Raw genomic sequence first — 68,652 nt, forward strand, 5'->3', positions numbered from 1 at the left:
CGATGCCGTGCTCGCTGCTGCTCCTCCTGAAGCTCTGGCTGCTAAATCTGAGGCTTTCCTTCCAATTTCAAGCTGCAAAGCACTTGCTGAATTGCAGGGAAAGTCCGGGAGGCATTTGCTGTGCTGGCACACTTTCTCCTTGCTAGACAGAGTGGAAAAGCTTTTCCCTGCCGTGTAGGCGACAAGAGACGCATTAGACGGGCATCCGGAGCTGTCCGAAGGTAAGCGCCTGTTGCCGGCCTCTTTCGGCACAAGCCCCCGCTCCGGAGCGCACCGCGGCCGGCAGGATGCTCTCTGCCGGCGAAGGTGCCGCTTCTCCGGCAAGGAAGCCTCAGCCGCTTCTCCTGCACACGGAGAGCGTGCTAGCTGCTGAAACGTGAAGAAAGAAGCTGCAGAACACTGGCACTGAGCGTGCAGCTTTCCAGCGGAGAGAAAAAGCTACTTGAACACTCTGCAAGCCTTTCAACTCCCAAAAACATGCACATGGAAGGAGCTGCTGCAAAAGCGATGCTGTGCTCGCTGCTGCTCCTCCTGAAGCTCTGGCTGCTAAATCTGAGGCTTTCCTTGCAATTTCAAGCTGCATAGCACTTGCTGAATTGCAGGGAAAGTCCGGGAGGCATTTGCTGTGCTGGCACACTTTCTCCTTCCTAGACAGAGTGGAAAAGCTTTTCCCTGCCGTGTAGGCGACAAGAGACGCATTAGACGGGCATCCGGAGCTGTCCGAAGGTAAGCGCCTGTTGCCGGCCTCTTTCGGCACAAGCCCCCGCTCCGGAGCGCACCGCGGCCGGCAGGATGCTCTCTGCCGCCGAAGGTGCCGCTTCTCCGGCAAGGAAGCCTCAGCCGCTTCTCCTGCACACGGAGAGCGTGCTAGCTGCTGAAACGTGAAGAAAGAAGCTGCAGAACACTGGCACTGAGCGTGCAGCTTTCCAGCGGAGAGAAAAAGCTACTTGAACACTCTGCAAGCCTTTCCACTCCCAAAAACATGCACATGGAAGGAGCTGCTGCAAAAGCGATGCTGTGCTCGCTGCTGCTCCTCCTGAAGCTCTGGCTGCTAAATCTGAGGCTTTCCTTCCAATTTCAAGCTGCAAAGCACTTGCTGAATTGCAGGGAAAGTCCGGGAGGCATTTGCTGTGCTGGCACACTTTCTCCTTGCTAGACAGAGTGGAAAAGCTTTTCCCTACCGTGTAGGCGACAAGAGACGCATTAGACGGGCATCCGGAGCTGTCCGAAGGTAAGCGCCTGTTCCCGGCCTCTTTCGGCACAAGCCCCCGCTCCGGAGCGCACCGCGGCCGGCCGGAGGCTCTCTGCCGGCGAAGGTGCCGCTTCTCCGGCAAGGAAGCCTCAGCCGCTTCACCTGCACACGGAGAGCGTGCTAGCTGCTGAAACGTGAAGAAAGAAGCTGCAGAACACTGGCACTGAGCGTGCAGCTTTCCAGCGGAGAGAAAAAGCTACTTGAACACTCTGCAAGCCTTTCAACTCCCAAAAACATGCACATGGAAGGAGCTGCTGCAAAAGCGATGCGGTGCTCGCTGCTGCTCCTCCTGAAGCTCTGGCTGCTAAATCTGAGGCTTTCCTTCCAATTTCAAGCTGCAAAGCACTTGCTGAATTGCAGGGAAAGTCCGGGAGGCATTTGCTGTGCTGGCACACTTTCTCCTTCCTAGACAGAGTGGAAAAGCTTTTCCCTGCCGTGTAGGCGACAAGAGACGCATTAGACGGGCATCCGGAGCTGTCCGAAGGTAAGCGCCTGTTGCCGGCCTCTTTCGGCACAAGCCCCCGCTCCGGAGCGCACCGCGGCCGGCAGGATGCTCTCTGCCGGCGAAGGTGCCGCTTCTCCGGCAAGGAAGCCTCAGCCGCTTCTCCTGCACACGGAGAGCGTGCTAGCTGCTGAAACGTGAAGAAAGAAGCTGCAGAACACTGGCACTGAGCGTGCAGCTTTCCAGCGGAGAGAAAAAGCTACTTGAACACCCTGCAAGCCTTTCCACTCCCAAAAACATGCACATGGAAGGAGCTGCTGCAAAAGCGATGCTGTGCTCGCTGCTGCTCCTCCTGAAGCTCTGGCTGCTAAATCTGAGGCTTTCCTTGCAATTTCAAGCTGCATAGCACTTGCTGAATTGCAGGGAAAGTCCGGGAGGCATTTGCTGTGCTGGCACACTTTCTCCTTCCTAGACAGAGTGGAAAAGCTTTTCCCTGCCGTGTAGGCGACAAGAGACGCATTAGACGGGCATCCGGAGCTGTCCGAAGGTAAGCGCCTGTTGCCGGCCTCTTTCGGCACAAGCCCCCGCTCCGGAGCGCACCGCGGCCGGCAGGATGCTCTCTGCCGGCGAAGGTGCCGCTTCTCCGGCAAGGAAGCCTCAGCCGCTTCTCCTGCACACGGAGAGCGTGCTAGCTGCTGAAACGTGAAGAAAGAAGCTGCAGAACACTGGCACTGAGCGTGCAGCTTTCCAGCGGACAGAAAAAGCTACTTGAACACTCTGCAAGCCTTTCCACTCCCAAAAACATGCACATGGAAGGAGCTGCTGCAAAAGCGATGCTGTGCTCGCTGCTGCTCCTCCTGAAGCTCTGGCTGCTAAATCTGAGGCTTTCCTTGCAATTTCAAGCTGCAAAGCACTTGCTGAATTGCAGGGAAAGTCCGGGAGGCATTTGCTGTGCTGGCACACTTTCTCCTTCCTAGACAGAGTGGAAAAGCTTTTCCCTGCCGTGTAGGCGACAAGAGACGCATTAGACGGGCATCCGGAGCTGTCCGAAGGTAAGCGCCTGTTGCCGGCCTCTTTCGGCACAAGCCCCCGCTCCGGAGCGCACCGCGGCCGGCAGGATGCTCTCTGCCGGCGAAGGTGCCGCTTCTCCGGCAAGGAAGCCTCAGCCGCTTCTCCTGCACACGGAGAGCGTGCTAGCTGCTGAAACGTGAAGAAAGAAGCTGCAGAACACTGGCACTGAGCGTGCAGCTTTCCAGCGGAGAGAAAAAGCTACTTGAACACTCTGCAAGCCTTTCAACTCCCAAAAACATGCACATGGAAGGAGCTGCTGCAAAAGCGATGCTGTGCTCGCTGCTGCTCCTCCTGAAGCTCTGGCTGCTAAATCTGAGGCTTTCCTTCCAATTTCAAGCTGCAAAGCACTTGCTGAATTGCAGGCAAAGTCCGGGAGGCATTTGCTGTGCTGGCACACTTTCTCCTTCCTAGACAGAGTGGAAAAGCTTTTCCCTGCCGTGTAGGCGACAAGAGACGCATTAGACGAGCATCCGGAGCTGTCCGAAGGTAAGCGCCTGTTGCCGGCCTCTTTCGGCACAAGCCCCCGCTCCGGAGCGCACCGCGGCCGGCAGGATGCTCTCTGCCGGCGAAGGTGCCGCTTCTCCGGCAAGGAAGCCTCAGCCGCTTCTCCTGCACACGGAGAGCGTGCTAGCTGCTGAAACGTGAAGAAAGAAGCTGCAGAACACTGGCACTGAGCCTGCAGCTTTCCAGCGGAGAGAAAAAGCTACTTGAACACTCTGCAAGCCTTTCCACTCCCAAAAACATGCACATGGAAGGAGCTGCTGCAAAACCGATGCCGTGCTCGCTGCTGTTCCTCCTGAAGCTCTGGCTGCTAAATCTGAGGCTTTCCTTCCAATTTCAAGCTGCAAAGCACTTGCTGAATTGCAGGGAAAGTCCGGGAGGCATTTGCTGTGCTGGCACACTTTCTCCTTCCTAGACAGAGTGGAAAAGCTTTTTCCTGCCGTGTAGGCGACAAGAGACGCATTAGACGGGCATCCGGAGCTGTCCGAAGGTAAGCGCCTGTTGCCGGCCTCTTTCGGCACAAGCCCCCGCTCCGGAGCGCACCGCGGCCGGCAGGATGCTCTCTGCCGGCGAAGGTGCCGCTTCTCCGGCAAGGAAGCCTCAGCCGCTTCTCCTGCACACGGAGAGCGTGCTAGCTGCTGAAACGTGAAGAAAGAAGCTGCAGAACACTGGCACTGAGCGTGCAGCTTTCCAGCGGAGAGAAAAAGCTACTTGAACACTCTGCAAGCCTTTCCACTCCCAAAACCATGCACATGGAAGGAGCTGCTGCAAAAGCGATGCTGTGCTCGCTGCTGCTCCTCCTGAAGCTCTGGCTGTTAAATCTGAGGCTTTCCTTCCAATTTCAAGCTGCAAAGCACTTGCTGAATTGCAGGGAAAGTCCGGGAGGCATTTGCTGTGCTGGCACACTTTCTCCTTCCTAGACAGAGTGGAAAAGCTTTTCCCTGCCGTGTAGGCGACAAGAGACGCATTAGACGGGCATCCGGAGCTGTCCGAAGGTAAGCGCCTGTTGCCGGCCTCTTTCGGCACAAGCCCCCGCTCCGGAGCGCACCGCGGCCGGCAGGATGCTCTCTGCCGGCGAAGGTGCCGCTTCTCCGGCAAGGAAGCCTCAGCCGCTTCTCCTGCACACGGAGAGCGTGCTAGCTGCTGAAACGTGAAGAAAGAAGCTGCAGAACACTGGCACTGAGCGTGCAGCTTTCCAGCGGAGAGAAAAAGCTACTTGAACACTCTGCAAGCCTTTCAACTCCCAAAAACATGCACATGGAAGGAGCTGCTGCAAAAGCGATGCTGTGCTCGCTGCTGCTCCTCCTGAAGCTCTGGCTGCTAAATCTGAGGCTTTCCTTCCAATTTCAAGCTGCACAGCACTTGCTGAATTGCAGGTTAAGTCCGGGAGGCATTTGCTGTGCTGGCACACTTTCTCCTTCCTAGACAGAGTGGAAAAGCTTTTCCCTGCCGTGTAGGCGACAAGAGACGCATTAGACGGGCATCCGGAGCTGTCCGAAGGTAAGCGCCTGTTCCCGGCCTCTTTCGGCACAAGCACCCGCTCCGGAGCGCACCGCGGCCGGCAGGATGCTCTCTGCCGGCGAAGGTGCCGCTTCTCCGGCAAGGAAGCCTCAGCCGCTTCTCCTGCACACGGAGAGCGTGCTAGCTGCTGAAACGTGAAGAAAGAAGCTGCAGAACACTGGCACTGAGCGTGCAGCTTTCCAGCGGAGACAAAAAGCTACTTGAACACTCTGCAAGCCTTTCAACTCCCAAAAACATGCACATGGAAGGAGCTGCTGCAAAAGCGATGCGGTGCTCGCTGCTGCTCCTCCTGAAGCTCTGGCTGCTAAATCTGAGGCTTTCCTTCCAATTTCAAGCTGCAAAGCACTTGCTGAATTGCAGGGAAAGTCCGGGAGGCATTTGCTGTGCTGGCACACTTTCTCCTTCCTAGACAGAGTGGAAAAGCTTTTCCCTGCCGTGTAGGCGACAAGAGACGCATTAGACGGGCATCCGGAGCTGTCCGAAGGTAAGCGCCTGTTGCCGGCCTCTTTCGGCACAAGCCCCCGCTCCGGAGCGCACCGCGGCCGGCAGGATGCTCTCTGCCGGCGAAGGTGCCGCTTCTCCGGCAAGGAAGCCTCAGCCGCTTCTCCTGCACACGGAGAGCGTGCTAGCTGCTGAAACGTGAAGAAAGAAGCTGCAGAACACTGGCACTGAGCGTGCAGCTTTCCAGCGGAGAGAAAAAGCTACTTGAACACCCTGCAAGCCTTTCCACTCCCAAAAACATGCACATGGAAGGAGCTGCTGCAAAAGCGATGCTGTGCTCGCTGCTGCTCCTCCTGAAGCTCTGGCTGCTAAATCTGAGGCTTTCCTTGCAATTTCAAGCTGCATAGCACTTGCTGAATTGCAGGGAAAGTCCGGGAGGCATTTGCTGTGCTGGCACACTTTCTCCTTCCTAGACAGAGTGGAAAAGCTTTTCCCTGCCGTGTAGGCGACAAGAGACGCATTAGACGGGCATCCGGAGCTGTCCGAAGGTAAGCGCCTGTTGCCGGCCTCTTTCGGCACAAGCCCCCGCTCCGGAGCGCACCGCGGCCGGCCGGAGGCTCTCTGCCGGCGAAGGTGCCGCTTCTCCGGCAAGGAAGCCTCAGCCGCTTCTCCTGCACACGGAGAGCGTGCTAGCTGCTGAAACGTGAAGAAAGAAGCTGCAGAACACTGGCACTGAGCGTGCAGCTTTCCAGCGGAGAGAAAAAGCTACTTGAACACCCTGCAAGCCTTTCCACTCCCAAAAACATGCACATGGAAGGAGCTGCTGCAAAAGCGATGCTGTGCTCGCTGCTGCTCCTCCTGAAGCTCTGGCTGCTAAATCTGAGGCTTTCCTTGCAATTTCAAGCTGCATAGCACTTGCTGAATTGCAGGGAAAGTCCGGGAGGCATTTGCTGTGCTGGCACACTTTCTCCTTCCTAGACAGAGTGGAAAAGCTTTTCCCTGCCGTCTAGGCGACAAGAGACGCATTAGACGGGCATCCGGAGCTGTCCGAAGGTAAGCGCCTGTTGCCGGCCTCTTTCGGCACAAGCCCCCGCTCCGGAGCGCACCGCGGCCGGCCGGAGGCTCTCTGCCGGCGAAGGTGCCGCTTCTCCGGCAAGGAAGCCTCAGCCGCTTCTCCTGCACACGGAGAGCGTGCTAGCTGCTGAAACGTGAAGAAAGAAGCTGCAGAACACTGGCACTGAGCGTGCAGCTTTCCAGCGGAGAGAAAAAGCTACTTGAACACTCTGCAAGCCTTTCCACTCCCAAAAACATGCACATGGAAGGAGCTGCTGCAAAAGCGATGCTGTGCTCGCTGCTGCTCCTCCTGAAGCTCTGGCTGCTAAATCTGAGGCTTTCCTTCCAATTTCGAGCTGCAAAGCACTTGCTGAATTGCAGGCAAAGTCCGGGAGGCATTTGCTGTGCTGGCACACTTTCTCCTTGCTAGACAGAGTGGAAAAGCTTTTCCCTACCGTGTAGGCGACAAGAGACGCATTAGACGGGCATCCGGAGCTGTCCGAAGGTAAGCGCCTGTTCCCGGCCTCTTTCGGCACAAGCCCCCGCTCCGGAGCGCACCGCGGCCGGCCGGAGGCTCTCTGCCGGCGAAGGTGCCGCTTCTCCGGCAAGGAAGCCTCAGCCGCTTCACCTGCACACGGAGAGCGTGCTAGCTGCTGAAACGTGAAGAAAGAAGCTGCAGAACACTGGCACTGAGCGTGCAGCTTTCCAGCGGAGAGAAAAAGCTACTTGAACACTCTGCAAGCCTTTCAACTCCCAAAAACATGCACATGGAAGGAGCTGCTGCAAAAGCGATGCGGTGCTCGCTGCTGCTCCTCCTGAAGCTCTGGCTGCTAAATCTGAGGCTTTCCTTCCAATTTCAAGCTGCAAAGCACTTGCTGAATTGCAGGGAAAGTCCGGGAGGCATTTGCTGTGCTGGCACACTTTCTCCTTCCTAGACAGAGTGGAAAAGCTTTTCCCTGCCGTGTAGGCGACAAGAGACGCATTAGACGGGCATCCGGAGCTGTCCGAAGGTAAGCGCCTGTTGCCGGCCTCTTTCGGCACAAGCCCCCGCTCCGGAGCGCACCGCGGCCGGCAGGATGCTCTCTGCCGGCGAAGGTGCCGCTTCTCCGGCAAGGAAGCCTCAGCCGCTTCTCCTGCACACGGAGAGCGTGCTAGCTGCTGAAACGTGAAGAAAGAAGCTGCAGAACACTGGCACTGAGCGTGCAGCTTTCCAGCGGAGAGAAAAAGCTACTTGAACACCCTGCAAGCCTTTCCACTCCCAAAAACATGCACATGGAAGGAGCTGCTGCAAAAGCGATGCTGTGCTCGCTGCTGCTCCTCCTGAAGCTCTGGCTGCTAAATCTGAGGCTTTCCTTGCAATTTCAAGCTGCATAGCACTTGCTGAATTGCAGGGAAAGTCCGGGAGGCATTTGCTGTGCTGGCACACTTTCTCCTTCCTAGACAGAGTGGAAAAGCTTTTCCCTGCCGTGTAGGCGACAAGAGACGCATTAGACGGGCATCCGGAGCTGTCCGAAGGTAAGCGCCTGTTGCCGGCCTCTTTCGGCACAAGCCCCCGCTCCGGAGCGCACCGCGGCCGGCAGGATGCTCTCTGCCGGCGAAGGTGCCGCTTCTCCGGCAAGGAAGCCTCAGCCGCTTCTCCTGCACACGGAGAGCGTGCTAGCTGCTGAAACGTGAAGAAAGAAGCTGCAGAACACTGGCACTGAGCGTGCAGCTTTCCAGCGGAGAGAAAAAGCTACTTGAACACCCTGCAAGCCTTTCCACTCCCAAAAACATGCACATGGAAGGAGCTGCTGCAAAAGCGATGCTGTGCTCGCTGCTGCTCCTCCTGAAGCTCTGGCTGCTAAATCTGAGGCTTTCCTTGCAATTTCAAGCTGCATAGCACTTGCTGAATTGCAGGGAAAGTCCGGGAGGCATTTGCTGTGCTGGCACACTTTCTCCTTCCTAGACAGAGTGGAAAAGCTTTTCCCTGCCGTGTAGGCGACAAGAGACGCATTAGACGGGCATCCGGAGCTGTCCGAAGGTAAGCGCCTGTTGCCGGCCTCTTTCGGCACAAGCCCCCGCTCCGGAGCGCACCGCGGCCGGCAGGATGCTCTCTGCCGGCGAAGGTGCCGCTTCTCCGGCAAGGAAGCCTCAGCCGCTTCTCCTGCACACGGAGAGCGTGCTAGCTGCTGAAACGTGAAGAAAGAAGCTGCAGAACACTGGCACTGAGCGTGCAGCTTTCCAGCGGAGAGAAAAAGCTACTTGAACACTCTGCAAGCCTTTCCAGTCCCAAAAACATGCACATGGAAGGAGCTGCTGCAAAAGCGATGCTGTGCTCGCTGCTGCTCCTCCTGAAGCTCTGGCTGCTAAATCTGAGGCTTTCCTTCCAATTTCAAGCTGCAAAGCACTTGCTGAATTGCAGGCAAAGTCCGGGAGGCATTTGCTGTGCTGGCACACTTTCTCCTTCCTAGACAGAGTGGAAAAGCTTTTCCCTGCCGTGTAGGCGACAAGAGACGCATTAGACGGGCATCCGGAGCTGTCCGAAGGTAAGCGCCTGTTGCCGGCCTCTTTCGGCACAAGCCCCCGCTCCGGAGCGCACCGCGGCCGGCAGGATGCTCTCTGCCGGCGAAGGTGCCGCTTCTCCGGCAAGGAAGCCTCAGCCGCTTCTCCTGCACACGGAGAGCGTGCTAGCTGCTGAAACGTGAAGAAAGAAGCTGCAGAACACTGGCACTGAGCCTGCAGCTTTCCAGCGGAGAGAAAAAGCTACTTGAACACTCTGCAAGCCTTTCCACTCCCAAAAACATGCACATGGAAGGAGCTGCTGCAAAACCGATGCCGTGCTCGCTGCTGTTCCTCCTGAAGCTCTGGCTGCTAAATCTGAGGCTTTCCTTCCAATTTCAAGCTGCAAAGCACTTGCTGAATTGCAGGGAAAGTCCGGGAGGCATTTGCTGTGCTGGCACACTTTCTCCTTCCTAGACAGAGTGGAAAAGCTTTTCCCTGCCGTGTAGGCGACAAGAGACGCATTAGACGGGCATCCGGAGCTGTCCGAAGGTAAGCGCCTGTTGCCGGCCTCTTTCGGCACAAGCCCCCGCTCCGGAGCGCACCGCGGCCGGCAGGATGCTCTCTGCCGGCGAAGGTGCCGCTTCTCCGGCAAGGAAGCCTCAGCCGCTTCTCCTGCACACGGAGAGCGTGCTAGCTGCTGAAACGTGAAGAAAGAAGCTGCAGAACACTGGCACTGAGCGTGCAGCTTTCCAGCGGAGAGAAAAAGCTACTTGAACACTCTGCAAGCCTTTCCACTCCCAAAAACATGCACATGGAAGGAGCTGCTGCAAAAGCGATGCTGTGCTCGCTGCTGCTCCTCCTGAAGCTCTGGCTGCTAAATCTGAGGCTTTCCTTCCAATTTCAAGCTGCAAAGCACTTGCTGAATTGCAGGGAAAGTCCGGGAGGCATTTGCTGTGCTGGCACACTTTCTCCTTCCTAGACAGAGTGGAAAAGCTTTTCCCTGCCGTGTAGGCGACAAGAGACGCATTAGGCGGGCATCCGGAGCTGTCCGAAGGTAAGCGCCTGTTGCCGGCCTCTTTCGGCACAAGCCCCCGCTCCGGAGCGCACCGCGGCCGGCAGGATGCTCTCTGCCGGCGAAGGTGCCGCTTCTCCGGCAAGGAAGCCTCAGCCGCTTCTCCTGCACACGGAGAGCGTGCTAGCTGCTGAAACGTGAAGAAAGAAGCTGCAGAACACTGGCACTGAGCCTGCAGCTTTCCAGCGGAGAGAAAAAGCTACTTGAACACTCTGCAAGCCTTTCCACTCCCAAAAACATGCACATGGAAGGAGCTGCTGCAAAAGCGATGCTGTGCTCGCTGCTGCTCCTCCTGAAGCTCTGGCTGCTAAATCTGAGGCTTTCCTTCCAATTTCAAGCTGCAAAGCACTTGCTGAATTGCAGGGAAAGTCCGGGAGGCATTTGCTGTGCTGCCACACTTTCTCCTTCCTAGACAGAGTGGAAAAGCTTTTCCCTGCCGTGTAGGCGACAAGAGACGCATTAGACGGGCATCCGGAGCTGTCCGAAGGTAAGCGCCTGTTGCCGGCCTCTTTCGGCACAAGCCCCCGCTCCGGAGCGCACCGCGGCCGGCAGGATGCTCTCTGCCGGCGAAGGTGCCGCTTCTCCGGCAAGGAAGCCTCAGCCGCTTCTCCTGCACACGGAGAGCGTGCTAGCTGCTGAAAGGTGAAGAAAGAAGCTGCAGAACACTGGCACTGAGCCTGCAGCTTTCCAGCGGAGAGAAAAAGCTACTTGAACACTCTGCAAGCCTTTCCACTCCCAAAAACATGCACATGGAAGGAGCTGCTGCAAAAGCGATGCTGTGCTCGCTGCTGCTCCTCCTGAAGCTCTGGCTGCTAAATCTGAGGCTTTCCTTCCAATTTCAAGCTGCAAAGCACTTGCTGAATTGCAGGCAAAGTCCGGGAGGCATTTGCTGTGCTGGCACACTTTCTCCTTCCTAGACAGAGTGGAAAAGCTTTTCCCTGCCGTGTAGGCGACAAGAGACGCATTAGACGGGCATCCGGAGCTGTCCGAAGGTAAGCGCCTGTTGCCGGCCTCTTTCGGCACAAGCCCCCGCTCCGGAGCGCACCGCGGCCGGCAGGATGCTCTCTGCCGGCGAAGGTGCCGCTTCTCCGGCAAGGAAGCCTCAGCCGCTTCTCCTGCACACGGAGAGCGTGCTAGCTGCTGAAACGTGAAGAAAGAAGCTGCAGAACACTGGCACTGAGCCTGCAGCTTTCCAGCGGAGAGAAAAAGCTACTTGAACACTCTGCAAGCCTTTCCACTCCCTAAACCATGCACATGGAAGGAGCTGCTGCAAAAGCGATGCTGTGCTCGCTGCTGCTCCTCCTGAAGCTCTGGCTGCTAAATCTGAGGCTTTCCTTCCAATTTCAAGCTGCAAAGCACTTGCTGAATTGCAGGGAAAGTCCGGGAGGCATTTGCTGTGCTGGCACACTTTCTCCTTCCTAGACAGAGTGGAAAAGCTTTTCCCTGCCGTCTAGGCGACAAGAGACGCATTAGGCGGGCATCCGGAGCTGTCCGAAGGTAAGCGCCTGTTGCCGGCCTCTTTCGGCACAAGCCCCCGCTCCGGAGCGCACCGCGGCCGGCAGGATTCTCTCTGCCGGCGAAGGTGCCGCTTCTCCGGCAAGGAAGCCTCAGCCGCTTCTCCTGCACACGGAGAGCGTGCTAGCTGCTGAAACGTGAAGAAAGAAGCTGCAGAACACTGGCACTGAGCGTGCAGCTTTCCAGCGGAGAGAAAAAGCTACTTGAACACCCTGCAAGCCTTTCCACTCCCAAAAACATGCACATGGAAGGAGCTGCTGCAAAAGCGATGCTGTGCTCGCTGCTGCTCCTCCTGAAGCTCTGGCTGCTAAATCTGAGGCTTTCCTTGCAATTTCAAGCTGCATAGCACTTGCTGAATTGCAGGGAAAGTCCGGGAGGCATTTGCTGTGCTGGCACACTTTCTCCTTCCTAGACAGAGTGGAAAAGCTTTTCCCTGCCGTGTAGGCGACAAGAGACGCATTAGACGGGCATCCAGAGCTGTCCGAAGGTAAGCGCCTGTTCCCGGCCTCTTTCGGCACAAGCCCCCGCTCCGGAGCGCACCGCGGCCGGCAGGATGCTCTCTGCCGGCGAAGGTGCCGCTTCTCCGGCAAGGAAGCCTCAGCCGCTTCTCCTGCACACGGAGAGCGTGCTAGCTGCTGAAACGTGAAGAAAGAAGCTGCAGAACACTGGCACTGAGCCTGCAGCTTTCCAGCGGAGAGAAAAAGCTACTTGAACACTCTGCAAGCCTTTCCACTCCCAAAAACATGCACATGGAAGGAGCTGCTGCAAAAGCGATGCTGTGCTCGCTGCTGCTCCTCCTGAAGCTCTGGCTGCTAAATCTGAGGCTTTCCTTCCAATTTCAAGCTGCAAAGCACTTGCTGAATTGCAGGCAAAGTCCGGGAGGCATTTGCTGTGCTGGCACACTTTCTCCTTCCTAGACAGAGTGGAAAAGCTTTTCCCTGCCGTGTAGGCGACAAGAGACGCATTAGACGGGCATCCGGAGCTGTCCGAAGGTAAGCGCCTGTTGCCGGCCTCTTTCGGCACAAGCCCCCGCTCCGGAGCGCACCGCGGCCGGCAGGATGCTCTCTGCCGGCGAAGGTGCCGCTTCTCCGGCAAGGAAGCCTCAGCCGCTTCTCCTGCACACGGAGAGCGTGCTAGCTGCTGAAACGTGAAGAAAGAAGCTGCAGAACACTGGCACTGAGCGTGCAGCTTTCCAGCGGAGAGAAAAAGCTACTTGAACACTCTGCAAGCCTTTCAACTCCCAAAAACATGCACATGGAAGGAGCTGCTGCAAAACCGATGCCGTGCTCGCTGCTGTTCCTCCTGAAGCTCTGGCTGCTAAATCTGAGGCTTTCCTTCCAATTTCAAGCTGCAAAGCACTTGCTGAATTGCAGGGAAAGTCCGGGAGGCATTTGCTGTGCTGGCACACTTTCTCCTTCCTAGACAGAGTGGAAAAGCTTTTCCCTGCCGTGTAGGCGACAAGAGACGCATTAGACGGGCATCCGGAGCTGTCCGAAGGTAAGCGCCTGTTCCCGGCCTCTTTCGGCACAAGCCCCCGCTCCGGAGCGCACCGCGGCCGGCCGGAGGCTCTCTGCCGGCGAAGGTGCCGCTTCTCCGGCAAGGAAGCCTCAGCCGCTTCTCCTGCACACGGAGAGCGTGCTAGCTGCTGAAACGTGAAGAAAGAAGCTGCAGAACACTGGCACTGAGCCTGCAGCTTTCCAGCGGAGAGAAAAAGCTACTTGAACACTCTGCAAGCCTTTCCACTCCCAAAAACATGCACATGGAAGGAGCTGCTGCAAAAGCGATGCTGTGCTCGCTGCTGCTCCTCCTGAAGCTCTGGCTGCTAAATCGGAGGCTTTCCTTCCAATTTCAAGCTGCAAAGCACTTGCTGAATTGCAGGGAAAGTCCGGGAGGCATTTGCTGTGCTGGCACACTTTCTCCTTCCTAGACAGAGTGGAAAAGCTTTTCCCTGCCGTGTAGGCGACAAGAGACGCATTAGACGGGCATCCGGAGCTGTCCGAAGGTAAGCGCCTGTTGCCGGCCTCTTTCGGCACAAGCCCCCGCTCCGGAGCGCACCGCGGCCGGCAGGATGCTCTCTGCCGGCGAAGGTGCCGCTTCTCCGGCAAGGAAGCCTCAGCCGCTTCTCCTGCACACGGAGAGCGTGCTAGCTGCTGAAAGGTGAAGAAAGAAGCTGCAGAACACTGGCACTGAGCCTGCAGCTTTCCAGCGGAGAGAAAAAGCTACTTGAACACTCTGCAAGCCTTTCCACTCCCAAAAACATGCACATGGAAGGAGCTGCTGCAAAAGCGATGCTGTGCTCGCTGCTGCTCCTCCTGAAGCTCTGGCTGCTAAATCTGAGGCTTTCCTTCCAATTTCAAGCTGCAAAGCACTTGCTGAATTGCAGGCAAAGTCCGGGAGGCATTTGCTGTGCTGGCACACTTTCTCCTTCCTAGACAGAGTGGAAAAGCTTTTCCCTGCCGTGTAGGCGACAAGAGACGCATTAGACGGGCATCCGGAGCTGTCCGAAGGTAAGCGCCTGTTGCCGGCCTCTTTCGGCACAAGCCCCCGCTCCGGAGCGCACCGCGGCCGGCAGGATGCTCTCTGCCGGCGAAGGTGCCGCTTCTCCGGCAAGGAAGCCTCAGCCGCTTCTCCTGCACACGGAGAGCGTGCTAGCTGCTGAAACGTGAAGAAAGAAGCTGCAGAACACTGGCACTGAGCCTGCAGCTTTCCAGCGGAGAGAAAAAGCTACTTGAACACTCTGCAAGCCTTTCCACTCCCAAAAACATGCACATGGAAGGAGCTGCTGCAAAAGCGATGCTGTGCTCGCTGCTGCTCCTCCTGAAGCTCTGGCTGCTAAATCTGAGGCTTTCCTTCCAATTTCAAGCTGCAAAGCACTTGCTGAATTGCAGGGAAAGTCCGGGAGGCATTTGCTGTGCTGGCACACTTTCTCCTTCCTAGACAGAGTGGAAAAGCTTTTCCCTGCCGTGTAGGCGACAAGAGACGCATTAGACGGGCATCCGGAGCTGTCCGAAGGTAAGCGCCTGTTGCCGGCCTCTTTCGGCACAAGCCCCCGCTCCGGAGCGCACCGCGGCCGGCAGGATGCTCTCTGCCGGCGAAGGTGCCGCTTCTCCGGCAAGGAAGCCTCAGCCGCTTCTCCTGCACACGGAGAGCGTGCTAGCTGCTGAAACGTGAAGAAAGAAGCTGCAGAACACTGGCACTGAGCCTGCAGCTTTCCAGCGGAGAGAAAAAGCTCCTTGAACACTCTGCAAGCCTTTCCACTCCCAAAAACATGCACATGGAAGGAGCTGCTGCAAAAGCGATGCTGTGCTCGCTGCTGCTCCTCCTGAAGCTCTGGCTGCTAAATCGGAGGCTTTCCTTCCAATTTCAAGCTGCAAAGCACTTGCTGAATTGCAGGGAAAGTCCGGGAGGCATTTGCTGTGCTGGCACACTTTCTCCTTCCTAGACAGAGTGGAAAAGCTTTTCCCTGCCGTGTAGGCGACAAGAGACGCATTAGACGGGCATCCGGAGCTGTCCGAAGGTAAGCGCCTGTTGCCGGCCTCTTTCGGCACAAGCCCCCGCTCCGGAGCGCACCGCGGCCGGCAGGATGCTCTCTGCCGGCGAAGGTGCCGCTTCTCCGGCAAGGAAGCCTCAGCCGCTTCTCCTGCACACGGAGAGCGTGCTAGCTGCTGAAACGTGAAGAAAGAAGCTGCAGAACACTGGCACTGAGCCTGCAGCTTTCCAGCGGAGAGAAAAAGCTACTTGAACACTCTGCAAGCCTTTCCACTCCCAAAAACATGCACATGGAAGGAGCTGCTGCAAAAGCGATGCTGTGCTCGCTGCTGCTCCTCCTGAAGCTCTGGCTGCTAAATCGGAGGCTTTCCTTCCAATTTCAAGCTGCAAAGCACTTGCTGAATTGCAGGCAAAGTCCGGGAGGCATTTGCTGTGCTGGCACACTTTCTCCTTCCTAGACAGAGTGGAAAAGCTTTTCCCTGCCGTGTAGGCGACAAGAGACGCATTAGACGGGCATCCGGAGCTGTCCGAAGGTAAGCGCCTGTTCCCGGCCTCTTTCGGCACAAGCCCCCGCTCCGGAGCGCACCGCGGCCGGCAGGATGCTCTCTGCCGGCGAAGGTGCCGCTTCTCCGGCAAGGAAGCCTCAGCCGCTTCTCCTGCACACGGAGAGCGTGCTAGCTGCTGAAACGTGAAGAAAGAAGCTGCAGAACACTGGCACTGAGCCTGCAGCTTTCCAGCGGAGAGAAAAAGCTACTTGAACACTCTGCAAGCCTTTCCACTCCCAAAAACATGCACATGGAAGGAGCTGCTGCAAAAGCGATGCTGTGCTCGCTGCTGCTCCTCCTGAAGCTCTGGCTGCTAAATCGGAGGCTTTCCTTCCAATTTCAAGCTGCAAAGCACTTGCTGAATTGCAGGGAAAGTCCGGGAGGCATTTGCTGTGCTGGCACACTTTCTCCTTCCTAGACAGAGTGGAAAAGCTTTTCCCTGCCGTGTAGGCGACAAGAGACGCATTAGACGGGCATCCGGAGCTGTCCGAAGGTCAGCGCCTGTTGCCGGCCTCTTTCGGCACAAGCCCCCGCTCCGGAGCGCACCGCGGCCGGCCGGAGGCTCTCTGCCGGCGAAGGTGCCGCTTCTCCGGCAAGGAAGCCTCAGCCGCTTCTCCTGCACACGGAGAGCGTGCTAGCTGCTGAAACGTGAAGAAAGAAGCTGCAGAACACTGGCACTGAGCGTGCAGCTTTCCAGCGGAGAGAAAAAGCTACTTGAACACTCTGCAAGCTTTTCCACTCCCAAAAACATGCACATGGAAGGAGCTGCTGCAAAAGCGATGCTGTGCTCGCTGCTGCTCCTCCTGAAGCTCTGACTGCTAAATCGGAGGCTTTCCTTCCAATTTCAAGCTGCAAAGCACTTGCTGAATTGCAGGGAAAGTCCGGGAGGCATTTGCTGTGCTGGCACACTTTCTCCTTCCTAGACAGAGTGGAAAAGCTTTTCCCTGCCGTGTAGGCGACAAGAGACGCATTAGACGGGCATCCGGAGCTGTCCGAAGGTAAGCGCCTGTTGCCGGCCTCTTTCGGCACAAGCCCCCGCTCCGGAGCGCACCGCGGCCGGCCGGAGGCTCTCTGCCGGCGAAGGTGCCGCTTCTCCGGCAAGGAAGCCTCAGCCGCTTCTCCTGCACACGGAGAGCGTGCTAGCTGCTGAAACGTGAAGAAAGAAGCTGCAGAACACTGGCACTGAGCGTGCAGCTTTCCAGCGGAGAGAAAAAGCTACTTGAACACTCTGCAAGCCTTTCCACTCCCAAAAACATGCACATGGAAGGAGCTGCTGCAAAAGCGATGCTGTGCTCGCTGCTGCTCCTCCTGAAGCTCTGGCTGCTAAATCGGAGGCTTTCCTTCCAATTTCAAGCTGCAAAGCACTTGCTGAATTGCAGGGAAAGTCCGGGAGGCATTTGCTGTGCTGGCACACTTTCTCCTTCCTAGACAGAGTGGAAAAGCTTTTCCCTGCCGTGTAGGCGACAAGAGACGCATTAGACGGGCATCCGGAGCTGTCCGAAGGTAAGCGCCTGTTGCCGGCCTCTTTCGGCACAAGCCCCCGCTCCGGAGCGCACCGCGGCCGGCCGGAGGCTCTCTGCCGGCGAAGGTGCCGCTTCTCCGGCAAGGAAGCCTCAGCCGCTTCTCCTGCACACGGAGAGCGTGCTAGCTGCTGAAACGTGAAGAAAGAAGCTGCAGAACACTGGCACTGAGCGTGCAGCTTTCCAGCGGAGAGAAAAAGCTACTTGAACACTCTGCAAGCCTTTCCAGTCCCAAAAACATGCACATGGAAGGAGCTGCTGCAAAAGCGATGCTGTGCTCGCTGCTGCTCCTCCTGAAGCTCTGGCTGCTAAATCGGAGGCTTTCCTTCCAATTTCAAGCTGCAAAGCACTTGCTGAATTGCAGGGAAAGTCCGGGAGGCATTTGCTGTGCTGGCACACTTTCTCCTTCCTAGACAGAGTGGAAAAGCTTTTCCCTGCCGTGTAGGCGACAAGAGACGCATTAGACGGGCATCCGGAGCTGTCCGAAGGTAAGCGCCTGTTGCCGGCCTCTTTCGGCACAAGCCCCCGCTCCGGAGCGCACCGCGGCCGGCAGGATGCTCTCTGCCGGCGAAGGTGCCGCTTCTCCGGCAAGGAAGCCTCAGCCGCTTCTCCTGCACACGGAGAGCGTGCTAGCTGCTGAAAGGTGAAGAAAGAAGCTGCAGAACACTGGCACTGAGCCTGCAGCTTTCCAGCGGAGAGAAAAAGCTACTTGAACACTCTGCAAGCCTTTCCACTCCCAAAAACATGCACATGGAAGGAGCTGCTGCAAAAGCGATGCTGTGCTCGCTGCTGCTCCTCCTGAAGCTCTGGCTGCTAAATCTGAGGCTTTCCTTCCAATTTCAAGCTGCAAAGCACTTGCTGAATTGCAGGCAAAGTCCGGGAGGCATTTGCTGTGCTGGCACACTTTCTCCTTCCTAGACAGAGTGGAAAAGCTTTTCCCTGCCGTGTAGGCGACAAGAGACGCATTAGACGGGCATCCGGAGCTGTCCGAAGGTAAGCGCCTGTTGCCGGCCTCTTTCGGCACAAGCCCCCGCTCCGGAGCGCACCGCGGCCGGCAGGATGCTCTCTGCCGGCGAAGGTGCCGCTTCTCCGGCAAGGAAGCCTCAGCCGCTTCTCCTGCACACGGAGAGCGTGCTAGCTGCTGAAACGTGAAGAAAGAAGCTGCAGAACACTGGCACTGAGCCTGCAGCTTTCCAGCGGAGAGAAAAAGCTACTTGAACACTCTGCAAGCCTTTCCACTCCCAAAAACATGCACATGGAAGGAGCTGCTGCAAAAGCGATGCTGTGCTCGCTGCTGCTCCTCCTGAAGCTCTGGCTGCTAAATCTGAGGCTTTCCTTCCAATTTCAAGCTGCAAAGCACTTGCTGAATTGCAGGGAAAGTCCGGGAGGCATTTGCTGTGCTGGCACACTTTCTCCTTCCTAGACAGAGTGGAAAAGCTTTTCCCTGCCGTGTAGGCGACAAGAGACGCATTAGACGGGCATCCGGAGCTGTCCGAAGGTAAGCGCCTCTTCCCGGCCTCTTTCGGCACAAGCCCCCGCTCCGGAGCGCACCGCGGCCGGCAGGATGCTCTCTGCCGGCGAAGGTGCCGCTTCTCCGGCAAGGAAGCCTCAGCCGCTTCTCCAGCACACGGAGAGCGTGCTAGCTGCTGAAACGTGAAGAAAGAAGCTGCAGAACACTGGCACTGAGCCTGCAGCTTTCCAGCGGAGAGAAAAAGCTCCTTGAACACTCTGCAAGCCTTTCCACTCCCAAAAACATGCACATGGAAGGAGCTGCTGCAAAAGCGATGCTGTGCTCGCTGCTGCTCCTCCTGAAGCTCTGGCTGCTAAATCGGAGGCTTTCCTTCCAATTTCAAGCTGCAAAGCACTTGCTGAATTGCAGGGAAAGTCCGGGAGGCATTTGCTGTGCTGGCACACTTTCTCCTTGCTAGACAGAGTGGAAAAGCTTTTCCCTGCCGTGTAGGCGACAAGAGACGCATTAGACGGGCATCCGGAGCTGTCCGAAGGTAAGCGCCTGTTGCCGGCCTCTTTCGGCACAAGCCCCCGCTCCGGAGCGCACCGCGGCCGGCCGGAGGCTCTCTGCCGGCGAAGGTGCCGCTTCTCCGGCAAGGAAGCCTCAGCCGCTTCTCCTGCACATGGAGAGCGTGCTAGCTGCTGAAACGTGAAGAAAGAAGCTGCAGAACACTGGCACTGAGCCTGCAGCTTTCCAGCGGAGAGAAAAAGCTACTTGAACACTCTGCAAGCCTTTCCACTCCCAAAAACATGCACATGGAAGGAGCTGCTGCAAAAGCGATGCTGTGCTCGCTGCTGCTCCTCCTGAAGCTCTGGCTGCTAAATCGGAGGCTTTCCTTCCAATTTCAAGCTGCAAAGCACTTGCTGAATTGCAGGGAAAGTCCGGGAGGCATTTGCTGTGCTGGCACACTTTCTCCTTCCTAGACAGAGTGGAAAAGCTTTTCCCTGCCGTGTAGGCGACAAGAGACGCATTAGACGGGCATCCGGAGCTGTCCGAAGGTAAGCGCCTGTTGCCGGCCTCTTTCGGCACAAGCCCCCGCTCCGGAGCGCACCGCGGCCGGCAGGATGCTCTCTGCCGGCGAAGGTGCCGCTTCTCCGGCAAGGAAGCCTCAGCCGCTTCTCCTGCACACGGAGAGCGTGCTAGCTGCTGAAACGTGAAGAAAGAAGCTGCAGAACACTGGCACTGAGCCTGCAGCTTTCCAGCGGAGAGAAAAAGCTACTTGAACACTCTGCAAGCCTTTCCACTCCCAAAAACATGCACATGGAAGGAGCTGCTGCAAAAGCGATGCTGTGCTCGCTGCTGCTCCTCCTGAAGCTCTGGCTGCTAAATCGGAGGCTTTCCTTCCAATTTCAAGCTGCAAAGCACTTGCTGAATTGCAGGCAAAGTCCGGGAGGCATTTGCTGTGCTGGCACACTTTCTCCTTCCTAGACAGAGTGGAAAAGCTTTTCCCTGCCGTGTAGGCGACAAGAGACGCATTAGACGGGCATCCGGAGCTGTCCGAAGGTAAGCGCCTGTTCCCGGCCTCTTTCGGCACAAGCCCCCGCTCCGGAGCGCACCGCGGCCGGCAGGATGCTCTCTGCCGGCGAAGGTGCCGCTTCTCCGGCAAGGAAGCCTCAGCCGCTTCTCCTGCACACGGAGAGCGTGCTAGCTGCTGAAACGTGAAGAAAGAAGCTGCAGAACACTGGCACTGAGCGTGCAGCTTTCCAGCGGAGAGAAAAAGCTACTTGAACACTCTGCAAGCCTTTCCACTCCCAAAAACATGCACATGGAAGGAGCTGCTGCAAAAGCGATGCTGTGCTCGCTGCTGCTCCTCCTGAAGCTCTGGCTGCTAAATCGGAGGCTTTCCTTCCAATTTCAAGCTGCAAAGCACTTGCTGAATTGCAGGGAAAGTCCGGGAGGCATTTGCTGTGCTGGCACACTTTCTCCTTCCTAGACAGAGTGGAAAAGCTTTTCCCTGCCGTGTAGGCGACAAGAGACGCATTAGACGGGCATCCGGAGCTGTCCGAAGGTCAGCGCCTGTTGCCGGCCTCTTTCGGCACAAGCCCCCGCTCCGGAGCGCACCGCGGCCGGCCGGAGGCTCTCTGCCGGCGAAGGTGCCGCTTCTCCGGCAAGGAAGCCTCAGCCGCTTCTCCTGCACACGGAGAGCGTGCTAGCTGCTGAAACGTGAAGAAAGAAGCTGCAGAACACTGGCACTGAGCGTGCAGCTTTCCAGCGGAGAGAAAAAGCTACTTGAACACTCTGCAAGCTTTTCCACTCCCAAAAACATGCACATGGAAGGAGCTGCTGCAAAAGCGATGCTGTGCTCGCTGCTGCTCCTCCTGAAGCTCTGGCTGCTAAATCGGAGGCTTTCCTTCCAATTTCAAGCTGCAAAGCACTTGCTGAATTGCAGGCAAAGTCCGGGAGGCATTTGCTGTGCTGGCACACTTTCTCCTTCCTAGACAGAGTGGAAAAGCTTTTCCCTGCCGTGTAGGCGACAAGAGACGCATTAGACGGGCATCCGGAGCTGTCCGAAGGTAAGCGCCTGTTGCCGGCCTCTTTCGGCACAAGCCCCCGCTCCGGAGCGCACCGCGGCCGGCCGGAGGCTCTCTGCCGGCGAAGGTGCCGCTTCTCCGGCAAGGAAGCCTCAGCCGCTTCTCCTGCACACGGAGAGCGTGCTAGCTGCTGAAACGTGAAGAAAGAAGCTGCAGAACACTGGCACTGAGCGTGCAGCTTTCCAGCGGAGAGAAAAAGCTACTTGAACACTCTGCAAGCCTTTCCACTCCCAAAAACATGCACATGGAAGGAGCTGCTGCAAAAGCGATGCTGTGCTCGCTGCTGCTCCTCCTGAAGCTCTGGCTGCTAAATCGGAGGCTTTCCTTCCAATTTCAAGCTGCAAAGCACTTGCTGAATTGCAGGGAAAGTCCGGGAGGCATTTGCTGTGCTGGCACACTTTCTCCTTCCTAGACAGAGTGGAAAAGCTTTTCCCTGCCGTGTAGGCGACAAGAGACGCATTAGACGGGCATCCGGAGCTGTCCGAAGGTAAGCGCCTCTTCCCGGCCTCTTTCGGCACAAGCCCCCGCTCCGGAGCGCACCGCGGCCGGCAGGATGCTCTCTGCCGGCGAAGGTGCCGCTTCTCCGGCAAGGAAGCCTCAGCCGCTTCTCCTGCACACGGAGAGCGTGCTAGCTGCTGAAACGTGAAGAAAGAAGCTGCAGAACACTGGCACTGAGCGTGCAGCTTTCCAGCGGAGAGAAAAAGCTCCTTGAACACTCTGCAAGCCTTTCCACTCCCAAAAACATGCACATGGAAGGAGCTGCTGCAAAAGCGATGCTGTGCTCGCTGCTGCTCCTCCTGAAGCTCTGGCTGCTAAATCGGAGGCTTTCCTTCCAATTTCAAGCTGCAAAGCACTTGCTGAATTGCAGGGAAAGTCCGGGAGGCATTTGCTGTGCTGGCACACTTTCTCCTTCCTAGACAGAGTGGAAAAGCTTTTCCCTGCCGTGTAGGCGACAAGAGACGCATTAGACGGGCATCCGGAGCTGTCCGAAGGTAAGCGCCTGTTGCCGGCCTCTTTCGGCACAAGCCCCCGCTCCGGAGCGCACCGCGGCCGGCCGGAGGCTCTCTGCCGGCGAAGGTGCCGCTTCTCCGGCAAGGAAGCCTCAACCGCTTCTCCTGCACACGGAGAGCGTGCTAGCTGCTGAAACGTGAAGAAAGAAGCTGCAGAACACTGGCACTGAGCCTGCAGCTTTCCAGCGGAGAGAAAAAGCTACTTGAACACTCTGCAAGCCTTTCCACTCCCAAAAACATGCACATGGAAGGAGCTGCTGCAAAAGCGATGCTGTGCTCGCTGCTGCTCCTCCTGAAGCTCTGGCTGCTAAATCGGAGGCTTTCCTTCCAATTTCAAGCTGCAAAGCACTTGCTGAATTGCAGGGAAAGTCCGGGAGGCATTTGCTGTGCTGGCACACTTTCTCCTTCCTAGACAGAGTGGAAAAGCTTTTCCCTGCCGTGTAGGCGACAAGAGACGCATTAGACGGGCATCCGGAGCTGTCCGAAGGTAAGCGCCTGTTGCCGGCCTCTTTCGGCACAAGCCCCCGCTCCGGAGCGCACCGCGGCCGGCCGGAGGCTCTCTGCCGGCGAAGGTGCCGCTTCTCCGGCAAGGAAGCCTCAGCCGCTTCTCCTGCACACGGAGAGCGTGCTAGCTGCTGAAACGTGAAGAAAGAAGCTGCAGAACACTGGCACTGAGCGTGCAGCTTTCCAGCGGAGAGAAAAAGCTACTTGAACACTCTGCAAGCCTTTCCACTCCCAAAAACATGCACATGGAAGGAGCTGCTGCAAAAGCGATGCTGTGCTCGCTGCTGCTGCTCCTGAAGCTCTGGCTGCTAAATCGGAGGCTTTCCTTCCAATTTCAAGCTGCAAAGCACTTGCTGAATTGCAGGGAAAGTCCGGGAGGCATTTGCTGTGCTGGCACACTTTCTCCTTCCTAGACAGAGTGGAAAAGCTTTTCCCTGCCGTGTAGGCGACAAGAGACGCATTAGACGGGCATCCGGAGCTGTCCGAAGGTAAGCGCCTGTTGCCGGCCTCTTTCGGCACAAGCCCCCGCTCCGGAGCGCACCGCGGCCGGCAGGATGCTCTCTGCCGGCGAAGGTGCCGCTTCTCCGGCAAGGAAGCCTCAGCCGCTTCTCCTGCACACGGAGAGCGTGCTAGCTGCTGAAACGTGAAGAAAGAAGCTGCAGAACACTGGCACTGAGCGTGCAGCTTTCCAGCGGAGAGAAAAAGCTACTTGAACACTCTGCAAGCCTTTCCACTCCCAAAAACATGCACATGGAAGGAGCTGCTGCAAAAGCGATGCTGTGCTCGCTGCTGCTCCTCCTGAAGCTCTGGCTGCTAAATCGGAGGCTTTCCTTCCAATTTCAAGCTGCAAAGCACTTGCTGAATTGCAGGGAAAGTCCGGGAGGCATTTGCTGTGCTGGCACACTTTCTCCTTCCTAGACAGAGTGGAAAAGCTTTTCCCTGCCGTGTAGGCGACAAGAGACGCATTAGACGGGCATCCGGAGCTGTCCGAAGGTAAGCGCCTCTTCCCGGCCTCTTTCGGCACAAGCCCCCGCTCCGGAGCGCACCGCGGCCGGCAGGATGCTCTCTGCCGGCGAAGGTGCCGCTTCTCCGGCAAGGAAGCCTCAGCCGCTTCTCCTGCACACGGAGAGCGTGCTAGCTGCTGAAACGTGAAGAAAGAAGCTGCAGAACACTGGCACTGAGCGTGCAGCTTTCCAGCGGAGAGAAAAAGCTACTTGAACACTCTGCAAGCCTTTCCACTCCTAAAAACATGCACATGGAAGGAGCTGCTGCAAAAGCGATGCTGTGCTCGCTGCTGCTCCTCCTGAAGCTCTGGCTGCTAAATCGGAGGCTTTCCTTCCAATTTCAAGCTGCAAAGCACTTGCTGAATTGCAGGCAAAGTCCGGGAGGCATTTGCTGTGCTGGCACACTTTCTCCTTCCTAGACAGAGTGGAAAAGCTTTTCCCTGCCGTGTAGGCGACAAGAGACGCATTAGACGGGCATCCGGAGCTGTCCGAAGGTAAGCGCCTCTTCCCGGCCTCTTTCGGCACAAGCCCCCGCTCCGGAGCGCACCGCGGCCGGCAGGATGCTCTCTGCCGGCGAAGGTGCCGCTTCTCCGGCAAGGAAGCCTCAGCCGCTTCTCCTGCACACGGAGAGCGTGCTAGCTGCTGAAACGTGAAGAAAGAAGCTGCAGAACACTGGCACTGAGCCTGCAGCTTTCCAGCGGAGAGAAAAAGCTCCTTGAACACTCTGCAAGCCTTTCCACTCCCAAAAACATGCACATGGAAGGAGCTGCTGCAAAAGCGATGCTGTGCTCGCTGCTGCTCCTCCTGAAGCTCTGGCTGCTAAATCGGAGGCTTTCCTTCCAATTTCAAGCTGCAAAGCACTTGCTGAATTGCAGGGAAAGTCCGGGAGGCATTTGCTGTGCTGGCACACTTTCTCCTTCCTAGACAGAGTGGAAAAGCTTTTCCCTGCCGTGTAGGCGACAAGAGACGCATTAGACGGGCATCCGGAGCTGTCCGAAGGTAAGCGCCTGTTGCCGGCCTCTTTCGGCACAAGCCCCCGCTCCGGAGCGCACCGCGGCCGGCAGGATGCTCTCTGCCGGCGAAGGTGCCGCTTCTCCGGCAAGGAAGCCTCAGCCGCTTCTCCTGCACACGGAGAGCGTGCTAGCTGCTGAAACGTGAAGAAAGAAGCTGCAGAACACTGGCACTGAGCCTGCAGCTTTCCAGCGGAGAGAAAAAGCTACTTGAACACTCTGCAAGCCTTTCAACTCCCAAAAACATGCACATGGAAGGAGCTGCTGCAAAAGCGATGCTGTGCTCGCTGCTGCTCCTCCTGAAGCTCTGGCTGCTAAATCTGAGGCTTTCCTTCCAATTTCAAGCTGCACAGCACTTGCTGAATTGCAGGTTAAGTCCGGGAGGCATTTGCTGTGCTGGCACACTTTCTCCTTCCTAGACAGAGTGGAAAAGCTTTTCCCTGCCGTGTAGGCGACAAGAGACGCATTAGACGGGCATCCGGAGCTGTCCGAAGGTAAGCGCCTGTTCCCGGCCTCTTTCGGCACAAGCACCCGCTCCGGAGCGCACCGCGGCCGGCAGGATGCTCTCTGCCGGCGAAGGTGCCGCTTCTCCGGCAAGGAAGCCTCAGCCGCTTCTCCTGCACACGGAGAGCGTGCTAGCTGCTGAAACGTGAAGAAAGAAGCTGCAGAACACTGGCACTGAGCGTGCAGCTTTCCAGCGGAGACAAAAAGCTACTTGAACACTCTGCAAGCCTTTCAACTCCCAAAAACATGCACATGGAAGGAGCTGCTGCAAAAGCGATGCGGTGCTCGCTGCTGCTCCTCCTGAAGCTCTGGCTGCTAAATCTGAGGCTTTCCTTCCAATTTCAAGCTGCAAAGCACTTGCTGAATTGCAGGGAAAGTCCGGGAGGCATTTGCTGTGCTGGCACACTTTCTCCTTCCTAGACAGAGTGGAAAAGCTTTTCCCTGCCGTGTAGGCGACAAGAGACGCATTAGACGGGCATCCGGAGCTGTCCGAAGGTAAGCGCCTGTTGCCGGCCTCTTTCGGCACAAGCCCCCGCTCCGGAGCGCACCGCGGCCGGCAGGATGCTCTCTGCCGGCGAAGGTGCCGCTTCTCCGGCAAGGAAGCCTCAGCCGCTTCTCCTGCACACGGAGAGCGTGCTAGCTGCTGAAACGTGAAGAAAGAAGCTGCAGAACACTGGCACTGAGCGTGCAGCTTTCCAGCGGAGAGAAAAAGCTACTTGAACACCCTGCAAGCCTTTCCACTCCCAAAAACATGCACATGGAAGGAGCTGCTGCAAAAGCGATGCTGTGCTCGCTGCTGCTCCTCCTGAAGCTCTGGCTGCTAAATCTGAGGCTTTCCTTGCAATTTCAAGCTGCATAGCACTTGCTGAATTGCAGGGAAAGTCCGGGAGGCATTTGCTGTGCTGGCACACTTTCTCCTTCCTAGACAGAGTGGAAAAGCTTTTCCCTGCCGTGTAGGCGACAAGAGACGCATTAGACGGGCATCCGGAGCTGTCCGAAGGTAAGCGCCTGTTGCCGGCCTCTTTCGGCACAAGCCCCCGCTCCGGAGCGCACCGCGGCCGGCCGGAGGCTCTCTGCCGGCGAAGGTGCCGCTTCTCCGGCAAGGAAGCCTCAGCCGCTTCTCCTGCACACGGAGAGCGTGCTAGCTGCTGAAACGTGAAGAAAGAAGCTGCAGAACACTGGCACTGAGCGTGCAGCTTTCCAGCGGAGAGAAAAAGCTACTTGAACACTCTGCAAGCCTTTCCACTCCCAAAAACATGCACATGGAAGGAGCTGCTGCAAAAGCGATGCTGTGCTCGCTGCTGCTCCTCCTGAAGCTCTGGCTGCTAAATCTGAGGCTTTCCTTCCAATTTCAAGCTGCAAAGCACTTGCTGAATTGCAGGCAAAGTCCGGGAGGCATTTGCTGTGCTGGCACACTTTCTCCTTGCTAGACAGAGTGGAAAAGCTTTTCCCTACCGTGTAGGCGACAAGAGACGCATTAGACGGGCATCCGGAGCTGTCCGAAGGTAAGCGCCTGTTCCCGGCCTCTTTCGGCACAAGCCCCCGCTCCGGAGCGCACCGCGGCCGGCCGGAGGCTCTCTGCCGGCGAAGGTGCCGCTTCTCCGGCAAGGAAGCCTCAGCCGCTTCACCTGCACACGGAGAGCGTGCTAGCTGCTGAAACGTGAAGAAAGAAGCTGCAGAACACTGGCACTGAGCGTGCAGCTTTCCAGCGGAGAGAAAAAGCTACTTGAACACTCTGCAAGCCTTTCAACTCCCAAAAACATGCACATGGAAGGAGCTGCTGCAAAAGCGATGCGGTGCTCGCTGCTGCTCCTCCTGAAGCTCTGGCTGCTAAATCTGAGGCTTTCCTTCCAATTTCAAGCTGCAAAGCACTTGCTGAATTGCAGGGAAAGTCCGGGAGGCATTTGCTGTGCTGGCACACTTTCTCCTTCCTAGACAGAGTGGAAAAGCTTTTCCCTGCCGTGTAGGCGACAAGAGACGCATTAGACGGGCATCCGGAGCTGTCCGAAGGTAAGCGCCTGTTGCCGGCCTCTTTCGGCACAAGCCCCCGCTCCGGAGCGCACCGCGGCCGGCAGGATGCTCTCTGCCGGCGAAGGTGCCGCTTCTCCGGCAAGGAAGCCTCAGCCGCTTCTCCTGCACACGGAGAGCGTGCTAGCTGCTGAAACGTGAAGAAAGAAGCTGCAGAACACTGGCACTGAGCGTGCAGCTTTCCAGCGGAGAGAAAAAGCTACTTGAACACCCTGCAAGCCTTTCCACTCCCAAAAACATGCACATGGAAGGAGCTGCTGCAAAAGCGATGCTGTGCTCGCTGCTGCTCCTCCTGAAGCTCTGGCTGCTAAATCTGAGGCTTTCCTTGCAATTTCAAGCTGCATAGCACTTGCTGAATTGCAGGGAAAGTCCGGGAGGCATTTGCTGTGCTGGCACACTTTCTCCTTCCTAGACAGAGTGGAAAAGCTTTTCCCTGCCGTGTAGGCGACAAGAGACGCATTAGACGGGCATCCGGAGCTGTCCGAAGGTAAGCGCCTGTTGCCGGCCTCTTTCGGCACAAGCCCCCGCTCCGGAGCGCACCGCGGCCGGCAGGATGCTCTCTGCCGGCGAAGGTGCCGCTTCTCCGGCAAGGAAGCCTCAGCCGCTTCTCCTGCACACGGAGAGCGTGCTAGCTGCTGAAACGTGAAGAAAGAAGCTGCAGAACACTGGCACTGAGCGTGCAGCTTTCCAGCGGAGAGAAAAAGCTACTTGAACACCCTGCAAGCCTTTCCACTCCCAAAAACATGCACATGGAAGGAGCTGCTGCAAAAGCGATGCTGTGCTCGCTGCTGCTCCTCCTGAAGCTCTGGCTGCTAAATCTGAGGCTTTCCTTGCAATTTCAAGCTGCATAGCACTTGCTGAATTGCAGGGAAAGTCCGGGAGGCATTTGCTGTGCTGGCACACTTTCTCCTTCCTAGACAGAGTGGAAAAGCTTTTCCCTGCCGTGTAGGCGACAAGAGACGCATTAGACGGGCATCCGGAGCTGTCCGAAGGTAAGCGCCTGTTGCCGGCCTCTTTCGGCACAAGCCCCCGCTCCGGAGCGCACCGCGGCCGGCAGGATGCTCTCTGCCGGCGAAGGTGCCGCTTCTCCGGCAAGGAAGCCTCAGCCGCTTCTCCTGCACACGGAGAGCGTGCTAGCTGCTGAAACGTGAAGAAAGAAGCTGCAGAACACTGGCACTGAGCGTGCAGCTTTCCAGCGGAGAGAAAAAGCTACTTGAACACTCTGCAAGCCTTTCAACTCCCAAAAACATGCACATGGAAGGAGCTGCTGCAAAAGCGATGCTGTGCTCGCTGCTGCTCCTCCTGAAGCTCTGGCTGCTAAATCTGAGGCTTTCCTTCCAATTTCAAGCTGCAAAGCACTTGCTGAATTGCAGGCAAAGTCCGGGAGGCATTTGCTGTGCTGGCACACTTTCTCCTTCCTAGACAGAGTGGAAAAGCTTTTCCCTGCCGTGTAGGCGACAAGAGACGCATTAGACGGGCATCCGGAGCTGTCCGAAGGTAAGCGCCTGTTGCCGGCCTCTTTCGGCACAAGCCCCCGCTCCGGAGCGCACCGCGGCCGGCAGGATGCTCTCTGCCGGCGAAGGTGCCGCTTCTCCGGCAAGGAAGCCTCAGCCGCTTCTCCTGCACACGGAGAGCGTGCTAGCTGCTGAAACGTGAAGAAAGAAGCTGCAGAACACTGGCACTGAGCGTGCAGCTTTCCAGCGGAGAGAAAAAGCTACTTGAACACTCTGCAAGCCTTTCCACTCCCAAAAACATGCACATGGAAGGAGCTGCTGCAAAACCGATGCCGTGCTCGCTGCTGTTCCTCCTGAAGCTCTGGCTGCTAAATCTGAGGCTTTCCTTCCAATTTCAAGCTGCAAAGCACTTGCTGAATTGCAGGGAAAGTCCGGGAGGCATTTGCTGTGCTGGCACACTTTCTCCTTCCTAGACAGAGTGGAAAAGCTTTTCCCTGCCGTGTAGGCGACAAGAGACGCATTAGACGGGCATCCGGAGCTGTCCGAAGGTAAGCGCCTGTTGCCGGCCTCTTTCGGCACAAGCCCCCGCTCCGGAGCGCACCGCGGCCGGCAGGATGCTCTCTGCCGGCGAAGGTGCCGCTTCTCCGGCAAGGAAGCCTCAGCCGCTTCTCCTGCACACGGAGAGCGTGCTAGCTGCTGAAACGTGAAGAAAGAAGCTGCAGAACACTGGCACTGAGCGTGCAGCTTTCCAGCGGAGAGAAAAAGCTACTTGAACACTCTGCAAGCCTTTCCACTCCCAAAAACATGCACATGGAAGGAGCTGCTGCAAAACCGATGCCGTGCTCGCTGCTGTTCCTCCTGAAGCTCTGGCTGCTAAATCTGAGGCTTTCCTTCCAATTTCAAGCTGCAAAGCACTTGCTGAATTGCAGGGAAAGTCCGGGAGGCATTTGCTGTGCTGGCACACTTTCTCCTTCCTAGACAGAGTGGAAAAGCTTTTCCCTGCCGTGTAGGCGACAAGAGACGCATTAGACGGGCATCCGGAGCTGTCCGAAGGTAAGCGCCTGTTGCCGGCCTCTTTCGGCACAAGCCCCCGCTCCGGAGCGCACCGCGGCCGGCAGGATGCTCTCTGCCGGCGAAGGTGCCGCTTCTCCGGCAAGGAAGCCTCAGCCGCTTCTCCTGCACACGGAGAGCGTGCTAGCTGCTGAAACGTGAAGAAAGAAGCTGCAGAACACTGGCACTGAGCGTGCAGCTTTCCAGCGGAGAGAAAAAGCTACTTGAACACTCTGCAAGCCTTTCCAGTCCCAAAAACATGCACATGGAAGGAGCTGCTGCAAAAGCGATGCTGTGCTCGCTGCTGCTCCTCCTGAAGCTCTGGCTGCTAAATCTGAGGCTTTCCTTCCAATTTCAAGCTGCAAAGCACTTGCTGAATTGCAGGGAAAGTCCGGGAGGCATTTGCTGTGCTGGCACACTTTCTCCTTCCTAGACAGAGTGGAAAAGCTTTTCCCTGCCGTGTAGGCGACAAGAGACGCATTAGGCGGGCATCCGGAGCTGTCCGAAGGTAAGCGCCTGTTGCCGGCCTCTTTCGGCACAAGCCCCCGCTCCGGAGCGCACCGCGGCCGGCAGGATGCTCTCTGCCGGCGAAGGTGCCGCTTCTCCGGCAAGGAAGCCTCAGCCGCTTCTCCTGCACACGGAGAGCGTGCTAGCTGCTGAAACGTGAAGAAAGAAGCTGCAGAACACTGGCACTGAGCCTGCAGCTTTCCAGCGGAGAGAAAAAGCTACTTGAACACTCTGCAAGCCTTTCCACTCCCAAAAACATGCACATGGAAGGAGCTGCTGCAAAAGCGATGCTGTGCTCGCTGCTGCTCCTCCTGAAGCTCTGGCTGCTAAATATGAGGCTTTCCTTCCAATTTCAAGCTGCAAAGCACTTGCTGAATTGCAGGGAAAGTCCGGGAGGCATTTGCTGTGCTGCCACACTTTCTCCTTCCTAGACAGAGTGGAAAAGCTTTTCCCTGCCGTGTAGGCGACAAGAGACGCATTAGACGGGCATCCGGAGCTGTCCGAAGGTAAGCGCCTGTTGCCGGCCTCTTTCGGCACAAGCCCCCGCTCCGGAGCGCACCGCGGCCGGCACGATGCTCTCTGCCGGCGAAGGTGCCGCTTCTCCGGCAAGGAAGCCTCAGCCGCTTCTCCTGCACACGGAGAGCGTGCTAGCTGCTGAAAGGTGAAGAAAGAAGCTGCAGAACACTGGCACTGAGCCTGCAGCTTTCCAGCGGAGAGAAAAAGCTACTTGAACACTCTGCAAGCCTTTCCACTCCCAAAAACATGCACATGGAAGGAGCTGCTGCAAAAGCGATGCTGTGCTCGCTGCTGCTCCTCCTGAAGCTCTGGCTGCTAAATCTGAGGCTTTCCTTCCAATTTCAAGCTGCAAAGCACTTGCTGAATTGCAGGCAAAGTCCGGGAGGCATTTGCTGTGCTGGCACACTTTCTCCTTCCTAGACAGAGTGGAAAAGCTTTTCCCTGCCGTGTAGGCGACAAGAGACGCATTAGACGGGCATCCGGAGCTGTCCGAAGGTAAGCGCCTGTTGCCGGCCTCTTTCGGCACAAGCCCCCGCTCCGGAGCGCACCGCGGCCGGCAGGATGCTCTCTGCCGGCGAAGGTGCCGCTTCTCCGGCAAGGAAGCCTCAGCCGCTTCTCCTGCACACGGAGAGCGTGCTAGCTGCTGAAACGTGAAGAAAGAAGCTGCAGAACACTGGCACTGAGCGTGCAGCTTTCCAGCGGAGAGAAAAAGCTACTTGAACACTCTGCAAGCCTTTCCACTCCCTAAACCATGCACATGGAAGGAGCTGCTGCAAAAGCGATGCTGTGCTCGCTGCTGCTCCTCCTGAAGCTCTGGCTGCTAAATCTGAGGCTTTCCTTCCAATTTCAAGCTGCAAAGCACTTGCTGAATTGCAGGGAAAGTCCGGGAGGCATTTGCTGTGCTGGCACACTTTCTCCTTCCTAGACAGAGTGGAAAAGCTTTTCCCTGCCGTGTAGGCGACAAGAGACGCATTAGGCGGGCATCCGGAGCTGTCCGAAGGTAAGCGCCTGTTGCCGGCCTCTTTCGGCACAAGCCCCCGCTCCGGAGCGCACCGCGGCCGGCAGGATTCTCTCTGCCGGCGAAGGTGCCGCTTCTCCGGCAAGGAAGCCTCAGCCGCTTCTCCTGCACACGGAGAGCGTGCTAGCTGCTGAAACGTGAAGAAAGAAGCTGCAGAACACTGGCACTGAGCGTGCAGCTTTCCAGCGGAGAGAAAAAGCTACTTGAACACCCTGCAAGCCTTTCCACTCCCAAAAACATGCACATGGAAGGAGCTGCTGCAAAAGCGATGCTGTGCTCGCTGCTGCTCCTCCTGAAGCTCTGGCTGCTAAATCTGAGGCTTTCCTTGCAATTTCAAGCTGCATAGCACTTGCTGAATTGCAGGGAAAGTCCGGGAGGCATTTGCTGTGCTGGCACACTTTCTCCTTCCTAGACAGAGTGGAAAAGCTTTTCCCTGCCGTGTAGGCGACAAGAGACGCATTAGACGGGCATCCAGAGCTGTCCGAAGGTAAGCGCCTGTTCCCGGCCTCTTTCGGCACAAGCCCCCGCTCCGGAGCGCACCGCGGCCGGCACGATGCTCTCTGCCGGCGAAGGTGCCGCTTCTCCGGCAAGGAAGCCTCAGCCGCTTCTCCTGCACACGGAGAGCGTGCTAGCTGCTGAAACGTGAAGAAAGAAGCTGCAGAACACTGGCACTGAGCCTGCAGCTTTCCAGCGGAGAGAAAAAGCTACTTGAACACTCTGCAAGCCTTTCCACTCCCAAAAACATGCACATGGAAGGAGCTGCTGCAAAAGCGATGCTGTGCTCGCTGCTGCTCCTCCTGAAGCTCTGGCTGCTAAATCTGAGGCTTTCCTTCCAATTTCAAGCTGCAAAGCACTTGCTGAATTGCAGGCAAAGTCCGGGAGGCATTTGCTGTGCTGGCACACTTTCTCCTTCCTAGACAGAGTGGAAAAGCTTTTCCCTGCCGTGTAGGCGACAAGAGACGCATTAGACGGGCATCCGGAGCTGTCCGAAGGTAAGCGCCTGTTGCCGGCCTCTTTCGGCACAAGCCCCCGCTCCGGAGCGCACCGCGGCCGGCAGGATGCTCTCTGCCGGCGAAGGTGCCGCTTCTCCGGCAAGGAAGCCTCAGCCGCTTCTCCTGCACACGGAGAGCGTGCTAGCTGCTGAAACGTGAAGAAAGAAGCTGCAGAACACTGGCACTGAGCGTGCAGCTTTCCAGCGGAGAGAAAAAGCTACTTGAACACTCTGCAAGCCTTTCAACTCCCAAAAACATGCACATGGAAGGAGCTGCTGCAAAACCGATGCCGTGCTCGCTGCTGTTCCTCCTGAAGCTCTGGCTGCTAAATCTGAGGCTTTCCTTCCAATTTCAAGCTGCAAAGCACTTGCTGAATTGCAGGGAAAGTCCGGGAGGCATTTGCTGTGCTGGCACACTTTCTCCTTCCTAGACAGAGTGGAAAAGCTTTTCCCTGCCGTGTAGGCGACAAGAGACGCATTAGACGGGCATCCGGAGCTGTCCGAAGGTAAGCGCCTGTTGCCGGCCTCTTTCGGCACAAGCCCCCGCTCCGGAGCGCACCGCGGCCGGCCGGAGGCTCTCTGCCGGCGAAGGTGCCGCTTCTCCGGCAAGGAAGCCTCAGCCGCTTCTCCTGCACACGGAGAGCGTGCTAGCTGCTGAAACGTGAAGAAAGAAGCTGCAGAACACTGGCACTGAGCGTGCAGCTTTCCAGCGGAGAGAAAAAGCTACTTGAACACTCTGCAAGCCTTTCCAGTCCCAAAAACATGCACATGGAAGGAGCTGCTGCAAAAGCGATGCTGTGCTCGCTGCTGCTCCTCCTGAAGCTCTGGCTGCTAAATCGGAGGCTTTCCTTCCAATTTCAAGCTGCAAAGCACTTGCTGAATTGCAGGGAAAGTCCGGGAGGCATTTGCTGTGCTGGCACACTTTCTCCTTCCTAGACAGAGTGGAAAAGCTTTTCCCTGCCGTGTAGGCGACAAGAGACGCATTAGACGGGCATCCGGAGCTGTCCGAAGGTAAGCGCCTGTTGCCGGCCTCTTTCGGCACAAGCCCCCGCTCCGGAGCGCACCGCGGCCGGCAGGATGCTCTCTGCCGGCGAAGGTGCCGCTTCTCCGGCAAGGAAGCCTCAGCCGCTTCTCCTGCACACGGAGAGCGTGCTAGCTGCTGAAAGGTGAAGAAAGAAGCTGCAGAACACTGGCACTGAGCCTGCAGCTTTCCAGCGGAGAGAAAAAGCTACTTGAACACTCTGCAAGCCTTTCCACTCCCAAAAACATGCACATGGAAGGAGCTGCTGCAAAAGCGATGCTGTGCTCGCTGCTGCTCCTCCTGAAGCTCTGGCTGCTAAATCTGAGGCTTTCCTTCCAATTTCAAGCTGCAAAGCACTTGCTGAATTGCAGGCAAAGTCCGGGAGGCATTTGCTGTGCTGGCACACTTTCTCCTTCCTAGACAGAGTGGAAAAGCTTTTCCCTGCCGTGTAGGCGACAAGAGACGCATTAGACGGGCATCCGGAGCTGTCCGAAGGTAAGCGCCTGTTGCCGGCCTCTTTCGGCACAAGCCCCCGCTCCGGAGCGCACCGCGGCCGGCAGGATGCTCTCTGCCGGCGAAGGTGCCGCTTCTCCGGCAAGGAAGCCTCAGCCGCTTCTCCTGCACACGGAGAGCGTGCTAGCTGCTGAAACGTGAAGAAAGAAGCTGCAGAACACTGGCACTGAGCCTGCAGCTTTCCAGCGGAGAGAAAAAGCTACTTGAACACTCTGCAAGCCTTTCCACTCCCAAAAACATGCACATGGAAGGAGCTGCTGCAAAAGCGATGCTGTGCTCGCTGCTGCTCCTCCTGAAGCTCTGGCTGCTAAATCTGAGGCTTTCCTTCCAATTTCAAGCTGCAAAGCACTTGCTGAATTGCAGGGAAAGTCCGGGAGGCATTTGCTGTGCTGGCACACTTTCTCCTTCCTAGACAGAGTGGAAAAGCTTTTCCCTGCCGTGTAGGCGACAAGAGACGCATTAGACGGGCATCCGGAGCTGTCCGAAGGTAAGCGCCTGTTGCCGGCCTCTTTCGGCACAAGCCCCCGCTCCGGAGCGCACCGCGGCCGGCAGGATGCTCTCTGCCGGCGAAGGTGCCGCTTCTCCGGCAAGGAAGCCTCAGCCGCTTCTCCTGCACACGGAGAGCGTGCTAGCTGCTGAAACGTGAAGAAAGAAGCTGCAGAACACTGGCACTGAGCCTGCAGCTTTCCAGCGGAGAGAAAAAGCTCCTTGAACACTCTGCAAGCCTTTCCACTCCCAAAAACATGCACATGGAAGGAGCTGCTGCAAAAGCGATGCTGTGCTCGCTGCTGCTCCTCCTGAAGCTCTGGCTGCTAAATCGGAGGCTTTCCTTCCAATTTCAAGCTGCAAAGCACTTGCTGAATTGCAGGGAAAGTCCGGGAGGCATTTGCTGTGCTGGCACACTTTCTCCTTCCTAGACAGAGTGGAAAAGCTTTTCCCTGCCGTGTAGGCGACAAGAGACGCATTAGACGGGCATCCGGAGCTGTCCGAAGGTAAGCGCCTGTTGCCGGCCTCTTTCGGCACAAGCCCCCGCTCCGGAGCGCACCGCGGCCGGCCGGAGGCTCTCTGCCGGCGAAGGTGCCGCTTCTCCGGCAAGGAAGCCTCAGCCGCTTCTCCTGCACACGGAGAGCGTGCTAGCTGCTGAAACGTGAAGAAAGAAGCTGCAGAACACTGGCACTGAGCCTGCAGCTTTCCAGCGGAGAGAAAAAGCTACTTGAACACTCTGCAAGCCTTTCCACTCCCAAAAACATGCACATGGAAGGAGCTGCTGCAAAAGCGATGCTGTGCTCGCTGCTGCTCCTCCTGAAGCTCTGGCTGCTAAATCGGAGGCTTTCCTTCCAATTTCAAGCTGCAAAGCATTTGCTGAATTGCAGGGAAAGTCCGGGAGGCATTTGCTGTGCTGGCACACTTTCTCCTTCCTAGACAGAGTGGAAAAGCTTTTCCCTGCCGTGTAGGCGACAAGAGACGCATTAGACGGGCATCCGGAGCTGTCCGAAGGTAAGCGCCTGTTGCCGGCCTCTTTCGGCACAAGCCCCCGCTCCGGAGCGCACCGCGGCCGGCAGGATGCTCTCTGCCGGCGAAGGTGCCGCTTCTCCGGCAAGGAAGCCTCAGCCGCTTCTCCTGCACACGGAGAGCGTGCTAGCTGCTGAAACGTGAAGAAAGAAGCTGCAGAACACTGGCACTGAGCCTGCAGCTTTCCAGCGGAGAGAAAAAGCTACTTGAACACTCTGCAAGCCTTTCCACTCCCAAAAACATGCACATGGAAGGAGCTGCTGCAAAAGCGATGCTGTGCTCGCTGCTGCTCCTCCTGAAGCTCTGGCTGCTAAATCGGAGGCTTTCCTTCCAATTTCAAGCTGCAAAGCACTTGCTGAATTGCAGGGAAAGTCCGGGAGGCATTTGCTGTGCTGGCACACTTTCTCCTTCCTAGACAGAGTGGAAAAGCTTTTCCCTGCCGTGTAGGCGACAAGAGACGCATTAGACGGGCATCCGGAGCTGTCCGAAGGTAAGCGCCTGTTGCCGGCCTCTTTCGGCACAAGCCCCCGCTCCGGAGCGCACCGCGGCCGGCCGGAGGCTCTCTGCCGGCGAAGGTGCCGCTTCTCCGGCAAGGAAGCCTCAGCCGCTTCTCCTGCACACGGAGAGCGTGCTAGCTGCTGAAACGTGAAGAAAGAAGCTGCAGAACACTGGCACTGAGCGTGCAGCTTTCCAGCGGAGAGAAAAAGCTACTTGAACACTCTGCAAGCTTTTCCACTCCCAAAAACATGCACATGGAAGGAGCTGCTGCAAAAGCGATGCTGTGCTCGCTGCTGCTCCTCCTGAAGCTCTGGCTGCTAAATCGGAGGCTTTCCTTCCAATTTCAAGCTGCAAAGCACTTGCTGAATTGCAGGGAAAGTCCGGGAGGCATTTGCTGTGCTGGCACACTTTCTCCTTCCTAGACAGAGTGGAAAAGCTTTTCCCTGCCGTGTAGGCGACAAGAGACGCATTAGACGGGCATCCGGAGCTGTCCGAAGGTAAGCGCCTGTTGCCGGCCTCTTTCGGCACAAGCCCCCGCTCCGGAGCGCACCGCGGCCGGCCGGAGGCTCTCTGCCGGCGAAGGTGCCGCTTCTCCGGCAAGGAAGCCTCAGCCGCTTCTCCTGCACACGGAGAGCGTGCTAGCTGCTGAAACGTGAAGAAAGAAGCTGCAGAACACTGGCACTGAGCCTGCAGCTTTCCAGCGGAGAGAAAAAGCTACTTGAACACTCTGCAAGCCTTTCCACTCCCAAAAACATGCACATGGAAGGAGCTGCTGCAAAAGCGATGCTGTGCTCGCTGCTGCTCCTCCTGAAGCTCTGGCTGCTAAATCTGAGGCTTTCCTTCCAATTTCAAGCTGCAAAGCACTTGCTGAATTGCAGGGAAAGTCCGGCAGGCATTTGCTGTGCTGGCACACTTTCTCCTTCCTAGACAGAGTGGAAAAGCTTTTCCCTGCCGTCTAGGCGACAAGAGACGCATTAGACGGGCATCCGGAGCTGTCCGAAGGTAAGCGCCTGTTGCCGGCCTCTTTCGGCACAAGCCCCCGCTCCGGAGCGCACCGCGGCCGGCAGGATGCTCTCTGCCGGCGAAGGTGCCGCTTCTCCGGCAAGGAAGCCTCAGCCGCTTCTCCTGCACACGGAGAGCGTGCTAGCTGCTGAAACGTGAAGAAAGAAGCTGCAGAACACTGGCACTGAGCGTGCAGCTTTCCAGCGGAGAGAAAAAGCTCCTTGAACACTCTGCAAGCCTTTCCACTCCCAAAAACATGCACATGGAAGGAGCTGCTGCAAAAGCGATGCTGTGCTCGCTGCTGCTCCTCCTGAAGCTCTGGCTGCTAAATCGGAGGCTTTCCTTCCAATTTCAAGCTGCAAAGCACTTGCTGAATTGCAGGGAAAGTCCGGGAGGCATTTGCTGTGCTGGCACACTTTCTCCTTCCTAGACAGAGTGGAAAAGCTTTTCCCTGCCGTGTAGGCGACAAGAGACGCATTAGACGGGCATCCGGAGCTGTCCGAAGGTAAGCGCCTGTTGCCGGCCTCTTTCGGCACAAGCCCCCGCTCCGGAGCGCACCGCGGCCGGCCGGAGGCTCTCTGCCGGCGAAGGTGCCGCTTCTCCGGCAAGGAAGCCTCAACCGCTTCTCCTGCACACGGAGAGCGTGCTAGCTGCTGAAACGTGAAGAAAGAAGCTGCAGAACACTGGCACTGAGCCTGCAGCTTTCCAGCGGAGAGAAAAAGCTACTTGAACACTCTGCAAGCCTTTCCACTCCCAAAAACATGCACATGGAAGGAGCTGCTGCAAAAGCGATGCTGTGCTCGCTGCTGCTCCTCCTGAAGCTCTGGCTGCTAAATCGGAGGCTTTCCTTCCAATTTCAAGCTGCAAAGCACTTGCTGAATTGCAGGGAAAGTCCGGGAGGCATTTGCTGTGCTGGCACACTTTCTCCTTGCTAGACAGAGTGGAAAAGCTTTTCCCTGCCGTGTAGGCGACAAGAGACGCATTAGACGGGCATCCGGAGCTGTCCGAAGGTAAGCGCCTGTTGCCGGCCTCTTTCGGCACAAGCCCCCGCTCCGGAGCGCACCGCGGCCGGCCGGAGGCTCTCTGCCGGCGAAGGTGCCGCTTCTCCGGCAAGGAAGCCTCAGCCGCTTCTCCTGCACACGGAGAGCGTGCTAGCTGCTGAAACGTGAAGAAAGAAGCTGCAGAACACTGGCACTGAGCGTGCAGCTTTCCAGCGGAGAGAAAAAGCTACTTGAACACTCTGCAAGCCTTTCCACTCCCAAAAACATGCACATGGAAGGAGCTGCTGCAAAAGCGATGCTGTGCTCGCTGCTGCTCCTCCTGAAGCTCTGGCTGCTAAATCGGAGGCTTTCCTTCCAATTTCAAGCTGCAAAGCACTTGCTGAATTGCAGGGAAAGTCCGGGAGGCATTTGCTGTGCTGGCACACTTTCTCCTTCCTAGACAGAGTGGAAAAGCTTTTCCCTGCCGTGTAGGCGACAAGAGACGCATTAGACGGGCATCCGGAGCTGTCCGAAGGTAAGCGCCTGTTGCCGGCCTCTTTCGGCACAAGCCCCCGCTCCGGAGCGCACCGCGGCTGGCAGGATGCTCTCTGCCGGCGAAGGTGCCGCTTCTCCGGCAAGGAAGCCTCAGCCGCTTCTCCTGCACACGGAGAGCGTGCTAGCTGCTGAAACGTGAAGAAAGAAGCTGCAGAACACTGGCACTGAGCGTGCAGCTTTCCAGCGGAGAGAAAAAGCTACTTGAACACTCTGCAAGCCTTTCCACTCCCAAAAACATGCACATGGAAGGAGCTGCTGCAAAAGCGATGCTGTGCTCGCTGCTGCTCCTCCTGAAGCTCTGGCTGCTAAATCGGAGGCTTTCCTTCCAATTTCAAGCTGCAAAGCACTTGCTGAATTGCAGGGAAAGTCCGGGAGGCATTTGCTGTGCTGGCACACTTTCTCCTTCCTAGACAGAGTGGAAAAGCTTTTCCCTGCCGTGTAGGCGACAAGAGACGCATTAGACGGGCATCCGGAGCTGTCCGAAGGTAAGCGCCTCTTCCCGGCCTCTTTCGGCACAAGCCCCCGCTCCGGAGCGCACCGCGGCCGGCAGGATGCTCTCTGCCGGCGAAGGTGCCGCTTCTCCGGCAAGGAAGCCTCAGCCGCTTCTCCTGCACACGGAGAGCGTGCTAGCTGCTGAAACGTGAAGAAAGAAGCTGCAGAACACTGGCACTGAGCGTGCAGCTTTCCAGCGGAGAGAAAAAGCTACTTGAACACTCTGCAAGCCTTTCCACTCCTAAAAACATGCACATGGAAGGAGCTGCTGCAAAAGCGATGCTGTGCTCGCTGCTGCTCCTCCTGAAGCTCTGGCTGCTAAATCTGAGGCTTTCCTTCCAATTTCAAGCTGCAAAGCACTTGCTGAATTGCAGGCAAAGTCCGGGAGGCATTTGCTGTGCTGGCACACTTTCTCCTTCCTAGACAGAGTGGAAAAGCTTTTCCCTGCCGTGTAGGCGACAAGAGACGCATTAGACGGGCATCCGGAGCTGTCCGAAGGTAAGCGCCTCTTCCCGGCCTCTTTCGGCACAAGCCCCCGCTCCGGAGCGCACCGCGGCCGGCAGGATGCTCTCTGCCGGCGAAGGTGCCGCTTCTCCGGCAAGGAAGCCTCAGCCGCTTCTCCTGCACACGGAGAGCGTGCTAGCTGCTGAAACGTGAAGAAAGATGCTGCAGAACACTGGCACTGAGCCTGCAGCTTTCCAGCGGAGAGAAAAAGCTCCTTGAACACTCTGCAAGCCTTTCAACTCCCAAAAACATGCACATGGAAGGAGCTGCTGCAAAAGCGATGCTGTGCTCGCTGCTGCTCCTCCTGAAGCTCTGGCTGCTAAATCGGAGGCTTTCCTTCCAATTTCAAGCTGCAAAGCACTTGCTGAATTGCAGGGAAAGTCCGGGAGGCATTTGCTGTGCTGGCACACTTTCTCCTTCCTAGACAGAGTGGAAAAGCTTTTCCCTGCCGTGTAGGCGACAAGAGACGCATTAGACGGGCATCCGGAGCTGTCCGAAGGTAAGCGCCTGTTGCCGGCCTCTTTCGGCACAAGCCCCCGCTCCGGAGCGCACCGCGGCCGGCCGGAGGCTCTCTGCCGGCGAAGGTGCCGCTTCTCCGGCAAGGAAGCCTCAACCGCTTCTCCTGCACACGGAGAGCGTGCTAGCTGCTGAAACGTGAAGAAAGAAGCTGCAGAACACTGGCACTGAGCCTGCAGCTTTCCAGCGGAGAGAAAAAGCTACTTGAACACTCTGCAAGCCTTTCCACTCCCAAAAACATGCACATGGAAGGAGCTGCTGCAAAAGCGATGCTGTGCTCGCTGCTGCTCCTCCTGAAGCTCTGGCTGCTAAATCGGAGGCTTTCCTTCCAATTTCAAGCTGCAAAGCACTTGCTGAATTGCAGGGAAAGTCCGGGAGGCATTTGCTGTGCTGGCACACTTTCTCCTTGCTAGACAGAGTGGAAAAGCTTTTCCCTGCCGTGTAGGCGACAAGAGACGCATTAGACGGGCATCCGGAGCTGTCCGAAGGTAAGCGCCTGTTGCCGGCCTCTTTCGGCACAAGCCCCCGCTCCGGAGCGCACCGCGGCCGGCCGGAGGCTCTCTGCCGGCGAAGGTGCCGCTTCTCCGGCAAGGAAGCCTCAGCCGCTTCTCCTGCACACGGAGAGCGTGCTAGCTGCTGAAACGTGAAGAAAGAAGCTGCAGAACACTGGCACTGAGCGTGCAGCTTTCCAGCGGAGAGAAAAAGCTACTTGAACACTCTGCAAGCCTTTCCACTCCCAAAAACATGCACATGGAAGGAGCTGCTGCAAAAGCGATGCTGTGCTCGCTGCTGCTGCTCCTGAAGCTCTGGCTGCTAAATCGGAGGCTTTCCTTCCAATTTCAAGCTGCAAAGCACTTGCTGAATTGCAGGGAAAGTCCGGGAGGCATTTGCTGTGCTGGCACACTTTCTCCTTCCTAGACAGAGTGGAAAAGCTTTTCCCTGCCGTGTAGGCGACAAGAGACGCATTAGACGGGCATCCGGAGCTGTCCGAAGGTAAGCGCCTGTTGCCGGCCTCTTTCGGCACAAGCCCCCGCTCCGGAGCGCACCGCGGCCGGCAGGATGCTCTCTGCCGGCGAAGGTGCCGCTTCTCCGGCAAGGAAGCCTCAGCCGCTTCTCCTGCACACGGAGAGCGTGCTAGCTGCTGAAACGTGAAGAAAGAAGCTGCAGAACACTGGCACTGAGCCTGCAGCTTTCCAGCGGAGAGAAAAAGCTACTTGAACACTCTGCAAGCCTTTCCACTCCCAAAAACATGCACATGGAAGGAGCTGCTGCAAAAGCGATGCTGTGCTCGCTGCTGCTCCTCCTGAAGCTCTGGCTGCTAAATCGGAGGCTTTCCTTCCAATTTCAAGCTGCAAAGCACTTGCTGAATTGCAGGGAAAGTCCGGGAGGCATTTGCTGTGCTGGCACACTTTCTCCTTCCTAGACAGAGTGGAAAAGCTTTTCCCTGCCGTGTAGGCGACAAGAGACGCATTAGACGGGCATCCGGAGCTGTCCGAAGGTAAGCGCCTCTTCCCGGCCTCTTTCGGCACAAGCCCCCGCTCCGGAGCGCACCGCGGCCGGCAGGATGCTCTCTGCCGGCGAAGGTGCCGCTTCTCCGGCAAGGAAGCCTCAGCCGCTTCTCCTGCACACGGAGAGCGTGCTAGCTGCTGAAACGTGAAGAAAGAAGCTGCAGAACACTGGCACTGAGCGTGCAGCTTTCCAGCGGAGAGAAAAAGCTACTTGAACACTCTGCAAGCCTTTCCACTCCTAAAAACATGCACATGGAAGGAGCTGCTGCAAAAGCGATGCTGTGCTCGCTGCTGCTCCTCCTGAAGCTCTGGCTGCTAAATCTGAGGCTTTCCTTCCAATTTCAAGCTGCAAAGCACTTGCTGAATTGCAGGCAAAGTCCGGGAGGCATTTGCTGTGCTGGCACACTTTCTCCTTCCTAGACAGAGTGGAAAAGCTTTTCCCTGCCGTGTAGGCGACAAGAGACGCATTAGACGGGCATCCGGAGCTGTCCGAAGGTAAGCGCCTGTTCCCGGCCTCTTTCGGCACAAGCCCCCGCTCCGGAGCGCACCGCGGCCGGCAGGATGCTCTCTGCCGGCGAAGGTGCCGCTTCTCCGGCAAGGAAGCCTCAGCCGCTTCTCCTGCACACGGAGAGCGTGCTAGCTGCTGAAACGTGAAGAAAGAAGCTGCAGAACACTGGCACTGAGCCTGCAGCTTTCCAGCGGAGAGAAAAAGCTACTTGAACACTCTGCAAGCCTTTCCACTCCCAAAAACATGCACATGGAAGGAGCTGCTGCAAAAGCGATGCTGTGCTCGCTGCTGCTCCTCCTGAAGCTCTGGCTGCTAAATCGGAGGCTTTCCTTCCAATTTCAAGCTGCAAAGCACTTGCTGAATTGCAGGGAAAGTCCGGGAGGCATTTGCTGTGCTGGCACACTTTCTCCTTCCTAGACAGAGTGGAAAAGCTTTTCCCTGCCGTGTAGGCGACAAGAGACGCATTAGACGGGCATCCGGAGCTGTCCGAAGGTAAGCGCCTGTTGCCGGCCTCTTTCGGCACAAGCCCCCGCTCCGGAGCGCACCGCGGCCGGCCGGAGGCTCTCTGCCGGCGAAGGTGCCGCTTCTCCGGCAAGGAAGCCTCAGCCGCTTCTCCTGCACACGGAGAGCGTGCTAGCTGCTGAAACGTGAAGAAAGAAGCTGCAGAACACTGGCACTGAGCGTGCAGCTTTCCAGCGGAGAGAAAAAGCTACTTGAACACTCTGCAAGCTTTTCCACTCCCAAAAACATGCACATGGAAGGAGCTGCTGCAAAAGCGATGCTGTGCTCGCTGCTGCTCCTCCTGAAGCTCTGGCTGCTAAATCGGAGGCTTTCCTTCCAATTTCAAGCTGCAAAGCACTTGCTGAATTGCAGGGAAAGTCCGGGAGGCATTTGCTGTGCTGGCACACTTTCTCCTTCCTAGACAGAGTGGAAAAGCTTTTCCCTGCCGTGTAGGCGACAAGAGACGCATTAGACGGGCATCCGGAGCTGTCCGAAGGTAAGCGCCTGTTGCCGGCCTCTTTCGGCACAAGCCCCCGCTCCGGAGCGCACCGCGGCCGGCCGGAGGCTCTCTGCCGGCGAAGGTGCCGCTTCTCCGGCAAGGAAGCCTCAGCCGCTTCTCCTGCACACGGAGAGCGTGCTAGCTGCTGAAACGTGAAGAAAGAAGCTGCAGAACACTGGCACTGAGCGTGCAGCTTTCCAGCGGAGAGAAAAAGCTACTTGAACACTCTGCAAGCCTTTCCAGTCCCAAAAACATGCACATGGAAGGAGCTGCTGCAAAAGCGATGCTGTGCTCGCTGCTGCTCCTCCTGAAGCTCTGGCTGCTAAATCGGAGGCTTTCCTTCCAATTTCAAGCTGCAAAGCACTTGCTGAATTGCAGGAAAAGTCCGGGAGGCATTTGCTGTGCTGGCACACTTTCTCCTTCCTAGACAGAGTGGAAAAGCTTTTCCCTGCCGTGTAGGCGACAAGAGACGCATTAGACGGGCATCCGGAGCTGTCCGAAGGTCAGCGCCTGTTGCCGGCCTCTTTCGGCACAAGCCCCCGCTCCGGAGCGCACCGCGGCCGGCAGGATGCTCTCTGCCGGCGAAGGTGCCGCTTCTCCGGCAAGGAAGCCTCAGCCGCTTCTCCTGCACACGGAGAGCGTGCTAGCTGCTGAAACGTGAAGAAAGAAGCTGCAGAACACTGGCACTGAGCGTGCAGCTTTCCAGCGGAGAGAAAAAGCTCCTTGAACACTCTGCAAGCCTTTCAACTCCCAAAAACATGCACATGGAAGGAGCTGCTGCAAAAGCGATGCTGTGCTCGCTGCTGCTCCTCCTGAAGCTCTGGCTGCTAAATCGGAGGCTTTCCTTCCAATTTCAAGCTGCAAAGCACTTGCTGAATTGCAGGGAAAGTCCGGGAGGCATTTGCTGTGCTGGCACACTTTCTCCTTCCTAGACAGAGTGGAAAAGCTTTTCCCTGCCGTGTAGGCGACAAGAGACGCATTAGACGGGCATCCGGAGCTGTCCGAAGGTAAGCGCCTGTTGCCGGCCTCTTTCGGCACAAGCCCCCGCTCCGGAGCGCACCGCGGCCGGCCGGAGGCTCTCTGCCGGCGAAGGTGCCGCTTCTCCGGCAAGGAAGCCTCAGCCGCTTCTCCTGCACACGGAGAGCGTGCTAGCTGCTGAAACGTGAAGAAAGAAGCTGCAGAACACTGGCACTGAGCCTGCAGCTTTCCAGCGGAGAGAAAAAGCTACTTGAACACTCTGCAAGCCTTTCCACTCCCAAAAACATGCACATGGAAGGAGCTGCTGCAAAAGCGATGCTGTGCTCGCTGCTGCTCCTCCTGAAGCTCTGGCTGCTAAATCGGAGGCTTTCCTTCCAATTTCAAGCTGCAAAGCATTTGCTGAATTGCAGGGAAAGTCCGGGAGGCATTTGCTGTGCTGGCACACTTTCTCCTTCCTAGACAGAGTGGAAAAGCTTTTCCCTGCCGTGTAGGCGACAAGAGACGCATTAGACGGGCATCCGGAGCTGTCCGAAGGTAAGCGCCTGTTGCCGGCCTCTTTCGGCACAAGCCCCCGCTCCGGAGCGCACCGCGGCCGGCAGGATGCTCTCTGCCGGCGAAGGTGCCGCTTCTCCGGCAAGGAAGCCTCAGCCGCTTCTCCTGCACACGGAGAGCGTGCTAGCTGCTGAAACGTGAAGAAAGAAGCTGCAGAACACTGGCACTGAGCCTGCAGCTTTCCAGCGGAGAGAAAAAGCTACTTGAACACTCTGCAAGCCTTTCCACTCCCAAAAACATGCACATGGAAGGAGCTGCTGCAAAAGCGATGCTGTGCTCGCTGCTGCTCCTCCTGAAGCTCTGGCTGCTAAATCGGAGGCTTTCCTTCCAATTTCAAGCTGCAAAGCACTTGCTGAATTGCAGGGAAAGTCCGGGAGGCATTTGCTGTGCTGGCACACTTTCTCCTTCCTAGACAGAGTGGAAAAGCTTTTCCCTGCCGTGTAGGCGACAAGAGACGCATTAGACGGGCATCCGGAGCTGTCCGAAGGTAAGCGCCTGTTGCCGGCCTCTTTCGGCACAAGCCCCCGCTCCGGAGCGCACCGCGGCCGGCCGGAGGCTCTCTGCCGGCGAAGGTGCCGCTTCTCCGGCAAGGAAGCCTCAGCCGCTTCTCCTGCACACGGAGAGCGTGCTAGCTGCTGAAACGTGAAGAAAGAAGCTGCAGAACACTGGCACTGAGCGTGCAGCTTTCCAGCGGAGAGAAAAAGCTACTTGAACACTCTGCAAGCTTTTCCACTCCCAAAAACATGCACATGGAAGGAGCTGCTGCAAAAGCGATGCTGTGCTCGCTGCTGCTCCTCCTGAAGCTCTGGCTGCTAAATCGGAGGCTTTCCTTCCAATTTCAAGCTGCAAAGCACTTGCTGAATTGCAGGGAAAGTCCGGGAGGCATTTGCTGTGCTGGCACACTTTCTCCTTCCTAGACAGAGTGGAAAAGCTTTTCCCTGCCGTGTAGGCGACAAGAGACGCATTAGACGGGCATCCGGAGCTGTCCGAAGGTAAGCGCCTGTTGCCGGCCTCTTTCGGCACAAGCCCCCGCTCCGGAGCGCACCGCGGCCGGCCGGAGGCTCTCTGCCGGCGAAGGTGCCGCTTCTCCGGCAAGGAAGCCTCAGCCGCTTCTCCTGCACACGGAGAGCGTGCTAGCTGCTGAAACGTGAAGAAAGAAGCTGCAGAACACTGGCACTGAGCGTGCAGCTTTCCAGCGGAGAGAAAAAGCTACTTGAACACTCTGCAAGCCTTTCCAGTCCCAAAAACATGCACATGGAAGGAGCTGCTGCAAAAGCGATGCTGTGCTCGCTGCTGCTCCTCCTGAAGCTCTGGCTGCTAAATCGGAGGCTTTCCTTCCAATTTCAAGCTGCAAAGCACTTGCTGAATTGCAGGAAAAGTCCGGGAGGCATTTGCTGTGCTGGCACACTTTCTCCTTCCTAGACAGAGTGGAAAAGCTTTTCCCTGCCGTGTAGGCGACAAGAGACGCATTAGACGGGCATCCGGAGCTGTCCGAAGGTCAGCGCCTGTTGCCGGCCTCTTTCGGCACAAGCCCCCGCTCCGGAGCGCACCGCGGCCGGCAGGATGCTCTCTGCCGGCGAAGGTGCCGCTTCTCCGGCAAGGAAGCCTCAGCCGCTTCTCCTGCACACGGAGAGCGTGCTAGCTGCTGAAACGTGAAGAAAGAAGCTGCAGAACACTGGCACTGAGCGTGCAGCTTTCCAGCGGAGAGAAAAAGCTCCTTGAACACTCTGCAAGCCTTTCAACTCCCAAAAACATGCACATGGAAGGAGCTGCTGCAAAAGCGATGCTGTGCTCGCTGCTGCTCCTCCTGAAGCTCTGGCTGCTAAATCGGAGGCTTTCCTTCCAATTTCAAGCTGCAAAGCACTTGCTGAATTGCAGGGAAAGTCCGGGAGGCATTTGCTGTGCTGGCACACTTTCTCCTTCCTAGACAGAGTGGAAAAGCTTTTCCCTGCCGTGTAGGCGACAAGAGACGCATTAGACGGGCATCCGGAGCTGTCCGAAGGTAAGCGCCTGTTGCCGGCCTCTTTCGGCACAAGCCCCCGCTCCGGAGCGCACCGCGGCCGGCCGGAGGCTCTCTGCCGGCGAAGGTGCCGCTTCTCCGGCAAGGAAGCCTCAACCGCTTCTCCTGCACACGGAGAGCGTGCTAGCTGCTGAAACGTGAAGAAAGAAGCTGCAGAACACTGGCACTGAGCGTGCAGCTTTCCAGCGGAGAGAAAAAGCTACTTGAACACTCTGCAAGCCTTTCCACTCCCAAAAACATGCACATGGAAGGAGCTGCTGCAAAAGCGATGCTGTGCTCGCTGCTGCTCCTCCTGAAGCTCTGGCTGCTAAATCTGAGGCTTTCCTTCCAATTTCAAGCTGCAAAGCACTTGCTGAATTGCAGGGAAAGTCCGGGAGGCATTTGCTGTGCTGGCACACTTTCTCCTTCCTAGACAGAGTGGAAAGGCTTTTCCCTGCCGTGTAGGCGACAAGAGACGCATTAGACGGGCATCCGGAGCTGTCCGAAGGTAAGCGCCTGTTGCCGGCCTCTTTCGGCACAAGCCCCCGCTCCGGAGCGCACCGCGGCCGGCCGGAGGCTCTCTGCCGGCGAAGGTGCCGCTTCTCCGGCAAGGAAGCCTCAGCCGCTTCTCCTGCACACGGAGAGCGTGCTAGCTGCTGAAACGTGAAGAAAGAAGCTGCAGAACACTGGCACTGAGCGTGCAGCTTTCCAGCGGAGAGAAAAAGCTACTTGAACACTCTGCAAGCCTTTCCACTCCCAAAAACATGCACATGGAAGGAGCTGCTGCAAAAGCGATGCTGTGCTCGCTGCTGCTCCTCCTGAAGCTCTGGCTGCTAAATCGGAGGCTTTCCTTCCAATTTCAAGCTGCAAAGCACTTGCTGAATTGCAGGGAAAGTCCGGGAGGCATTTGCTGTGCTGGCACACTTTCTCCTTGCTAGACAGAGTGGAAAAGCTTTTCCCTGCCGTGTAGGCGACAAGAGACGCATTAGACGGGCATCCGGAGCTGTCCGAAGGTAAGCGCCTGTTGCCGGCCTCTTTCGGCACAAGCCCCCGCTCCGGAGCGCACCGCGGCCGGCAGGATGCTCTCTGCCGGCGAAGGTGCCGCTTCTCCGGCAAGGAAGCCTCAGCCGCTTCTCCTGCACACGGAGAGCGTGCTAGCTGCTGAAACGTGAAGAAAGAAGCTGCAGAACACTGGCACTGAGCGTGCAGCTTTCCAGCGGAGAGAAAAAGCTACTTGAACACTCTGCAAGCCTTTCCACTCCCAAAAACATGCACATGGAAGGAGCTGCTGCAAAAGCGATGCTGTGCTCGCTGCTGCTCCTCCTGAAGCTCTGGCTGCTAAATCGGAGGCTTTCCTTCCAATTTCAAGCTGCAAAGCACTTGCTGAATTGCAGGGAAAGTCCGGGAGGCATTTGCTGTGCTGGCACACTTTCTCCTTCCTAGACAGAGTGGAAAAGCTTTTCCCTGCCGTGTAGGCGACAAGAGACGCATTAGACGGGCATCCGGAGCTGTCCGAAGGTAAGCGCCTGTTGCCGGCCTCTTTCGGCACAAGCCCCCGCTCCGGAGCGCACCGCGGCCGGCCGGAGGCTCTCTGCCGGCGAAGGTGCCGCTTCTCCGGCAAGGAAGCCTCAGCCGCTTCTCCTGCACACGGAGAGCGTGCTAGCTGCTGAAACGTGAAGAAAGAAGCTGCAGAACACTGGCACTGAGCCTGCAGCTTTCCAGCGGAGAGAAAAAGCTACTTGAACACTCTGCAAGCCTTTCCACTCCCAAAAACATGCACATGGAAGGAGCTGCTGCAAAAGCGATGCTGTGCTCGCTGCTGCTCCTCCTGAAGCTCTGGCTGCTAAATCTGAGGCTTTCCTTCCAATTTCAAGCTGCAAAGCACTTGCTGAATTGCAGGGAAAGTCCGGGAGGCATTTGCTGTGCTGGCACACTTTCTCCTTGCTAGACAGAGTGGAAAAGCTTTTCCCTGCCGTGTAGGCGACAAGAGACGCATTAGACGGGCATCCGGAGCTGTCCGAAGGTAAGCGCCTGTTGCCGGCCTCTTTCGGCACAAGCCCCCGCTCCGGAGCGCACCGCGGCCGGCAGGATGCTCTCTGCCGGCGAAGGTGCCGCTTCTCCGGCAAGGAAGCCTCAGCCGCTTCTCCTGCACACGGAGAGCGTGCTAGCTGCTGAAACGTGAAGAAAGAAGCTGCAGAACACTGGCACTGAGCGTGCAGCTTTCCAGCGGAGAGAAAAAGCTACTTGAACACTCTGCAAGCCTTTCCACTCCCAAAAACATGCACATGGAAGGAGCTGCTGCAAAAGCGATGCTGTGCTCGCTGCTGCTCCTCCTGAAGCTCTGGCTGCTAAATCGGAGGCTTTCCTTCCAATTTCAAGCTGCAAAGCACTTGCTGAATTGCAGGGAAAGTCCGGGAGGCATTTGCTGTGCTGGCACACTTTCTCCTTGCTAGACAGAGTGGAAAAGCTTTTCCCTGCCGTGTAGGCGACAAGAGACGCATTAGACGGGCATCCGGAGCTGTCCGAAGGTAAGCGCCTGTTGCCGGCCTCTTTCGGCACAAGCCCCCGCTCCGGAGCGCACCGCGGCCGGCAGGATGCTCTCTGCCGGCGAAGGTGCCGCTTCTCCGGCAAGGAAGCCTCAGCCGCTTCTCCTGCACACGGAGAGCGTGCTAGCTGCTGAAACGTGAAGAAAGAAGCTGCAGAACACTGGCACTGAGCGTGCAGCTTTCCAGCGGAGAGAAAAAGCTACTTGAACACTCTGCAAGCCTTTCCACTCCCAAAAACATGCACATGGAAGGAGCTGCTGCAAAAGCGATGCTGTGCTCGCTGCTGCTCCTCCTGAAGCTCTGGCTGCTAAATCTGAGGCTTTCCTTCCAATTTCAAGCTGCAAAGCACTTGCTGAATTGCAGGGAAAGTCCGGGAGGCATTTGCTGTGCTGGCACACTTTCTCCTTCCTAGACAGAGTGGAAAAGCTTTTCCCTGCCGTGTAGGCGACAAGAGACGCATTAGACGGGCATCCGGAGCTGTCCGAAGGTAAGCGCCTGTTCCCGGCCTCTTTCGGCACAAGCCCCCGCTCCGGAGCGCACCGCGGCCGGCCGGAGGCTCTCTGCCGGCGAAGGTGCCGCTTCTCCGGCAAGGAAGCCTCAGCCGCTTCTCCTGCACACGGAGAGCGTGCTAGCTGCTGAAACGTGAAGAAAGAAGCTGCAGAACACTGGCACTGAGCTTGCAGCTTTCCAGCGGAGAGAAAAAGCTACTTGAACACTCTGCAAGCCTTTCCACTCCCAAAAACATGCACATGGAAGGAGCTGCTGCAAAAGCGATGCTGTGCTCGCTGCTGCTCCTCCTGAAGCTCTGGCTGCTAAATCTGAGGCTTTCCTTCCAATTTCAAGCTGCAAAGCACTTGCTGAATTGCAGGGAAAGTCCGGGAGGCATTTGCTGTGCTGGCACACTTTCTCCTTCCTAGACAGAGTGGAAAAGCTTTTCCCTGCCGTGTAGGCGACAAGAGACGCATTAGACGGGCATCCGGAGCTGTCCGAAGGTAAGCGCCTGTTGCCGGCCTCTTTCGGCACAAGCCCCCGCTCCGGAGCGCACCGCGGCCGGCAGGATGCTCTCTGCCGGCGAAGGTGCCGCTTCTCCGGCAAGGAAGCCTCAGCCGCTTCTCCTGCACACGGAGAGCGTGCTAGCTGCTGAAACGTGAAGAAAGAAGCTGCAGAACACTGGCACTGAGCGTGCAGCTTTCCAGCGGAGAGAAAAAGCTACTTGAACACTCTGCAAGCCTTTCCACTCCCAAAAACATGCACATGGAAGGAGCTGCTGCAAAAGCGATGCTGTGCTCGCTGCTGCTCCTCCTGAAGCTCTGGCTGCTAAATCTGAGGCTTTCCTTCCAATTTCAAGCTGCAAAGCACTTGCTGAATTGCAGGGAAAGTCCGGGAGGCATTTGCTGTGCTGGCACACTTTCTCCTTCCTAGACAGAGTGGAAAAGCTTTTCCCTGCCGTGTAGGCGACAAGAGACGCATTAGACGGGCATCCGGAGCTGTCCGAAGGTAAGCGCCTGTTGCCGGCCTCTTTCGGCACAAGCCCCCACTCCGGAGCGCACCGCGGCCGGCAGGATGCTCTCTGCCGGCGAAGGTGCCGCTTCTCCGGCAAGGAAGCCTCAGCCGCTTCTCCTGCACACGGAGAGCGTGCTAGCTGCTGAAACGTGAAGAAAGAAGCTGCAGAACACTGGCACTGAGCGTGCAGCTTTCCAGCGGAGAGAAAAAGCTACTTGAACACTCTGCAAGCCTTTCCACTCCCAAAAACATGCACATGGAAGGAGCTGCTGCAAAAGCGATGCTGTGCTCGCTGCTGCTCCTCCTGAAGCTCTGGCTGCTAAATCGGAGGCTTTCCTTCCAATTTCAAGCTGCAAAGCACTTGCTGAATTGCAGGGAAAGTCCGGGAGGCATTTGCTGTGCTGGCACACTTTCTCCTTGCTAGACAGAGTGGAAAAGCTTTTCCCTGCCGTGTAGGCGACAAGAGACGCATTAGACGGGCATCCGGAGCTGTCCGAAGGTAAGCGCCTGTTGCCGGCCTCTTTCGGCACAAGCCCCCGCTCCGGAGCGCACCGCGGCCGGCAGGATGCTCTCTGCCGGCGAAGGTGCCGCTTCTCCGGCAAGGAAGCCTCAGCCGCTTCTCCTGCACACGGAGAGCGTGCTAGCTGCTGAAACGTGAAGAAAGAAGCTGCAGAACACTGGCACTGAGCGTGCAGCTTTCCAGCGGAGAGAAAAAGCTACTTGAACACTCTGCAAGCCTTTCCACTCCCAAAAACATGCACATGGAAGGAGCTGCTGCAAAAGCGATGCTGTGCTCGCTGCTGCTCCTCCTGAAGCTCTGGCTGCTAAATCGGAGGCTTTCCTTCCAATTTCAAGCTGCAAAGCACTTGCTGAATTGCAGGGAAAGTCCGGGAGGCATTTGCTGTGCTGGCACACTTTCTCCTTCCTAGACAGAGTGGAAAAGCTTTTCCCTGCCGTGTAGGCGACAAGAGACGCATTAGACGGGCATCCGGAGCTGTCCGAAGGTAAGCGCCTGTTGCCGGCCTCTTTCGGCACAAGCCCCCGCTCCGGAGCGCACCGCGGCCGGCCGGAGGCTCTCTGCCGGCGAAGGTGCCGCTTCTCCGGCAAGGAAGCCTCAGCCGCTTCTCCTGCACACGGAGAGCGTGCTAGCTGCTGAAACGTGAAGAAAGAAGCTGCAGAACACTGGCACTGAGCGTTCAGCTTTCCAGCGGAGAGAAAAAGCTACTTGAACACTCTGCAAGCCTTTCCAGTCCCAAAAACATGCACATGGAAGGAGCTGCTGCAAAAGCGATGCTGTGCTCGCTGCTGCTCCTCCTGAAGCTCTGGCTGCTAAATCTGAGGCTTTGCTTCCAATTTCAAGCTGCAAAGCACTTGCTGAATTGCAGGGAAAGTCCGCGAGGCATTTGCTGTGCTGGCACACTTTCTCCTTCCTAGACAGAGTGGAAAAGCTTTTCCCTGCCGTGTAGGCGACAAGAGACGCATTAGACGGGCATCCGGAGCTGTCCGAAGGTAAGCGCCTGTTGCCGGCCTCTTTCGGCACAAGCCCCCGCTCCGGAGCGCACCGCGGCCGGCAGGATGCTCTCTGCCGGCGAAGGTGCCGCTTCTCCGGCAAGGAAGCCTCAGCCGCTTCTCCTGCACACGGAGAGCGTGCTAGCTGCTGAAACGTGAAGAAAGAAGCTGCAGAACACTGGCACTGAGCGTGCAGCTTTCCAGCGGAGAGAAAAAGCTCCTTGAACACTCTGCAAGCCTTTCCACTCCCAAAAACATGCACATGGAAGGAGCTGCTGCAAAAGCGATGCTGTGCTCGCTGCTGCTCCTCCTGAAGCTTTGGCTGCTAAATCTGAGGCTTTCCTTCCAATTTCAAGCTGCAAAGCACTTGCTGAATTGCAGGGAAAGTCCGGGAGGCATTTGCTGTGCTGGCACACTTTCTCCTTCCTAGACAGAGTGGAAAAGCTTTTCCCTGCCGTGTAGGCGACAAGAGACGCATTAGACGGGCATCCGGAGCTGTCCGAAGGTAAGCGCCTGTTGCCGGCCTCTTTCGGCACAAGCCCCCGCTCCGGAGCGCACCGCGGCCGGCAGGATGCTCTCTGCCGGCAAAGGTGCCGCTTCTCCGGCAAGGAAGCCTCAGCCGCTTCTCCTGCACACGGAGAGCGTGCTAGCTGCTGAAACGTGAAGAAAGAAGCTGCAGAACACTGGCACTGAGCGTGCAGCTTTCCAGCGGAGAGAAAAAGCTACTTGAACACTCTGCAAGCCTTTCCACTCCCAAAAACATGCACATGGAAGGAGCTGCTGCAAAAGCGATGCTGTGCTCGCTGCTGCTCCTCCTGAAGCTCTGGCTGCTAAATCGGAGGCTTTCCTTCCAATTTCAAGCTGCAAAGCACTTGCTGAATTGCAGGGAAAGTCCGGGAGGCATTTGCTGTGCTGGCACACTTTCTCCTTCCTAGACAGAGTGGAAAAGCTTTTCCCTGCCGTGTAGGCGACAAGAGACGCATTAGACGGGCATCCGGAGCTGTCCGAAGGTAAGCGCCTGTTCCCGGCCTCTTTCGGCACAAGCCCCCGCTCCGGAGCGCACCGCGGCCGGCCGGAGGCTCTCTGCCGGCGAAGGTGCCGCTTCTCCGGCAAGGAAGCCTCAGCCGCTTCTCCTGCACACGGAGAGCGTGCTAGCTGCTGAAACGTGAAGAAAGAAGCTGCAGAACACTGGCACTGAGCGTGCAGCTTTCCAGCGGAGAGAAAAAGCTACTTGAACACTCTGCAAGCCTTTCCACTCCCAAAAACATGCACATGGAAGGAGCTGCTGCAAAAGCGATGCTGTGCTCGCTGCTGCTCCTCCTGAAGCTCTGGCTGCTAAATCGGAGGCTTTCCTTCCAATTTCAAGCTGCAAAGCACTTGCTGAATTGCAGGGAAAGTCCGGGAGGCATTTGCTGTGCTGGCACACTTTCTCCTTCCTAGACAGAGTGGAAAAGCTTTTCCCTGCCGTGTAGGCGACAAGAGACGCATTAGACGGGCATCCGGAGCTGTCCGAAGGTAAGCGCCTGTTGCCGGCCTCTTTCGGCACAAGCCCCCGCTCCGGAGCGCACCGCGGCCGGCCGGAGGCTCTCTGCCGGCGAAGGTGCCGCTTCTCCGGCAAGGAAGCCTCAGCCGCTTCTCCTGCACACGGAGAGCGTGCTAGCTGCTGAAACGTGAAGAAAGAAGCTGCAGAACACTGGCACTGAGCGTGCAGCTTTCCAGCGGAGAGAAAAAGCCCCTTGAACACTCTGCAAGCCTTTCCACTCCCAAAAACATGCACATGGAAGGAGCTGCTGCAAAAGCGATGCTGTGCTCGCTGCTGCTCCTCCTGAAGCTCTGGCTGCTAAATCGGAGGCTTTCCTTCCAATTTCAAGCTGCAAAGCACTTGCTGAATTGCAGGGAAAGTCCGGGAGGCATTTGCTGTGCTGGCACACTTTCTCCTTCCTAGACAGAGTGGAAAAGCTTTTCCCTGCCGTGTAGGCGACAAGAGACGCATTAGACGGGCATCCGGAGCTGTCCGAAGGTAAGCGCCTGTTCCTGGCCTCTTTCGGCACAAGCCCCCGCTCCGGAGCGCACCGCGGCCGGCACGATGCTCTCTGCCGGCGAAGGTGCCGCTTCTCCGGCAAGGAAGCCTCAGCCGCTTCTCCTGCACACGGAGAGCGTGCTAGCTGCTGAAACGTGAAGAAAGAAGCTGCAGAACACTGGCACTGAGCCTGCAGCTTTCCAGCGGAGAGAAAAAGCTCCTTGAACACTCTGCAAGCCTTCCCACTCCCAAAAGCATGCACATGGAAAGAGCTGCTGCAAAAGCGATGCTGTGCTCGCTGCTGCTCCTCCTGAAGCTCTGGCTGCTAAATCGGAGGCTTTCCTTCCAATTCCAAGCTGCAAAGCACTTGCTGAATTGCAGGGAAAGTCCGGGAGGCATTTGCTGTGCTGGCACACTTTCTCCTTGCTAGACAGAGTGGAAAAGCTTTTCCCTGCCGTGTAGGCGACAAGAGACGCATTAGACGGGCATCCGGAGCTGTCCGAAGGTAAGCGCCTGTTCCCGGCCTCTTTCGGCACAAGCCCCCGCTTCGGAGCGCACCGCGGCCGGCAGGATGCTCTCTGCCGGCGAAGGTGCCGCTTCTCCGGCAAGGAAGCCTCAGCCGCTTCTCCTGCACACGGAGAGCGTGCTAGCTGCTGAAACGTGAAGAAAGAAGCTGCAGAACACTGGCACTGAGCGTGCAGCTTTCCAGCGGAGAGAAAAAGCTACTTGAACACTCTGCAAGCCTTTCCACTCCCAAAAACATGCACATGGAAGGAGCTGCTGCAAAAGCGATGCTGTGCTCGCTGCTGCTCCTCCTGAAGCTCTGGCTGCTAAATCGGAGGCTTTCCTTCCAATTTCAAGCTGCAAAGCACTTGCTGAATTGCAGGGAAAGTCCGGGAGGCATTTGCTGTGCTGGCACACTTTCTCCTTGCTAGACAGAGTGGAAAAGCTTTTCCCTGCCGTGTAGGCGACAAGAGACGCATTAGACGGGCATCCGGAGCTGTCCGAAGGTAAGCGCCTGTTGCCGGCCTCTTTCGGCACAAGCCCCCGCTCCGGAGCGCACCGCGGCCGGCAGGATGCTCTCTGCCGGCGAAGGTGCCGCTTCTCCGGCAAGGAAGCCTCAGCCGCTTCTCCTGCACACGGAGAGCGTGCTAGCTGCTGAAACGTGAAGAAAGAAGCTGCAGAACACTGGCACTGAGCGTGCAGCTTTCCAGCGGAGAGAAAAAGCTACTTGAACACTCTGCAAGCCTTCCAACTCTAAAAAACATGCACGTGGAAGGAGCTGCTGCAAAAGCGATGCTGTGCTCGCTGCTGCTCCTCCTGAAGCTCTGGCTGCTAAATCGGAGGCTTTCCTTCCAATTTCAAGCTGCAAAGCACTTGCTGAATTGCAGGGAAAGTCCGGGAGGCATTTGCTGTGCTGGCACACTTTCTCCTTGCTAGACAGAGTGGAAAAGCTTTTCCCTGCCGTGTAGGCGACAAGAGACGCATTAGACGGGCATCCGGAGCTGTCCGAAGGTAAGCGCCTGTTGCCGGCCTCTTTCGGCACAAGCCCCCGCTCCGGAGCGCACCGCGGCCGGCAGGATGCTCTCTGCCGGCGAAGGTGCCGCTTCTCCGGCAAGGAAGCCTCAGCCGCTTCTCCTGCACACGGAGAGCGTGCTAGCTGCTGAAACGTGAAGAAAGAAGCTGCAGAACACTGGCACTGAGCGTGCAGCTTTCCAGCGGAGAGAAAAAGCTACTTGAACACTCTGCAAGCCTTTCCACTCCCAAAAACATGCACATGGAAGGAGCTGCTGCAAAAGCGATGCTGTGCTCGCTGCTGCTCCTCCTGAAGCTCTGGCTGCTAAATCGGAGGCTTTCCTTCCAATTTCAAGCTGCAAAGCACTTGCTGAATTGCAGGGAAAGTCCGGGAGGCATTTGCTGTGCTGGCACACTTTCTCCTTGCTAGACAGAGTGGAAAAGCTTTTCCCTGCCGTGTAGGCGACAAGAGACGCATTAGACGGGCATCCGGAGCTGTCCGAAGGTAAGCGCCTGTTGCCGGCCTCTTTCGGCACAAGCCCCCGCTCCGGAGCGCACCGCGGCCGGCAGGATGCTCTCTGCCGCCGAAGGTGCCGCTTCTCCGGCAAGGAAGCCTCAGCCGCTTCTCCTGCACACGGAGAGCGTGCTAGCTGCTGAAACGTGAAGAAAGAAGCTGCAGAACACTGGCACTGAGCCTGCAGCTTTCTAGCGGAGAGAAAAAGCTACTTGAACACTCTGCAAGCCTTTCCAGTCCCAAAAACATGCACATGGAAGGAGCTGCTGCAAAAGCGATGCTGTGCTCGCTGCTGCTCCTCCTGAAGCTCTGGCTGCTAAATCTGAGGCTTTCCTTCCAATTTCAAGCTGCAAAGCACTTGCTGAATTGCAGGGAAAGTCCGGGAGGCATTTGCTGTGCTGGCACACTTTCTCCTTGCTAGACAGAGTGGAAAAGCTTTTCCCTGCCGTGTAGGCGACAAGAGACGCATTAGACGGGCATCCGGAGCTGTCCGAAGGTAAGCGCCTGTTGCCGGCCTCTTTCGGCACAAGCCCCCGCTCCGGAGCGCACCGCGGCCGGCAGGATGCTCTCTGCCGCCGAAGGTGCCGCTTCTCCGGCAAGGAAGCCTCAGCCGCTTCTCCTGCACACGGAGAGCGTGCTAGCTGCTGAAACGTGAAGAAAGAAGCTGCAGAACACTGGCACTGAGCGTGCAGCTTTCCAGCGGAGAGAAAAAGCTACTTGAACACTCTGCAAGCCTTCCAACTCTAAAAAACATGCACGTGGAAGGAGCTGCTGCAAAAGCGATGCTGTGCTCGCTGCTGCTCCTCCTGAAGCTCTGGCTGCTAAATCGGAGGCTTTCCTTCCAATTTCAAGCTGCAAAGCACTTGCTGAATTGCAGGGAAAGTCCGGGAGGCATTTGCTGTGCTGGCACACTTTCTCCTTGCTAGACAGAGTGGAAAATCTTTTCCCTGCCGTGTAGGCGACAAGAGACGCATTAGACGGGCATCCGGAGCTGTCCGAAGGTAAGCGCCTGTTGCCGGCCTCTTTCGGCACAAGCCCCCGCTCCGGAGCGCACCGCGGCCGGCAGGATGCTCTCTGCCGGCGAAGGTGCCGCTTCTCCGGCAAGGAAGCCTCAGCCGCTTCTCCTGCACACGGAGAGCGTGCTAGCTGCTGAAACGTGAAGAAAGAAGCTGCAGAACACTGGCACTGAGCGTGCAGCTTTCCAGCGGAGAGAAAAAGCTACTTGAACACTCTGCAAGCCTTTCCACTCCCAAAAACATGCACATGGAAGGAGCTGCTGCAAAAGCGATGCTGTGCTCGCTGCTGCTCCTCCTGAAGCTCTGGCTGCTAAATCGGAGGCTTTCCTTCCAATTTCAAGCTGCAAAGCACTTGCTGAATTGCAGGGAAAGTCCGGGAGGCATTTGCTGTGCTGGCACACTTTCTCCTTGCTAGACAGAGTGGAAAAGCTTTTCCCTGCCGTGTAGGCGACAAGAGACGCATTAGACGGGCATCCGGAGCTGTCCGAAGGTCAGCGCCTGTTGCCGGCCTCTTTCGGCACAAGCCCCCGCTCCGGAGCGCACCGCGGCCGGCAGGATGCTCTCTGCCGGCGAAGGTGCCGCTTCTCCGGCAAGGAAGCCTCAGCCGCTTCTCCTGCACACGGAGAGCGTGCTAGCTGCTGAAACGTGAAGAAAGAAGCTGCAGAACACTGGCACTGAGCGTGCAGCTTTCCAGCGGAGAGAAAAAGCTACTTGAACACTCTGCAAGCCTTCCAACTCTAAAAAACATGCACGTGGAAGGAGCTGCTGCAAAAGCGATGCTGTGCTCGCTGCTGCTCCTCCTGAAGCTCTGGCTGCTAAATCGGAGGCTTTCCTTCCAATTTCAAGCTGCAAAGCACTTGCTGAATTGCAGGGAAAGTCCGGGAGGCATTTGCTGTGCTGGCACACTTTCTCCTTCCTAGACAGAGTGGAAAAGCTTTTCCCTGCCGTGTAGGCGACAAGAGACGCATTAGACGGGCATCCGGAGCTGTCCGAAGGTCAGCGCCTGTTGCCGGCCTCTTTCGGCACAAGCCCCCACTCCGGAGCGCACCGCGGCCGGCAGGATGCTCTCTGCCGGCGAAGGTGCCGCTTCTCCGGCAAGGAAGCCTCAGCCGCTTCTCCTGCACACGGAGAGCGTGCTAGCTGCTGAAACGTGAAGAAAGAAGCTGCAGAACACTGGCACTGAGCCTGCAGCTTTCCAGCGGAGAGAAAAAGCTACTTGAACACTCTGCAAGCCTTTCCACTCCCAAAAACATGCACATGGAAGGAGCTGCTGCAAAAGCGATGCTGTGCTCGCTGCTGCTCCTCCTGAAGCTCTGGCTGCTAAATCTGAGGCTTTCCTTCCAATTTCAAGCTGCAAAGCACTTGCTGAATTGCAGGGAAAGTCCGGGAGGCATTTGCTGTGCTGGCACACTTTCTCCTTCCTAGACAGAGTGGAAAAGCTTTTCCCTGCCGTGTAGGCGACAAGAGACGCATTAGACGGGCATCCGGAGCTGTCCGAAGGTAAGCGCCTGTTGCCGGCCTCTTTCGGCACAAGCCCCCGCTCCGGAGCGCACCGCGGCCGGCAGGATGCTCTCTGCCGGCGAAGGTGCCGCTTCTCCGGCAAGGAAGCCTCAGCCGCTTCTCCTGCACACGGAGAGCGTGCTAGCTGCTGAAACGTGAAGAAAGAAGCTGCAGAACACTGGCACTGAGCGTGCAGCTTTCCAGCGGAGAGAAAAAGCTCCTTGAACACTCTGCAAGCCTTTCCACTCCCAAAAACATGCACATGGAAGGAGCTGCTGCAAAAGCGATGCTGTGCTCGCTGCTGCTCCTCCTGAAGCTCTGGCTGCTAAATCGGAGGCTTTCCTTCCAATTTCAAGCTGCAAAGCACTTGCTGAATTGCAGGCAAAGTCCGGGAGGCATTTGCTGTGCTGGCACACTTTCTCCTTCCTAGACAGAGTGGAAAAGCTTTTCCCTGCCGTGTAGGCGACAAGAGACGCATTAGACGGGCATCCGGAGCTGTCCGAAGGTAAGCGCCTGTTCCCGGCCTCTTTCGGCACAAGCCCCCGCTCCGGAGCGCACCGCGGCCGGCCGGAGGCTCTCTGCCGGCGAAGGTGCCGCTTCTCCGGCAAGGAAGCCTCAGCCGCTTCTCCTGCACACGGAGAGCGTGCTAGCTGCTGAAACGTGAAGAAAGAAGCTGCAGAACACTGGCACTGAGCGTGCAGCTTTCCAGCGGAGAGAAAAAGCTACTTGAACACTCTGCAAGCCTTTCCACTCCCAAAAACATGCACATGGAAGGAGCTGCTGCAAAAGCGATGCTGTGCTCGCTGCTGCTCCTCCTGAAGCTCTGGCTGCTAAATCGGAGGCTTTCCTTCCAATTTCAAGCTGCAAAGCACTTGCTGAATTGCAGGGAAAGTCCGGGAGGCATTTGCTGTGCTGGCACACTTTCTCCTTCCTAGACAGAGTGGAAAAGCTTTTCCCTGCCGTGTAGGCGACAAGAGACGCATTAGACGGGCATCCGGAGCTGTCCGAAGGTAAGCGCCTCTTCCCGGCCTCTTTCGGCACAAGCCCCCGCTCCGGAGCGCACCGCGGCCGGCAGGATGCTCTCTGCCGGCGAAGGTGCCGCTTCTCCGGCAAGGAAGCCTCAGCCGCTTCTCCTGCACACGGAGAGCGTGCTAGCTGCTGAAACGTGAAGAAAGAAGCTGCAGAACACTGGCACTGAGCGTGCAGCTTTCCAGCGGAGAGAAAAAGCTCCTTGAACACTCTGCAAGCCTTTCCACTCCCAAAAACATGCACATGGAAGGAGCTGCTGCAAAAGCGATGCTGTGCTCGCTGCTGCTCCTCCTGAAGCTCTGGCTGCTAAATCGGAGGCTTTCCTTCCAATTTCAAGCTGCAAAGCACTTGCTGAATTGCAGGGAAAGTCCGGGAGGCATTTGCTGTGCTGGCACACTTTCTCCTTGCTAGACAGAGTGGAAAAGCTTTTCCCTGCCGTGTAGGCGACAAGAGACGCATTAGACGGGCATCCGGAGCTGTCCGAAGGTAAGCGCCTGTTCCCGGCCTCTTTCGGCACAAGCCCCCGCTCCGGAGCGCACCGCGGCCGGCCGGAGGCTCTCTGCCGGCGAAGGTGCCGCTTCTCCGGCAAGGAAGCCTCAGCCGCTTCTCCTGCACACGGAGAGCGTGCTAGCTGCTGAAACGTGAAGAAAGAAGCTGCAGAACACTGGCACTGAGCGTGCAGCTTTCCAGCGGAGAGAAAAAGCTACTTGAACACTCTGCAAGCCTTTCCACTCCCAAAAACATGCACATGGAAGGAGCTGCTGCAAAAGCGATGCTGTGCTCGCTGCTGCTCCTCCTGAAGCTCTGGCTGCTAAATCGGAGGCTTTCCTTCCAATTTCAAGCTGCAAAGCACTTGCTGAATTGCAGGGAAAGTCCGGGAGGCATTTGCTGTGCTGGCACACTTTCTCATTGCTAGACAGAGTGGAAAAGCTTTTCCCTGCCGTGTAGGCGACAAGAGACGCATTAGACGGGCATCCGGAGCTGTCCGAAGGTAAGCGCCTGTTCCCGGCCTCTTTCGGCACAAGCCCCCGCTCCGGAGCGCACCGCGGCCGGCAGGATGCTCTCTGCCGGCGAAGGTGCCGCTTCTCCGGCAAGGAAGCCTCAACCGCTTCTCCTGCACACGGAGAGCGTGCTAGCTGCTGAAACGTGAAGAAAGAAGCTGCAGAACACTGGCACTGAGCGTGCAGCTTTCCAGCGGAGAGAAAAAGCTACTTGAACACTCTGCAAGCCTTTCCACTCCCAAAAACATGCACATGGAAGGAGCTGCTGCAAAAGCGATGCTGTGCTCGCTGCTGCTCCTCCTGAAGCTCTGGCTGCTAAATCGGAGGCTTTCCTTCCAATTTCAAGCTGCAAAGCACTTGCTGAATTGCAGGGAAAGTCCGGGAGGCATTTGCTGTGCTGGCACACTTTCTCCTTGCTAGACAGAGTGGAAAAGCTTTTCCCTGCCGTGTAGGCGACAAGAGACGCATTAGACGGGCATCCGGAGCTGTCCGAAGGTAAGCGCCTGTTCCCGGCCTCTTTCGGCACAAGCCCCCGCTCCGGAGCGCACCGCGGCCGGCCGGAGGCTCTCTGCCGGCGAATGTGCCGCTTCTCCGGCAAGGAAGCCTCAGCCGCTTCTCCTGCACACGGAGAGCGTGCTAGCTGCTGAAACGTGAAGAAAGAAGCTGCAGAACACTGGCACTGAGCGTGCAGCTTTCCAGCGGAGAGAAAAAGCTACTTGAACACTCTGCAAGCCTTTCCACTCCCAAAAACATGCACATGGAAGGAGCTGCTGCAAAAGCGATGCTGTGCTCGCTGCTGCTCCTCCTGAAGCTCTGGCTGCTAAATCGGAGGCTTTCCTTCCAATTTCAAGCTGCAAAGCACTTGCTGAATTGCAGGGAAAGTCCGGGAGGCATTTGCTGTGCTGGCACACTTTCTCCTTCCTAGACAGAGTGGAAAAGCTTTTCCCTGCCGTGTAGGCGACAAGAGACGCATTAGACGGGCATCCGGAGCTGTCCGAAGGTAAGCGCCTGTTGCCGGCCTCTTTCGGCACAAGCCCCCGCTCCGGAGCGCACCGCGGCCGGCAGGATGCTCTCTGCCGGCGAAGGTGCCGCTTCTCCGGCAAGGAAGCCTCAGCCGCTTCTCCTGCACACGGAGAGCGTGCTAGCTGCTGAAACGTGAAGAAAGAAGCTGCAGAACACTGGCACTGAGCGTGCAGCTTTCCAGCGGAGAGAAAAAGCTACTTGAACACTCTGCAAGCCTTTCCACTCCCAAAAACATGCACATGGAAGGAGCTGCTGCAAAAGCGATGCTGTGCTCGCTGCTGCTCCTCCTGAAGCTCTGGCTGCTAAATCGGAGGCTTTCCTTCCAATTTCAAGCTGCAAAGCACTTGCTGAATTGCAGGGAAAGTCCGGGAGGCATTTGCTGTGCTGGCACACTTTCTCCTTCCTAGACAGAGTGGAAAAGCTTTTCCCTGCCGTGTAGGCGACAAGAGACGCATTAGACGGGCATCCGGAGCTGTCCGAAGGTAAGCGCCTGTTGCCGGCCTCTTTCGGCACAAGCCCCCGCTCCGGAGCGCACCGCGGCCGGCAGGATGCTCTCTGCCGGCGAAGGTGCCGCTTCTCCGGCAAGGAAGCCTCAGCCGCTTCTCCTGCACACGGAGAGCGTGCTAGCTGCTGAAACGTGAAGAAAGAAGCTGCAGAACACTGGCACTGAGCGTGCAGCTTTCCAGCGGAGAGAAAAAGCTACTTGAACACTCTGCAAGCCTTTCCACTCCCAAAAACATGCACATGGAAGGAGCTGCTGCAAAAGCGATGCTGTGCTCGCTGCTGCTCCTCCTGAAGCTCTGGCTGCTAAATCGGAGGCTTTCCTTCCAATTTCAAGCTGCAAAGCACTTGCTGAATTGCAGGGAAAGTCCGGGAGGCATTTGCTGTGCTGGCACACTTTCTCCTTGCTAGACAGAGTGGAAAAGCTTTTCCCTGCCGTGTAGGCGACAAGAGACGCATTAGACGGGCATCCGGAGCTGTCCGAAGGTAAGCGCCTGTTGCCGGCCTCTTTCGGCACAAGCCCCCGCTCCGGAGCGCACCGCGGCCGGCAGGATGCTCTCTGCCGGCGAAGGTGCCGCTTCTCCGGCAAGGAAGCCTCAACCGCTTCTCCTGCACACGGAGAGCGTGCTAGCTGCTGAAACGTGAAGAAAGAAGCTGCAGAACACTGGCACTGAGCGTGCAGCTTTCCAGCGGAGAGAAAAAGCTACTTGAACACTCTGCAAGCCTTTCCACTCCCAAAAACATGCACATGGAAGGAGCTGCTGCAAAAGCGATGCTGTGCTCGCTGCTGCTCCTCCTGAAGCTCTGGCTGCTAAATCTGAGGCTTTCCTTCCAATTTCAAGCTGCAAAGCACTTGCTGAATTGCAGGGAAAGTCCGGGAGGCATTTGCTGTGCTGGCACACTTTCTCCTTCCTAGACAGAGTGGAAAAGCTTTTCCCTGCCGTGTAGGCGACAAGAGACGCATTAGACGGGCATCCGGAGCTGTCCGAAGGTAAGCGCCTGTTCCCGGCCTCTTTCGGCACAAGCCCCCGCTCCGGAGCGCACCGCGGCCGGCAGGATGCTCTCTGCCGGCGAAGGTGCCGCTTCTCCGGCAAGGAAGCCTCAGCCGCTTCTCCTGCACACGGAGAGCGTGCTAGCTGCTGAAACGTGAAGAAAGAAGCTGCAGAACACTGGCACTGAGCTTGCAGCTTTCCAGCGGAGAGAAAAAGCTACTTGAACACTCTGCAAGCCTTTCCACTCCCAAAAACATGCACATGGAAGGAGCTGCTGCAAAAGCGATGCTGTGCTCGCTGCTGCTCCTCCTGAAGCTCTGGCTGCTAAATCTGAGGCTTTCCTTCCAATTTCAAGCTGCAAAGCACTTGCTGAATTGCAGGGAAAGTCCGCGAGGCATTTGCTGTGCTGGCACACTTTCTCCTTGCTAGACAGAGTGGAAAAGCTTTTCCCTGCCGTGTAGGCGACAAGAGACGCATTAGACGGGCATCCGGAGCTGTCCGAAGGTAAGCGCCTGTTGCCGGCCTCTTTCGGCACAAGCCCCCGCTCCGGAGCGCACCGCGGCCGGCAGGATGCTCTCTGCCGGCGAAGGTGCCGCTTCTCCGGCAAGGAAGCCTCAGCCGCTTCTCCTGCACACGGAGAGCGTGCTAGCTGCTGAAACGTGAAGAAAGAAGCTGCAGAACACTGGCACTGAGCGTTCAGCTTTCCAGCGGAGAGAAAAAGCTACTTGAACACTCTGCAAGCCTTTCCAGTCCCAAAAACATGCACATGGAAGGAGCTGCTGCAAAAGCGATGCTGTGCTCGCTGCTGCTCCTCCTGAAGCTCTGGCTGCTAAATCTGAGGCTTTCCTTCCAATTTCAAGCTGCAAAGCACTTGCTGAATTGCAGGGAAAGTCCGGGAGGCATTTGCTGTGCTGGCACACTTTCTCCTTCCTAGACAGAGTGGAAAAGCTTTTCCCTGCCGTGTAGGCGACAAGAGACGCATTAGACGGGCATCCGGAGCTGTCCGAAGGTAAGCGCCTGTTGCCGGCCTCTTTCGGCACAAGCCCCCGCTCCGGAGCGCACCGCGGCCGGCCGGAGGCTCTCTGCCGGCGAAGGTGCCGCTTCTCCGGCAAGGAAGCCTCAGCCGCTTCTCCTGCACACGGAGAGCGTGCTAGCTGCTGAAACGTGAAGAAAGAAGCTGCAGAACACTGGCACTGAGCCTGCAGCTTTCCAGCGGAGAGAAAAAGCTACTTGAACACTCTGCAAGCCTTCCCACTCCCAAAAGCATGCACATGGAAAGAGCTGCTGCAAAAGCGATGCTGTGCTCGCTGCTGCTCCTCCTGAAGCTCTGGCTGCTAAATCGGAGGCTTTCCTTCCAATTCCAAGCTGCAAAGCACTTGCTGAATTGCAGGGAAAGTCCGGGAGGCATTTGCTGTGCTGGCACACTTTCTCCTTCCTAGACAGAGTGGAAAAGCTTTTCCCTGCCGTGTAGGCGACAAGAGACGCATTAGACGGGCATCCGGAGCTGTCCGAAGGTAAGCGCCTGTTCCCGGCCTCTTTCGGCACAAGCCCCCGCTTCGGAGCGCACCGCGGCCGGCAGGATGCTCTCTGCCGGCGAAGGTGCCGCTTCTCCGGCAAGGAAGCCTCAGCCGCTTCTCCTGCACACGGAGAGCGTGCTAGCTGCTGAAACGTGAAGAAAGAAGCTGCAGAACACTGGCACTGAGCCTGCAGCTTTCCAGCGGAGAGAAAAAGCTACTTGAACACTCTGCAAGCCTTTCCACTCCCAAAAACATGCACATGGAAGGAGCTGCTGCAAAAGCGATGCTGTGCTCGCTGCTGCTCCTCCTGAAGCTCTGGCTGCTAAATCGGAGGCTTTCCTTCCAATTTCAAGCTGCAAAGCACTTGCTGAATTGCAGGGAAAGTCCGGGAGGCATTTGCTGTGCTGGCACACTTTCTCCTTGCTAGACAGAGTGGAAAAGCTTTTCCCTGCCGTGTAGGCGACAAGAGACGCATTAGACGGGCATCCGGAGCTGTCCGAAGGTAAGCGCCTGTTCCCGGCCTCTTTCGGCACAAGCCCCCGCTCCGGAGCGCACCGCGGCCGGCAGGATGCTCTCTGCCGGCGAAGGTGCCGCTTCTCCGGCAAGGAAGCCTCAGCCGCTTCTCCTGCACACGGAGAGCGTGCTAGCTGCTGAAACGTGAAGAAAGAAGCTGCAGAACACTGGCACTGAGCGTGCAGCTTTCCAGCGGAGAGAAAAAGCTACTTGAACACTCTGCAAGCCTTCCAACTCTAAAAAACATGCACGTGGAAGGAGCTGCTGCAAAAGCGATGCTGTGCTCGCTGCTGCTCCTCCTGAAGCTCTGGCTGCTAAATCGGAGGCTTTCCTTCCAATTTCAAGCTGCAAAGCACTTGCTGAATTGCAGGGAAAGTCCGGGAGGCATTTGCTGTGCTGGCACACTTTCTCCTTCCTAGACAGAGTGGAAAAGCTTTTCCCTGCCGTGTAGGCGACAAGAGACGCATTAGACGGGCATCCGGAGCTGTCCGAAGGTAAGCGCCTGTTGCCGGCCTCTTTCGGCACAAGCCCCCGCTCCGGAGCGCACCGCGGCCGGCCGGAGGCTCTCTGCCGGCGAAGGTGCCGCTTCTCCGGCAAGGAAGCCTCAGCCGCTTCTCCTGCACACGGAGAGCGTGCTAGCTGCTGAAACGTGAAGAAAGAAGCTGCAGAACACTGGCACTGAGCGTGCAGCTTTCCAGCGGAGAGAAAAAGCTACTTGAACACTCTGCAAGCCTTTCCACTCCCAAAAACATGCACATGGAAGGAGCTGCTGCAAAAGCGATGCTGTGCTCGCTGCTGCTCCTCCTGAAGCTCTGGCTGCTAAATCGGAGGCTTTCCTTCCAATTTCAAGCTGCAAAGCACTTGCTGAATTGCAGGGAAAGTCCGGGAGGCATTTGCTGTGCTGGCACACTTTCTCCTTCCTAGACAGAGTGGAAAAGCTTTTCCCTGCCGTGTAGGCGACAAGAGACGCATTAGACGGGCATCCGGAGCTGTCCGAAGGTCAGCGCCTGTTGCCGGCCTCTTTCGGCACAAGCCCCCGCTCCGGAGCGCACCGCGGCCGGCAGGATGCTCTCTGCCGGCGAAGGTGCCGCTTCTCCGGCAAGGAAGCCTCAGCCGCTTCTCCTGCACACGGAGAGCGTGCTAGCTGCTGAAACGTGAAGAAAGAAGCTGCAGAACACTGGCACTGAGCCTGCAGCTTTCTAGCGGAGAGAAAAAGCTACTTGAACACTCTGCAAGCCTTTCCACTCCCAAAAACATGCACATGGAAGGAGCTGCTGCAAAAGCGATGCTGTGCTCGCTGCTGCTCCTCCTGAAGCTCTGGCTGCTAAATCTGAGGCTTTCCTTCCAATTTCAAGCTGCAAAGCACTTGCTGAATTGCAGGGAAAGTCCGGGAGGCATTTGCTGTGCTGGCACACTTTCTCCTTCCTAGACAGAGTGGAAAAGCTTTTCCCTGCCGTGTAGGCGACAAGAGACGCATTAGACGGGCATCCGGAGCTGTCCGAAGGTAAGCGCCTGTTGCCGGCCTCTTTCGGCACAAGCCCCCGCTCCGGAGCGCACCGCGGCCGGCAGGATGCTCTCTGCCGGCGAAGGTGCCGCTTCTCCGGCAAGGAAGCCTCAGCCGCTTCTCCTGCACACGGAGAGCGTGCTAGCTGCTGAAACGTGAAGAAAGAAGCTGCAGAACACTGGCACTGAGCGTGCAGCTTTCCAGCGGAGAGAAAAAGCTACTTGAACACTCTGCAAGCCTTCCAACTCTAAAAAACATGCACGTGGAAGGAGCTGCTGCAAAAGCGATGCTGTGCTCGCTGCTGCTCCTCCTGAAGCTCTGGCTGCTAAATCGGAGGCTTTCCTTCCAATTTCAAGCTGCAAAGCACTTGCTGAATTGCAGGGAAAGTCCGGGAGGCATTTGCTGTGCTGGCACACTTTCTCCTTGCTAGACAGAGTGGAAAAGCTTTTCCCTGCCGTGTAGGCGACAAGAGACGCATTAGACGGGCATCCGGAGCTGTCCGAAGGTAAGCGCCTGTTCCCGGCCTCTTTCGGCACAAGCCCCCGCTCCGGAGCGCACCGCGGCCGGCAGGATGCTCTCTGCCGGCGAAGGTGCCGCTTCTCCGGCAAGGAAGCCTCAGCCGCTTCTCCTGCACACGGAGAGCGTGCTAGCTGCTGAAACGTGAAGAAAGAAGCTGCAGAACACTGGCACTGAGCGTGCAGCTTTCCAGCGGAGAGAAAAAGCTACTTGAACACTCTGCAAGCCTTTCCACTCCCAAAAACATGCACATGGAAGGAGCTGCTGCAAAAGCGATGCTGTGCTCGCTGCTGCTCCTCCTGAAGCTCTGGCTGCTAAATCGGAGGCTTTCCTTCCAATTTCAAGCTGCAAAGCACTTGCTGAATTGCAGGCAAAGTCCGGGAGGCATTTGCTGTGCTGGCACACTTTCTCCTTCCTAGACAGAGTGGAAAAGCTTTTCCCTGCCGTGTAGGCGACAAGAGACGCATTAGACGGGCATCCGGAGCTGTCCGAAGGTCAGCGCCTGTTGCCGGCCTCTTTCGGCACAAGCCCCCGCTCCGGAGCGCACCGCGGCCGGCAGGATGCTCTCTGCCGGCGAAGGTGCCGCTTCTCCGGCAAGGAAGCCTCAGCCGCTTCTCCTGCACACGGAGAGCGTGCTAGCTGCTGAAACGTGAAGAAAGAAGCTGCAGAACACTGGCACTGAGCGTGCAGCTTTCCAGCGGAGAGAAAAAGCTACTTGAACACTCTGCAAGCCTTCCAACTCTAAAAAACATGCACGTGGAAGGAGCTGCTGCAAAAGCGATGCTGTGCTCGCTGCTGCTCCTCCTGAAGCTCTGGCTGCTAAATCGGAGGCTTTCCTTCCAATTTCAAGCTGCAAAGCACTTGCTGAATTGCAGGGAAAGTCCGGGAGGCATTTGCTGTGCTGGCACACTTTCTCCTTCCTAGACAGAGTGGAAAAGCTTTTCCCAGCCGTGTAGGCGACAAGAGACGCATTAGACGGGCATCCGGAGCTGTCCGAAGGTCAGCGCCTGTTGCCGGCCTCTTTCGGCACAAGCCCCCACTCCGGAGCGCACCGCGGCCGGCAGGATGCTCTCTGCCGGCGAAGGTGCCGCTTCTCCGGCAAGGAAGCCTCAGCCGCTTCTCCTGCACACGGAGAGCGTGCTAGCTGCTGAAACGTGAAGAAAGAAGCTGCAGAACACTGGCACTGAGCGTGCAGCTTTCCAGCGGAGAGAAAAAGCTACTTGAACACTCTGCAAGCCTTTCAACTCCCAAAAAC

This window comes from Fringilla coelebs, assembly GCF_963513975.1.
Source record: "Fringilla coelebs genome assembly, chromosome: 8".
NCBI lineage: Eukaryota > Metazoa > Chordata > Aves > Passeriformes > Fringillidae > Fringilla > Fringilla coelebs.